The sequence below is a fragment of the Loxodonta africana genome, chromosome 11 (assembly GCF_030014295.1).
Source record: "Loxodonta africana isolate mLoxAfr1 chromosome 11, mLoxAfr1.hap2, whole genome shotgun sequence".
Lineage (NCBI taxonomy): Eukaryota > Metazoa > Chordata > Mammalia > Proboscidea > Elephantidae > Loxodonta > Loxodonta africana.
This window is the reverse complement of record NC_087352.1, coordinates 40,662,234-40,734,322: the sequence shown is the minus strand read 5'-3', so window position 1 is coordinate 40,734,322 and position 72,089 is coordinate 40,662,234. Positions and strand designations below refer to the sequence as shown.

Here is a 72,089-nt window from a genome sequence, read left to right as displayed (position 1 = left end):
CCCTCAGATTGGAAGGCACTCAAAATACGACTTGGGGAGAGCCTCTTCCTCAAATAGAGTGGACCTTAATGACATGGATGGAGTAAAGCTTTCTAAAACTTCTTTTGCTGCTGTGGCACAACTCAAAATGAGAAGAAACAGCTGCAAATACCCATTAATAATAGGGATGTGGAATGTACGAAGTAAAAATCTAGAAAAGCTGAAAGTCATCAAAAATAAAATGGAACACACAAAGATCAATATCCTAGGCATTATGGAGCTGAAATAAGCTGGTATTAGCCATTTTGAATCAATCATATAATCTACTAAGCTGGAAATGACAAATTAAAGAGGAATGACATTGCATCCAACATCAAAAAAAAATTTTTTTTCAAGACCTATCCTGAAGTACAATGCCGTCATTGATAGGATCATATATGTACCCCAGTAGGAAGATCAGTTAATACGACTACTATTCAAATTTACACACCAATCACTGATGCCAAAGATGAAGAAATGGAAGGTTTTTACCAATTTCTACAGCATGAAAATGATCAAGCTTGCAATCAAGATGCATTGATAATTATTGCTAATTGGAATTTGAAAGTTAGAAACAAAGAAGAAGGATTGGTACTTGGAAAATATGGCCTTGGTGATGGAAACAATGCAGGGGATTGCATGATATAATTTTACAAGATCAAGGACTTATTCATTGAAAATACCTTTTTTTTTTTCCAACAAATAAATAGTCACTATACATGTGGACCTTTCTGGATGAAATGAATATATAGGAATCAAAATGACTACATCTATAGAAAGAGAGGATGGAGAAGCTCCGATCATCAGCCAGAACAAGGCTAAGGGCTGATGATAGAACAGACCATCAATTGCTCATATATAAGTTCAAGCCGAAGCTGAAGAAAATTAAAACAAGTCCACAAGAGCCAAAGCATGACATTGTGTATATCCCACCTGCATTTAGAGATCATCTCAAGAATAGATTTGACACACTGAACAGTAATAATAGAAGATCAGGGGAGTTGTGAGATGACATCAAGAATATCATACATGAAGAAAACAAAAGGTCATATAAAAGACGGGAAAAAAAAAGAAAAGATCAAAATGGATGTCAGAAGAGGTTCTTAAACTTGCTCTTGAACACAGAGCAGCCAAAGTAAAGGAAGAAATGATCATGTAAAAGAGCTGAATAGATTTCAAGGGCAGCTCTGTAAGACAAAAGTATCATAATGAAATGTGTGAACACCAGAGTTAGCTAGCCAAAAGAGAAGAACACACTCAGCATTCCTCAAGCTGAAAGAACTGAAGAAAAAATCCAAGTTTTGAGTTGCAATATTGAAGGATTCTATGGGAAAACTATTGAAAGACACAGGAAGCATCAAAAGAAGATGGAAGAAATACACAAAATCACTGTACCAAAAAAAAAAAAAAATTGGTTGATGTTCAACCATTTCAGGAGGTAACATAATATGATCAAGAATCGAAGGTACTGAAGGAAGGAGTTCAGGCTACACTGAAGGCATTGGCAATAAACAAGCCTCCAGGAATTGACAGAATACCAACTGAGATGTTTCAATAAATAGATGCAATGCTGGAAGTGCTTGCTTGTCTATGCCAAGAAATTTGGAAGACAGCTACCTGGCCCACCAACTGGAAGAGATTGATACTTGTGCCCATTCCAAAGAAAGATGATCCAACAGAATACAGAAATTACTGAATAATATCATTAATATTACATGAAAGTAAAATTTTGCTGAAGATGATTCGAAAATGGTTGCAGAGTACATTGACAAGGAACTGCCAGAAAATCAAGCCGGATTCAGAAGAGGCGTGGAATGAGATAATTATTTCTGATATCAGATGGATCTTGGCTGAAAGCAAGAACATCATAAAGATGTTTACCTGTGATTTATTGACTATGCAAATGCATTCAGCTGTGTGGATCATAACAAATTACAGATAACATTGTAAAGAAAGAGAATTCCAGAGCACTTAACTGTGCCCACGTGAAACCTGTACGTAAACCAAGAGGAAGTCATTTGAACAGAACAAGAGGATACTGCATGCTTTAAAATGAGCAAAGGGGCGTGACAGTGTGTATCCTTTCACCATACTTATTTAATCTGTATGCTGAGCAAATAATCTGAGAAGCTGGACTGCATGAAGAAGAATGCGGCATCAGGACCGGAGGAAGACTTACTAACAGCCTGTGAATACAGATAACACAACCTTACTTGCTGACAGTGAAGAGGACTTTAAGCACTCGCTGATGAAAATCAAAGACTTCAGTATGGATTACACCTCAATATAAAGAAAACAAAAATTCTAACTACTAGACTAATAAGCAACATCACGATAAACAGAAAATATTGAAGTTGTCAAGGATTTAATTTTACTGGATCCACAATCAACACCCATGAAAACAGCAGTCAGGAAATCAAAGGATGTATTGCATTGGGTGAAACTGTTGCAAAATATCTCTTTAAAGTATGAAAATTCAAAGCTGTCACTTTGAGGACTAAGGTGTGCCTGACCTAAGCCATGGTACCTTCAACCTCCTCATATGCATGTGAAAGCAAGACATTGAATAAGGAAGACCAAAGAAGATGCCCTTGAATTATGGGTTGGAGAAGAATATTGAATGTACCATGGTCTGCCAGAACAATAAACAAATCTGTCTTGGAAGAAGTACAGCCAGAATGCTCCTCAGAAGCGAGGATACTGATACTTCATCTAATGTACTTTGGACCAGACCCTGGAGAAGGACATCATGCTTAGTAAAGTAGAGGGTCAGCAAAAAAGTGGAAGACCCTCAAGGAGATGGATTGACACAGTGGCTGCAGCAATGGGCTCAAACATAGCAACGACTATGAGAATGGTGCAAGACCAGGCAGTGTTTTGTTCTGTTGTTTGTGGGGCCTCTATGAGTCAGAACTGACTTATGGCACCTAACAACAACAAATATTTAGAAGTGGAATCACTGTTTCAAAGGACAAGTGCACGTTCTACTTTAATAAGATTTCTATTTTTCTCTAAAACATGTATACTAATTACTTGTATCAAAGTTACTATCTACTACTTCGTATTAAGAAACAAAAATTTGTCAATCAAGTTATTTTTGTCAATGGATTCTTTGCTTCGAACCAAATACAGGATAAAATTGTGCCCCTTCCTTGGCCTACGCAGAAGATTTATTTGGAAAAGCTCCACTAAACCATGTTTCATGAGAGACTTGGAATTTGGTGGGGGGCAGGGGAGAAGGATATAAATTCCCTTAGATGAAACATCTTCTGAGAGGTCCTTTGTTTGTAAGGTCTCTATGCTGAATAACAACATGAAATAGAGTGTAACATAGAAGCTTTCTCTAAATTTATTGTAGACCTTCATGGTGTTTTCCAGTCTAAGCTAGTCAAAATGCTATGCAAGGAATGTGTTTATATTTGCAAAAAAATATGTGTATATTTGCAAATGGTACTATGAACTCTAGCGATGGAAAAGATAAAATTTCAGATTAGTCTTTCTCAGTTTTTTTTAAAGTTTATCTATCCTTGGGAAACCTACTGTCCTGAAAATATTAGTCACCATGCCCTGACATGCCCAAACCCAAAATTAATTAATTGTTTGATCTAACACATGTCTGTCTTTTCTGCATTTTATTCATCACTAAAACTGGCATATAGACAACACATTACAGTCTACAGAATATTGATTCTAGAACCATACTCTTCTGTCTGTGACAAATGGCTTCTTTACCCATAAATTTCCCATAAGCAAAATGAAGATAGGAGTCCCTGAGTAGGGACAAATTACTAAGCCCTTAACTACTAGCTGAAAGTTTAGTGGTTTGAACCTACCCAGAGGAACCATGGAAGAAAGCCTGGCAGTGTGCTTCCGAAAGGTCACATCCTTGAAAATCCTGTGGAGAAGTTCTAATTCGCACATGTGTAGCCGCCATGAGTCAGAATCAACTAGACAACAACTAACAACAAACAAAATGAAGACACTAGAAGTATCTACTTTTTAGGTTAAATAGGTTAATGTATGTATAAGCCCTTAGAAAAGTGTGTGACACATATTGTTTGATGACATTAGCTTTTTATGCTGTGTTATGGAATTGTTAAATTTAAATATAATTGTTTAATATTTATGAATGTATATGTGGTACCATACTATATTATTGTACGATTTGCTTAAAAAATCAATATAAGGGAATTAAAATATAGCATGGTCCACTTAAAAATTCATTTTTTTTTTGTTTTATTCCCCCCAATTTTATAAATGCTTTAATTTACTGTAAGTATGTTGTGTTGTTGTTGTGCTATTGAGTTGGTCCCAAGTCATAGTGACACAATGTACAACAGAATGAAACATTGCCAGGCCCTGCAGCATTTTCACAGTTGCTGCTATGTTTGTGCCCATTGTTGTAGCCACTGTTTCAATCCATCTCCTTGGGGGTTTTTCTTTTTCATGGCTCTCTACCAAGCATGGTGGTGTCCTGCAGGGACTGGTCCCTCCTAATAACACGGCCAAAGTACATTAGAGGAAGTCTTGCCATCCTTGCTTCCCAAGGAGTATTCTGGTTGTCCTTCTTCCAAGACAGATTTATTTGTTCTTCTGGCAGTCCATGGTATATTCAATATTCTTCAATAATACCGTAATTCAAAGGCATCAGTTCTTCTTTGGTCTTCCTTTTCCATTGTCCAGATTTCAGATGCATATGAGGCGATTGAAAATACCATGGCATGGATCAGGCACACCTTAATCCTCAAGGTGCCATCTTTGCTTCTGAACACTTTAAAGAGGTATTTTGCAGCAGATTTCCCCAGTACAATAAGTCCATTGATTTCTTGACTGCTTCTTTCATGGGCCTTGATTGTGGATACAAATAAAACAAAATCCTTGACAACTTCAATATTTTCTGTTTATCATGATGTTTCTTATTAGTCCAGTAGTGAGAATTTTTCTTTTCTTTTCTTTATATTCAGGTATAATCCGTACTGAAGTCTTTGATTTTCATCAGTAAGTGCTTAAAGTCCTCTTCATTTTCAGCATTCAGTTGTGTCATCTACATATGTCAGGTTGTTAATGAGTCTTCCTCTAATCCTGATACTGTGTTTTTCTTCAGAGACTCCATCTTCTCAGATCATTTGTTCAGCATACAGACTAAATAAATATGCTGAAAGGATATGACCCTGATGCAGAGCTTTTCTTGATTATAAACCATGCAGTATCCTCTTCTGTTGGAACAGCTGCCTCTTGATCTATATACAGGTTCCACACGAACACATTTAAGTGTTCTGGAATTCCCATTCTTAGCAATGTTATTCATAATTTGTTATGACCCACAGAGTTGAGTGCATTTGCATATTCAATAAAACACAGGTAAACATCTCTCTGGTATTCTCTTCTTTCAGTCAAGATCCATCTGACATCAGCAATGATATCTCTCATTCCACATCCTCTTCTGAATCCAGCTTGAATTTCTGGCAGTTCCCTGTCGATGTACTCTGCAATCATTTTTTAATTATCTCTGACATAATTTTACTTGCCTGTGATATTAATGGTATTGTTTGATAATTTCCACATTCTGTTGGATCACCTTTCTTTGGAATGGGAATGTATACGGATATCTTCTAGTTCGTTGGCTAGGTAGCTGTCATCCAAATTTGTTACCGTAAACGAGTGAGTGCTTCCAATGTTGCATCTGTTTGTTGAAATATCTCAATTTGTATTCCATCAATTCCTGAAGCCTTATTTATTGCCAATGCTTTCAGTGCAACTTGGACTTTTTCCTACAGTACCATTGGATTTGATCATATGCTACCTCCTGAAATGGTTGAATGTCATCCAGTTCTTTTTGGTACAGCTACTCTGTACTCCTTCAATTTTCTTTTGATGCTTCCTGGATCACTCAATTTTTTGCCCATAGAATCCTTCCATATTGCAACTCAAGGCCTGAAATTTTTCTCCAGTTCTTTAAGCTTGAGAAATCCCAGACATGTTCTTCCCTTTTGGTTTTCTAATTCTAGGTCTTTTGCACATTTAATATAATACTTTACCTTGTCTTCTTGAGCCACCCTTGGAAATCTTCTGGTCAGCTCTTTTAGTTCATTGTTTCTCCCATTCACCTTAGTTATTTTATGTTCAAGAGCAAGTTTCAGAGTCTTTTCTGCCATACATTTTGGTATTTTTTTTTTTTTCTGTCTTTTTAATGACCTTTAGCTTTTTTTATGTATGATGTCCTTGATGTCATCCTACAACTGATCTTGTCTTTGGTCATTTGTGTTCAATGCATCAAATCTATTCTTGAAATGGTCTCTAAATTCAGGTGGGATATATTCAGGTGATATTTTGGCTCTTGTGGACTTGTTTTAATTTTCTTCAGCTAAAATTTTGAATTTGTGTATGAGCAATTGATAGTCTGTTCTGCAGTTGGCTGCTGGCCTTGTTCTGACTGATGATATTGAGCTTCTCCATTGTTTATTTCCAGAGATGTAGTCAATTTGATTCCTGTGTATTCCATCCAGTGAGGATGCATAGTTACCATTTACGTTGTTGAAAAGTTGATGGTGTTGCAAAATTCAATCATGTGATCTGTTGCATCATTTCTATCACCAAGGACATATTTTCCAACTACTGATCCTTCCTTTTTGTTTCCAACTTTTGAATTCTAATCACCAGTAATAATCAATGCATCTTGATTGTATTTTTGATCAACTTTGGACTTTAGAAGTTGGTAAAACTCTTCAATTTCTTTGTCTTTGGCATTACCAAACCTTTTTTCATTGAGTTGATTCTTTGACATTAGGGTTTGAATAATAGTCATAATAACTTGTATTCCTTGTAGGATATGGATGTTATCCTATCTCTTACAGTGTTGTATTTTAGGATAGTTCTTGAAAAATTCTTTTAGACAATGAATGTGTCACCATCCTCTTCAATTTGTGAATCCTGGCATAGTAAACCATATGATTGTCTGATTAAAATGGCCAATACCACTCCATTTTAGTTGTCTAATGCTTAGGATATTTATATTCAAGTGTTCCATTTTATTTTTGACAACATCAGATTTTCCGTGGTTCATACTTTGTACATTCCATGTTTCAATTATTAATGATATCTATATAGCTGAATTTGAATTGTGCTGGCAAAGAATATTGAAAATACTATGGACTGCCAGAAGCATGAACAAATTAGTCTTAAAAGAAACATAACCAAAATGCTTCTTAGAATTGAGGAAGTTGAGACTTCATCTTGCTTATGTTGGAGAAGTCACCAGGAAAGACCAATTGCTAAAAACGGATATCATGTTTAGTAAAGTAGAGGGTCAGTGAAAATGAGATAAGCCCTCTATGAGATGAATTGACAGTAGCTGTAATAATAGGCTCAAATATATCAAAGTTCATGAAGATGGTGCAGGACCAGGCAATATTTATTTCTGTTACACCTGAGGTCACTGTAAGTCAGAGCCAAGTGAAGGGCAATTAACAACTTATCTATTTATCAAAATGATAATTATAATTGTGGAGTTCAAAATATATGTAATATATGTTATATGTACATGTAAATGATATTTAAAATTAAATGCATGACAAAATAAACATAAAGAAGGTAAAACAGAAGTGTCCAAGTTGCTATTATTATTAGGAGAATAATAATTACCTTGTGTTAGATTGCAAGAAGTCAGAATATTATCATCTCTATAGTAATCAGAAAAAAATAATATATTTATGTATATAACAATCAAGGGAAATAGAATAATTTTTATACTATTTGATCAATCAAAAATAAGGCAAGAAGAAAGCAACACAAAATATAAAAGAATCATGGAATCGATAAGAAAATAATCTATAAAACTCAATTATATCACTAATTATGTTAGATTTTAAAGCTGGACCAAATTGATTTAGATTTTGTGATAGATAAAAATATAACCTATTATTTGCTACTGGAAAGAGATATACCTTTAATATAAGTATAAAAAATGGCTGAAAATAAAGGATGACATAACATATATCATACAGCATTAACTTAAAACAGGCTGATGGAGCTATATTAACAGCAGAGAGTAGAGATTTTAAAGCAAGAAGTATTGAGACGAGGATGCATATGTCACAATGATAAAGGGGTAATTTACCAGGAAACTTTGACAAGAATAAATTGGGCCTCCAGAAAATACAAAGCAAAAAGAAAAGGAGAAAATGATAATATACACTCGTATTGAGAGATTTAATATATACCTCTTAAGATTTGTTGGGGAAAGAAAAAACAGACAAAACATCATTCATCTGAAAACACATTTCACAAATTTGAATTGAATATCATCTTTAATGAAACCCTGGTGTCATAGCGGTTAAGAGCTACAGCTGCTAACCAAAAGGTTGGCAGTTTGAATCCATCATGCACTCCTTGGAAACTCTATGGGGCAGTTCTACCCTGTCCTACAGGGTCATTATGAGTGAGAATCAACTTGACGGCAATGTTTTATTTCCTTCTTTTAATCCTATGTTCGCACATGAAACATTTCCTTCAATGCGAGAGCAAGTACAAATAATTTAGATTGAAATTACATATATATATGTATATTAAAGGAAACCCTGGTAGTGTAGTGGTTAAGTGCTACGGCTGCTAACCAAAGGGTTGGCAGTTAGAATCCACCAGGCGCTCCTTGGAAACTCTATGGGGCAGTTCTACTCTGTCCTATAGGGTCACTGTGAGTCGGAATCGACTCAACGGCACTGGGTTTCACTGAGGATGTATATTAATGTATTTAATGTTATTTAAAAATACTAAATAACAGGTAAATTGTTAAATTTACCTCTTCTCTTTTCAGGACTATTTTTTTTCTTAGTGAGAGATTAATAAAACATTACAGTTCCATATTTAAAATAATTTTACACAACAAAATCCCAGGCTAAAGTTTTCTATGGCAAAGAGCTCAAGTAAGTTGAAATAATGTATTGAATGTTTATTAAGCCTGACAATCCATTTTATTTCCAATGGTTACAGATTTTTCACACTAACATGGGCTGCTAATTCCTTGTTATGGCTTTCAACTCAAAAGTAGCTTATTTCTTCGTATTTCTTGTAGTAAATTCTATCATGTGTACTGCAGCATGACCTAAGCCAGGAAGGTTTCCAGTTTGTTTTACTAATAAGGCATATTGCTGGCATGTTCTCAGATTTTGTCTGACAAATGAGCTTAGTAAGAACAGGAGCACAACAAAGAGTCAATACAATTTTTCTTGCTTATTAGCTCCCAAACATCTTAGGACACAAACAGAAAGTGAACTGCAAACTGTTCAGTGTATCTCTAATTGCTTTTGTGATGTTATTCAAGTAATGTCAGTAGGAACCACAGCAACTGGCCTTCTTTTGGCCACTCTGATGGCAATTGTGTAACACTGGAAACCATGTAATCAATAACTGCTGTACTCAGTTCTGTAAAATTAAGGACAAGCGAGAGTTAGAGTGCCTCTTTTCAAAAAAAGTGCCATTTTTGTAGTTCCTAATGTCACTATTTTTCAACAAAAAGGACAAGACCTGCCCAGTGTCATCAAACTTAGGAACTTTTCACTCAGCCTTCTAAAGTAAAAAGAAAAGCAGTGCCTTATATCTACTTTAATGGTACCCTAAAAAAAAAAAAAAAAAAGAAAGCATGTCCTTCTCAGAGAACATGTTCGAAATATGTGTCTGACTGATATTTGCTTTTATTATTTAGAATTGTCTGATGTAGCAACTGAATGTAGGTATACAAAGTGAGTTTATATCAATTAGGGATAAAGAGTTTTCATATTTTTAAATATCTAAACTCATTCTAACTTACCATTTTGTAAAAGGAATATATTTTCATTTCCTTGAAAAGTAAGTGTTTCTATTTGGAGCATTTTTGTTTTTTTTTTAATAGTTCCATTAAGCTGTTAGCTGTATTGCATGGAAAGAACTGCTGGAATTGCTTTAATATTTTATGACTATTTCACCTTGAATCCATTTGTCTATTTATTTGATGGAAAATTATGAGTCTAGAATTTTATGTAGTTAAATGGCATCTTAAGACAGCAATATATTTAAATTAAAGGAGGAATTCACAGGAAAATTAAACTGGTATTGATCAGTCTTATTACGCCTCTTTACCAAATATTTTGTTTAAAATTTTAGCTGAAACCTTTAGTTTAAATTTGTGTTTAATATTCAAAGTCATTGCATATGTTTTGTAAAAGTTTGACAGTATCACTTTGTACATTTAATATCATTTAAATAAACTCATTCTATTATTTTAAAAGAAGATTCAGGATTAGTGTGTCCTTAGCTTTTCTGCATTTTATAGACCTACATTTTAAGTTATTATATTGTATTTTCACATTGCATTGTTTATATATACAAAGTTTTGTTTTATTTGGTTTTGTTTTGAATTGATCAATGTTCAGCCATTTCATATGATCAAGAACCAATGGTATTTAGGGAAGAAGCCCAAGATGCAACAAAGGCATTGGCAAAAAACAAGGAATTAATGGAATGCCAATTGAGATGTTTCAACAAATACATGCAATACTTGAAGAGCTCACTTGTCTATGTCAAGAAATTTGGAAGACAGCTACCAACAGATTGGAAGAGATCCATATTTGTTCCCATTCCAAAGAAAGGTGACCCAACAGAATGAGGAAATTATTGACCAATATCCTTAATCACATGCAAGTAAAATTTTGCTGAAGATATTTCAAAAATGATTGCTGAGTACATTGACAGTGACTTGCCAGAAACTCAAGTCAGATTCAGAAGAGGATGGGGAATGAGGGATATCATTGTTGATGTCAGATGGATCTTGGCTGAAAGCAGAGAATACCAGAAAGATGTTTATCTGTGTTTTATTGACTGTGCTAAGGCATTTGACTGTGTGAATCTTGACAAATTATGGATAACATTGCAAAGAATGGTAATTCCAGAACACTAAATTGTGCTCATGAAGAACATGTACATAGATCAAGAGGCAGCTGTTGAAACAGAACAAGGGTACACTTTGTGGTTTATTCAGGAAAGTTGAGCATCAGGGTTGTATCCTTTCACCATACTTATACATTCTGTATGCTGAGCAAGTAATCAGAGAATCTGGACTATAGGAAGAAGAATGGGACATGATGATTGGAGGAAAACTCATTAACAACTTGTGATACGCAGTTGACACAATCTTTCTAGCTGAAAGTGAAGACGACTTGAAACACTGATGAAGATCAAAGATCACAGCCTTCGGTATGGAATATACCTCAACATAAAACAAAAATCCTCATAACTAGATCAATAAGGAACATCGTGATAAACAAAGAAAAGACTGAATTGTCATGGATTTCATTTTACTTGGATCAATAATCAACGTCCATGGAAGCACCAGTCAAGAAATCAAGTGATATATTGCATTGGCCAAATCTGCTACAAAAGACCTCTTTAAAGTGTTCAAAACCAAAGATGTCACTTTGAAGACTAAGGTCTGCCTGACCCAAGCCACAGTATTTTCAATTGCTTCATATACATGTGAAAGATGGACAATGAATAAGGAAGAAGGAAGAAGAATTGATGTCTCTAAATTATGGTGTTGGCTAAGAATATTGATTATATCACAGACTTCCATAAGAACAAACAAATCTGTCTCGAAAGAAGGACAGACAGAATGCTCATTAGAAGCAAGGATGGCGAGACTTCTTCTCATATACTTTGGACATGTTGTCAGGACGGACCAATCTCTGGAGAAAGACATCATGCTTGGTAGAAAATCAGCAAAAAAGAGGAAGACCCTCATCGAGGTGATTGATGTGAAGTGGCTGCAACAAGGGCTCGAACATAGCAATGATTGTAAAGGATGACACAGGACTCAGCAGTGTTTCCTTCTGTTGTAAATTAGGTCACTATGAGTTGGAACTGACAGGATGGCACCTAACAACAACATATTGTACTCTCAAAATATATCTTATATATATACAGATTGTTATTTTATTTTCTTTTGTTTTAACTTCTGACTACATAGTGCTACAACTGATTAGCTGAATACCATTCAGAGACGCTTAGGAAATGTTAGTCAACTTTTTGCCCCTATATAGAGCATAGGTAACAAGCGTAACTGATGAATCACAAATCTTTTCTTTCCAAGCAACTCTTTACAACCTGAATCATTTTTCTTTTAATTTTTTGAAGTATTGTGTAAGCAATTATTTAAGGAATTATGATATTCTTACCAGGGTTGTAAGCATTCAAAGCTTAGCTACAGCACTCTATTTTAAACACAAACTTATTTTTTTTGGAAATGATAGAAAACACATTTATCAATTTGCCATTTAGATTGGCTCCTTTTATATGTGTAACAAATTCAGCATTTGCTTTAGCGGAATAGTCAGTTTGACTCTTCCCCTCGATCAAACAAGAAACCTCACTTTTCAATGCTACTCCATATACATGGTAAGGAACTAATATCCCTAATTAAAAATAATTATGTGTTTGAAAACCCAAGCAACCAATACAAATTATAGGTGTTATGGATTGAATTCTTTGCCCCCAAAAGATATGTTGATGTTCTAACACCTGTTTGAGTGAGACCTTTCTTGGAAATAGTATCTTTGCAGATGTAATTAAATTCACAAGAGGTCATACTAGGGTACCCTAGGCCTGAATACAATCACTCATTCTAATCCAATCTGACTGGAGACCTTATAAAACTAAGAGAAGAGACCCAGAGACAGGGAACATACAGGAAAGACAGCTGTGTGAAGATGGAGGCAGAGAGTAAAGAATGGCCTGGTGCTACCAGAGGCTGGAAGAAATAAAGATGGATGTTCCGTAGAGTCTTCAGAGACAGCACAAACTTGCATAACCCTCAGTTCTGGACTATTAGCCTCCAGAAATGTGAGAGAATAAATCTCTGTTGTTTTAAGCAACCCAGTCTGTGGCAATTTTCTAGGAAACTGTCACAATAGGGTAAATTATTTCAAATTGTTATGAATCAGTCCCAGTCAGATATTTCTTATTTAGCATCTTCAATGCTTTCTTTAAGGAAAGCTCGTGGCATTTATTTCTTGTTTAGGATGAAGAAAATTTTCTTAAGTTAGTGACTACTGTACTTGGGATATGACCTTCAGCAAGTTTTAGGTAGCTAGGCTATAGAGGAAAACATACTTTCACTTCACTTTTCCTTTGTGACACTTTGCCCGAATGATACACACAGTGTCTTCCTTTTGGAAGGAGAATTAAGTATGACTGCAGGTGCCCCTACACAGGAGGAGGTTCTCTTGCTGTTTTCTTCGCTTTTACCTTTTTTTTTTTTTCTGTCATTTCTCTTTATCCTAAATGGAGATTGAATTTGGAAACCTTGACCCTGCTTGAGAAAACATCTGGATTGGTGACCTAGGGCAGCTCCACTCTGTGCAGCTGGGCAAACACCTCTCCTTTTCTGTCTTGTTTCTTTCTTTTGACATTGATGAGTGTGACTCTTGTCTCTTTTGAGTAACATGATTCCACACATCATTTTGACATTAAATTGGAGATAAAAATCATGGAATGCAATCAATGTCACTGAATCGCACATATAGATGGTTGTAAGTGTAGAAATTTGGTGTATGTATATTTTGCTGCGTATATTTTCAACAACAAGCACAAAAACTAAATCAAATTATTAAAAAAAAAATAATTGAGCTTTGACTTGTCTTAATTTCCTGTTCTTGAACTTACATGGTAGACAGTAAAGAAAGACCACCGTGTGGCTTGGTACAGCTAGTTCAATGTAGTTCTGCATGCTGATTTGTTTTCCCTTTGAGTTCTGAACCAATTAAGAAAGAAATGAAGGAGTCATATAGAGTTTAAAACACCAGCTTGGTTGCTGTTTAAGATGGATTGGAGAGCTCTATTTATATCCAGAGTTGAAATAAGCTTTTAATTCTTTGCCATCTGAATAGATCTTATTCAGTGGAAGACCCAGATAATTCTAAAGTGTTCCTTAGCTTTTTCTTTTGTGCTTAAATTTTCCTTTTGGAATCAATGGAGAAGAGTGCTTTGTCAAGAACAATTCTGAAGTACTTTTTTAATAGCACCACTGCCAAAATATCATCTTCCACTACTATCATTACCCTATTAACAAAAGCCATTAGTGCTAGTTTTCTTTATTTTTAACATCTTTATAGAAATTATTCCAAGTAATTGATTTCATGGAATTTGTGGGTAGACATATTTGCCTGCACATTTTCCTAGATCCTTGAAATATCCTTAATAAAAAAGCAAGCATTCTTGCTAAAGAGAAATTCAAACATTTAATTAACAAAGCAAATAGTATATACCACATACATTCAAAACTATGTGAGAAGATTGTACACAGGCACAAAATTTTCTAGATAATCTCAGTCTTTAAAAAACTTTCATTTTACTAACATATTTGAGTCTTAGAGAAGAGTAGATGGTGACAACGGCATTTTTTAAAGTCAATAAATAAAGCAAAATTCCTTTTTAGACAAAATTACATTCGGAAGCCTTTAAATTATCCAAAATGCACGTCAGAAAACATGTCATCTAGCAATAATTCCATGTACTGTACAGCTAAGTTTTTCTCCAGAGTGGATTGTTATTCCTGTAATTAGGCCTTGAATGGTACAGTTAAGTAGAGTTTAAAGAATATAGTGTACAATAATTATAGACAGGGAGCAATGCTCACATTATAAGACACAGAAAGGGAATAAAACCTCTTGAGGTATAGTGTATTCATTTATGTTTCATTCTCACTTTTGGGCAAGATGAACTTAAATAACTCTCTCTGTCTCTCTCTCTCACACACATACTTACACACACACACACACACACACAGAGATAATTTACTCCCAGTAAGTAGAATGTCACCTTGACCACTAAGGTGTGACTGATCCAAGCCGTGGTATTTTTAATTGCCTCACATGCATGCAAAAGCTGGGCAGTGAATAAAGAAGACCAAAGAAGAATGGATGCCTTTGAATTATGGTGTTGGCAAAGAATATTGAATATACCATAGACTGCCAAAACCAAACCAAACCCAGTGCTGTCAGTCGATTCCTACTTATAGCGACCCTACAGGACAGAGTAGAACTGCCCCATAGAGTTTCCAAGGAAAGCCTGGCAGATTTGAACTGCCAACCCTTTGGTTAGCAGCCATAGCACTTAACCACAGGGCTTCTCATAGACTGCCAGAACAAACAAATCTGTCTTCGAAGAAGTACAGTCAGAATGCTCCTTAGAAGTGAGAATGGCGACACTTAATCTTATGTACGTTAGACATGTTATCAGGTGGATCAGTTCCTGGAAAAGGACATCATGCTTAGTGAAGTAGAGGGTTAGCAAAAAAGAGGAAGACCCTCGACGAGATGAAATGACAGTGACTGCAACAATAGGTTCAGACAGCGATGATTGTGAGGATGGCACAGGACCGGGCAGTTTTTCCTTCTGTTGTGCTTGGGATCGCTATGCATTGGAACCCACTTGACGGCACCGAACAACAAGTAAACTGTATATACCATATTATGGGTCTGCACTGTCTTCCTCAGAGTTGTACACAAGGCTTCAAGATACATACACATATACTTTTTATGCTTTTGTACGTGCTTCAAGTACACAGTCCCTCACCTTTCCCAGAACTCAGCCACATGCATTTGCTTTGATCAGGTTCATGTTGGGTGCATTTTTATCAAATTTTCCAGATGACTCCAACGCTATTTCTAGCTAAAATGCAGCTTACATAGAAACTTGTAAATGTGTAGGAAATCTCTTGACAATATATTCTTTACCTTTTCTCAGGACTAGCGGTAGCATTCTTATCACAAATGTTCTGGAGAGCCACAGATTATAGAATTTTTACTATACATACTTCCAGTCTTCCTTTCCTCTGCTGTGTGCTTGTTACTGAAAGTTTTGATGAATTTCTACTGGGGAAGATAACTGGATTTCTGAAGACAACTGTCTCTTTTTCTCTAGTCACAAAAGTCACTTCCTGTGACATTTATGATTTTTTTCCCCTCTTCTCACATCGTTCATCCAACAAACTATCATAAATAGATTCTTCTCTATGCTTGCGTTATACATGGCACATTATTGAAGCACAGCCATGTTTTATGACTTGTCTTTAGCAAAAGTTGCCCATGCTGCATGACAGTCAGTGTGTGTGTGCCTGCGTACATATCTTTGTGCTTGAAGAAAGTTTCCAGTTTTTGACTACTGGAATTAAACTCATCAGAAAAAAGCATTTGTTGTTGTTGTTTTTTAATACATTTGGCCCAAGTCCTTGACTTTGTGCCCTTATTTGTCAAAAAAACAGCTTTCTTATAATTTATCACTTGTGATGTGCTTGTATAGGGATTTATATATAAATATATACTTACTGCAAGTACTTGGTTTTTTACCATTAATGCAAATATCACTAGAATTCTAAATCATTTCATGAATCTTCTTTCCTTCTTCTTTCAAGTAAGTTAAAGCATAAAATACAGACTATTTCCATAACTCCCTTGCCTCTTGGGTCTCTACAACTGTATCCACTTCTATCGTCAGCTAATTTAAATGACTATTAAAGAATAACAGTGATTTCCCATACGCCAACTCATTCATAGTAAAACTCCATGTCTCTGCTTTACTGATTCATCTTTCAAACTTCATAAAACGTTTTTGGTGCAATCTTAACACAGAAATATTGTAAGCTCATTCCAGTCATCTACTAAAGTTACTATTGTTAGAAAAACTGCATAATAGCATTATTACTTTCAGTAATAAGGTAAATTATATTCTCAGATGTTAAGGTTAGCCTAATAATGATTAAAAAAAAAAACCTTTATGTTGAAAAACACATAAATTATATTGGTTTTCTAATTTAGTGTTCTTATCAGCCTTTTTAAATGTATTATTTGCTCTATCTTCAAGACAAAGAAACCAAGGTACAGAGGTTACATTACTAGTTACACTCATTATATCATTTAGTAATGTAAATGTTGCATCTATATTATTTCAATATATAACATAAGTATATACAAGTGAACTTGAAATTCCAAAGATTAAACACCATTAAAAATATCATATTCTGGAGGCAGAGCCAAGATGGCGGACTAGGCAGACGCTACCTCGGATCCCTCTTACAACAAAGACACGGAAAAACAAGTGAATCGATCACATACATAACAATCTACGAACCCTGAACAACAAACACAGATTTAGAGACGGAGAACGAACTAATACGGGGAAGCAGCGATTGTTTCCAGAGCCTGGAGCCAGCATACCAGTCAGGTACGGCACGAGCACAGAGAGCTGCTCCACCTCCCTGAACTAACCCCGGGAGGGGGACCAGCCGGTTCCGTGGGCGGCATGGGACGCAGCCGGTAGGAGAAGTCCCCGGGAGGCAGCGACTGGTATTGGAGCGGGGAGAACAGCGTCCCAGCTGGGACACTCGGTCATGGCACAAGCACGGGGAGCTGCTCCACCCACCTGAACTAACCCCGGGAGGAGGCCCAATGGGTTCGCAGAGGCGGCACGGCCACGCGGCTGGAGGGACGAGAAGTCCCCGGGAGGCAGTGACTGATTTTGGAGTCGAGAGTGCACCGTCCCAGTAGGGGAGCCTTGACGCTGGGCGTGGGGCTGGAAGCGGAGGATCTGACCATGACTCCAGCAGGCCAGACCCCCCGGGGGCAATCTCCACACAGCCAGCACACATAGGCGACGCGTCCCGCGGGAATCTCAGAATAATAGTCATTCCAAGAAAGACAAGCAACTCTGGCTATATTCTGAGGTGCTACTCTCCTATCTCTCTGTTCCCTCCCCCACCCTCCCCAGGCGGCTTCATTAACATCCGAATAGCCTGAGCCAGAGGGAGAACTCTGATAGGGATCTGACTGCATTTTTTTTTTTAGCAGATTTTCTGGAAAAACTAGTTTCCCAGTGATGGCTCGGAGACAAAAATCCATATCAAACCACTTAAAGAAGCAGACCATGACAGCTTCTACAACCCCCCAAACAAAAGAATCAAAATCTTTCCCAAATGAAGATACAATCCTGGAATTATCAGATACAGAATATAAAAAACTAATATATAGAATGCTTAAAGATATCACAAATGAAATTAGGATAACTACAGAAAAAGCCAAGGAACACACCGATAAAACTGTTGAAGAACTCAAAAAGATTATTCAAGAACATAGTGGAAAAATTAATAAGTTGCAAGAATCCATAGAGAGACAACATGTAGAAATCCAAAAGATTAACAATAAAATTATAGAATTAGACAATGCAATAGGAAGTCAGAGGAGCAGACTCGAGCAATTAGAATGCAGACTGGGACATCTGGAGGATCAGGGAATCAACACCAACATAGCTGAAAAAAATCAGATAAAAGAATTAAAACAAATGAAGAAAGCCTAAGAATCATGTGGGACTCTATCAAGAAGGATAACCTGCGGGTGATTGGAGCCCCAGAACAGGGAGGGGGGACAGAAAACACAGAGAAAATAGTTGAAGAACTCCTGACAGAAAACTTCCCTGACATCATGAAAGACGAAAGGATATCTATCCAAGATGCTCATCGAACCCCATTTAAGATTGATCCAAAAGAAAAACACCAAGACATATTGTCATCAAACTCACCAAAACCAAAGATAAACAGAAAATTTTAAAAGCAGCCAGGGAGAAAAGAAAGGTTTCCTTCAAGGGAGAATCAATAAGAACAAGTTCAGACTACTCAGCAGAAACCATGCAGGCAAGAAGGGAATGGGACGACATATACAGAACCCTGAAGGAGAAAAACTGCCAGCCAAGGATCATATATCCAGCAAAACTCTCTCTGAAATATGAAGGCGAAATTAAAATATTTACAGACAAACACAAGTTCAGAGAATTTGCAAAAACCAAACCAAAGCTACAAGAAATACTAAAGGATATTGTTTGGTCAGAGAACCAATAATATCAGATATCAGCACAACACAAGGTCACAAAACAGAACGTCCTGATATCAACTCAAATAGGGAAATCACAAAAACAAACAAATTAAGATTAATTAAAAAAAAAATACACATAACAGGGAATCATGGAAGTCAATAGGTAAAAGATCACAATAATCAAAAACAGGGACTAAATACAGGAGGCATTGAACTGCCATATGGAGAGTGATACAAGGCGATATAGAACAATACAAGTTAGGTTTTTACTTAGAAAAATAGGGGTAAATAATAAGATAACCACAAAAAGGTGTAACAACTCTATAACTCAAGATAAAAACCAAGAAAAACGTAACGACTCAACTAACATAAAGTCAAACACTATGAAAATGAGGATCTCACAATTTACTAAGAAAAACGCCTCAGCTCAAAAAAGTATGTGGAAAAATGAAATTGTCAACAAACATAAAAAGGCATCAAAATGACAGCACTAAAAATTTATTTATCTATAATTACCCTGAATGTAAATGGACTAAATGCACCAATAAAGAGACAGAGAGTCACAGACTGGATAAAGAAACACGATCCATCTATATGCTGCCTACAAGATACACACCTTAGACTTAGAGACACAAACAAACTAAAACTCAAAGGATGGAAAAAAGTATATCAAGCAAACAATAAGCAAAAAGGAAGAGGAGTAGCAATATTAATTTCTGACAAAATAGACTTTAGACTTAAATCCACCACAAAGGATAAAGAAGGACACTATATAATGATAAAAGGGACAATTGATCAGGAAGACATAACCATATTAAATATTTACGCACCCAATGACAGGGCTGCAAGATACATAAATCAAATTTTAACAGAATTGAAAAGCAAGATAGATACCTCCACAATTATAGTAGGAGACTTCAACACACCACTTTTGGAGAAGGACAGGACATCCAGTAAGAAGCTCAACAGAGACATGGAAGATCTAATTACAACAATCAACCAACTTGACCTCATTGACTTATACAGAACTCTCCACCCAACTGCTGCAAAATATACTTTTTTTTCTAGCGCACATGGAATGTTCTCTAGAATAGACCACATATTAGGTCATAAAACAAACCTTTGCAGAGTCCAAAACATCGAAATATTACAAAGCATCTTCTCAGACCACAAGGCAATAAAACTAGAGATCAATAACAGAAAAACTAGGGAAAAGAAATCAAATACTTGGAAAATGAACAATACCCTCCTGAGAAAAGACTGGGTTATAGAAGACATCAAGGAGGGAATAAGGAAATTCATAGAAAGCAACAAGAATGAAAATACTTCCTATCAAAACCTCTGGGACACAGCAAAAGCAGTGCTCAGAGGCCAATTTATATTGATAAATGCACACATACAAAAAGAAGAAAGAGCCAAAATCAGAGAACTGTCCATACAACTTGAACAAATAGAAAGTGAGCAACAAAAGAATCCATCAGGCTCCAGAAGAAAACAAATAATAAAAATTAGAGCTGAAGTAAATGAATTAGAGAACAGAAAAACAATTGAAAGAATTAACAAAGCCAAAAGCTGGTTCTTTGAAAAAATTAACAAAATTGATAAACCATTGGCTAGACTGACTAAAGAAATACAGGAAAGGAAACAAATAACCTGAATAAGAAACGAGAAGGACCACATCACAACAGAACCAAATGAAATTAAAAGAATCATTTCAGATTATTATGAAAAATTGTACTCTAACAAATTTGAAAACCTAGAAGAAATGGATGAATTCCTGGAAAAACACTACCTACCTAAACTAACACATTCAGAAGTAGAACAACTAAATAGACCCATAACAAAAAAAGAGATTGAAACGGTAATCAAAAAACTCCCAACAAAAAAAAGCCCTGGCCCGGACGGCTTCACTGCAGAGTTCTACCAAACTTTCAGAGAAGAGTTAACACCACTACTTCTGAAGGTATTCCAAAGCATAGAAAATGATGGAATACTACCCAACTCACTCTATGAATCCACCATCTCCCTGATACCAAAACCAGGTAAAGACATTACAAAAAAAGAAAATTATAAACCTATATCCCTCATGAACATTGATGCAAAAATTCTCAACAAAATTCTAGCCAATAGAATCCAACAACACATCAAAAAAATAATTCACCCTGATCAAGTGGGATTTATAGCAGGTATGCAAGGCTGGTTTAATATCAGAAAAACCATTAATGTAATCCATCACATAAATAAAACAAAAGACAAAAACCACATGATCTTATCAATTGATGCAGAAAAGGCATTTGACAAAGTCCAACACCCATTTATGATAAAAACTCTTACCAAAATAGGAATTGAAGGAAAATTCCTCAACATAATAAAGGGCATCTATGCAAAGCCAACAGCCAATATCACTCTAAATGGAGAGAACCTGAAAGCATTTCCCTTGAGAACGGGAACCAGACAAGGATGCCCTTTATCACCGCTCTTATTCAACATCGTGCTAGAAGTCCTAGCCAGGGCAATTAGGCTAGACAAAGAAATAAAAGGTATCCGGATTGGCAAGGAAGAAGTAAAGTTATCACTATTTGCAGATGACATGATTATATACACAGAAAACCCCAAGGAATCCTCCAGAAAACTACTGAAACTAATAGAAGAGTTTGGCAGAGTCTCAGGTTATAAAATAAACATACAAAAATCACTTGGATTCCTCTACATCCACAAAAAGAACACCGAAGAGGAAATAACCAAATCAATACCATTCACAGTAGCCCCCAAGAAGATAAGATACTTAGGAATAAATCTTACCAAGGATGTAAAAGACCTATACAAAGAAAACTACAAAGCTCTACTACAAGAAATTCAAAAGGACATACTTAAGTGAAAAAACATACCTTGGTCATGGATAGGAAGACTTAACATAGTAAAAATGTCTATTCTACCAAAAGCCATCTATACATTTAACGCACTTCCAATCCAAATTCCAATGTCACATTTTAAGGGGATAGAGAAACAAATCACCAATTTCATATGGAAGGGAAAGAAGCCCTGGATAAGCAAAGCACTACTGAAAAAGAAGAAGAAAGTGGGAGGCCTCACTTTACCTGACTTCAGAACCTATTATACAGCCACAGTAGTCAAAACAGCCTGGTATTGGTACAACAACAGACACATAGACCAATGGAACAGAATTGAGAACCCAGACATAAATCCATCCACATATGAGCAGCTGATATTTGACAAAGGACCAGTGTCAATTAATTGGGGAAAAGATAGCCTTTTTAACAAATGGTGCTGGCATAACTGGATATCCATTTGCAAAAAAATGAAACAGGACCCATACCTCACACCGTGCACAAAAACTAACTCCAAGTGGATCAAAGACCTAAACATAAAGACTAAAACGATAAAGATCATGGAAGAAAAAATTGGGACAACCCTAGGAGCCCTAATACAAGGTATAAACAGAATACAAAACATTACCAAAAATGATGAAGAGAAACCCAATAACTGGGAGCTCCTAAAAATCAAACACCTATGCTCATCTAAAGACTTCTCCAAAAGAGTAAAAAGACCACATACAGATTGGGAAAGAATTTTCAGCTATGACATCTCCGACCAGCGCCTGATCTCTAAAATCTACATGATTCTGTCAAAACTCAACCACAAAAAGACAAACAACCCAATCAAGAAGTGGGCAAAGGATATGAACACACATTTCACTAAAGAAGATATTCGGGCAGCCAACAGATACATGAGAAAATGCTCTCGATCATTAGCCATTAGAGAAATGCAAATTAAAACTACGATGAGATTTCATCTCACACCAGCAAGGCTGGCATTAATCCAAAAAACACAAAATAATAAATGTTGGAGAGGTTGCGGAGAGATTGGAACTCTCATACACTGCTGGTGGGAATGTAAAATGGTACAACCACTTTGGAAATCTATCTGGCGTTATCTTAAACAGTTAGAAATAGAACTACCATACAACCCAGAAAACCCACTCCTGGGAATATACCCTAGAGATACAAGAGGCTTCATACAAACAGATATATGCACACCCATGTTTATTGCAGCTCTGTTTACAATAGCAAAAAGTTGGAAGCAACCAAGGTGTCCATCAACGGATGAATGGGTAAATAAATTGTGGTATATTCACACAATGGAATACTACGCATCGATAAAGAACAGTGACGAATCTCTGAAACATTTCATAACATGGAGGAACCTGGAAGGCATTATGCTGAGCGAAATTAGTCAGAGGCAAAAGGACAAATATTGTATAAGACCACTATTATAAAATCTTGAGAAATAGTAAACCTGAGAAGAACACATACTTTTGTGGTTACGAGGAGGGGAGGGAGGGAGGGTGGGAGAGGGTTTTTTATTGATTAATCAGTAGATAAGAACTGCTTTAGGTGAAGGGAAAGACAACACTCAATACATGGAAGGTCAGCTCAATTGGACTGGACCAAAAGCAAAGAAGTTTCCAGGATAAAATGAATGCTTCAAAGGTCAGCGGAGCAAGCGTGGGGGTCTGGGGAATATGGTTTGCGGGGACTTCTAAGTCAATTGGCAAAATAATTCTATTATGAAATCATTCTGCATCCCACTTTGAAATGTGGCGTCTGGGGTCTTAAATGCTAACAAGCGGCCATCTAAGATGCATCAATTGGTCTCAACCCACCTGGAGCAAAGGAAAATGAAGAACACCAAGGCCACAGGACAACTAAGAACCCTAGAGACAGAAAGGGCCACATGAACCAGAGACCTACATCATCCTGAGACCAGAAGAACTAGTTGGTGCCCGGCCACAATCGATGACTGCCCTGACAGGGAGCACAACAGAGGACCCCTGAGGGAGCAGGAGATCAGTGGGATACAGACCCCAAATTCTCATAAAAAGACCAAACTTAATGGTCTGACTGAGACTAAAGGAATCCCGGCGGCCATGCTCCCCAGACCTTCTGTTGGCACAGGACAGGAACCATCCCCGAAGACAACTCATCAGACACGAAAGGGACTGGTCAGCGGGTGGGAGAGAGACGCTGATGAAGAGTGAGCTAATTATATCAGGTGGACACTTGAGATTGTGTTGGCAACTCTTGTCTGGAGGGGGGATGGGAGGATAGAGAGAGAGGGAAGCCGGCAAAATTGTCAAGAAAGGAGAGACTGAAAGGGCTGACTCAAGAGGAGGAGAGCAAGTGGGAGTAGGGAGTGAGATGTATGTAAACTTATATGTGACAGACTGATTGGATTTGTAAACGTTCACTTGAAGCTTAATAAAAGTTATGAAAAAAAAATCATTTTCTATTACAACTACTACTACTGTTATTACTACTACTATGAACTCTTCAAACACTGTGAGTCTGAAGGTATTTGGCATTTAACATTAACAATCACTGCATGGTTTGTTGGATGCCAGCTTAAGGATTGCAAGTCCTAAGCAGAACTGTTGTTGTTGGTGGCCGTTGAGTTGATTCTGACTCATAGCAACCCCATGTAACAAAGGGAATTTCCTAGGCTATATTCTTTATAGGAGCAGATCATCAGGTCATTCTGCTATGGAGCTGCTGGGTGGGTTCCAACCACCAGCCTTTCGGTTAACAGTTGAGCACTTAACCAGTGCACTATCAGGGCTCTTAAGCATAACTAGCCTAGGAGTATTTCAATAAGCATTTACTCAACAACACACTTGTGGATCCTATTTGACAATGGATTCTGTTTAAGTTTACTGTTCGTGGGTATTGTTGGTATATTTAAGAGGAGACTCACAAACCCTTTTGATGCTCTAATGAAGGTTCAACTTTCTTTCTAGAAAAATACACTGAAAAAATATTTACATATTATTTTCAGAGGCCTTTTTAGCCCCTGAAGACTCTTCAGTGAGCACCTAAAGAATTATAAATGCCAAGGTTTGAATGCCTTTACCAGATGATACATTGCAAAATTTAAGATCTCTTTACTGAAATGATAAATTTTCAAAGAGGTAGGACGAGGTTGGTATTTGGTTCTGGACCGTCCAATATCAACCACCTACCAATCCACAAGAATTTCAAGTAGAGTACCTGCACTCTAAGCATACCAGGCAAAGAAACCTCTCTTTACTAGATGGCTTTTTGACCCTAAATTGTGATATGGAACCTTATTTCTGGTGATAAGCACTAGGCTTTGTGACAAAACCAAAAACCAAAACCAAACCCATTGCCATCGAGTCGATTCAGAATCATAGCAACCCTACAAGACAGAGTAGAACTGCCCCACAGAGTTTCCAAGGAGTGCCTGGTGGATTTGAACTGCCTATCTTTTGGGTTTTGTTGTTGTTGTTGTTGTTTTTATCTTTTGGTTAGCAGCTGTAGCACTTAACCACTATGCCACCAGCATTTCCTGTGTGGTAAAAGGAGAGCCTTTTTCATCTTCATTAGATAGATTTGGTTGGTTAAACCTTTAGCCCAGCCTCAATTCTTGGATTCTAATGAATTTGTGAGGTAAATCTTCCAAACACCATCTATACCATTTTCATGGAAGAGAGAATCAGAAGATGATTTCCCTAAACACACTCTAATATGTACAGCTTGTGCAAAGTTTCCACTATTCACATGAAAAATAATCACCCCACTCATTTTGTTTTTCTTCCCAGGTTAAATCCAGCTGAATTATTTTAACACGTTTATTCAATTTTTCAATGTGTAACTCATGATAACATACCCTAAATCACACAATTTTTGTAAAATCTTCATATTCTGTTATTACACTATAAACTTTAGCCAACAAATATCCATACATCTTCGATTAAAACTCCACCTAGAGAGAAATTAGTTTCTCAAGTTATTTCTCCCTTCCTGTTACATGTACAGAAATTAAAGTTCCAGTAAATGTAACTTTCTTAAGAACACATTAATACCATATAAGAATTTATCTCCAAACTCAAATCAGTCCACGATGAAGGACGCATAATGATGGTGAAGTCTAAGCTAATAGTGACCTAGGACTTAGGCACAAAGGAGTGAATCAGTTCCTTTAATTCATTCTCTAGAAGTACAATACTAAGTCCCAAAGCTTACCACTTTATTGACAGAGGAAAGAGGATAATGTCCCCTATGGGCCTTTATGACAGCTGTCATTAAGTCTGCACTCTTAGAAAACAATGATTACTGTTTAGTAATTCATTTTCTTTTAGAAGGTTGGGTAAGTTGATAAGGAATTGTGACCTCCTGTCCATGGGAAACCCAATGTACAAGATGAAGCTAGCATTGCAGTAAGTACTTATAAGAACTATATCTATATGACAGAGGCAGGATAAAGGACAAGACAATGGTAGAAACCGAGATGCACTGAGTGTCAATAATCACATATCTTGCCATACAGTTGCAGTTCTTTAATTATTTGCAAGTCAAAGTTTCTCAATTGTTTCATCATCTGTAAGGTAAATTGGTTGAATTTGAGAGAATTGTGAATTCTCCTTCTAGGTTTAAACAGTAATTGATGATACTCTTCAGGAAAAGATACTCAACATAATGTCACAACTAAAACTTGTGTCTATAAGATATAGCAAACCTGTTACCCTTCAGATAAAAATAGTCAGCAAAATATTAAAACTAAAACTTGTACCTACAAGATAAAATAAATGATTTATTGTTGTTATTGTTATTGTTGTTGTTGCCCTTGAGTCAGTTCTGACTCATGGTGTACCCATGTACAACAGAATAAAATACTCCCTAGTCCTGTGTTATCCTCACAATTATTGTTATGTTTGAGCCCATTGTTGAAGCAACGGTGTCGGTCCATCTCGTTGATGGACTTCTTTTTCGCTGACCCTCTACTTCACAAAGCATGATATTCTTCTCCAGGTACTGGCCTCTCCTGATAACGCATCGAAAGTATGTGAGACAAAGTCTCACCATTCTCGATTCTAAGGAGCTTTGTGGCTGTGCTTCTTGTGAAACATTTTTTCATTCTTCTCACAGTTTGTGGTAGATTCAATATTCTTCACCAACACTATCATTCAAAGGCATCAATTCTTTGGTTTTTCTTATTCATTGTCCAGGTTTCACAAGCATATGAGGTGATTGAAAATATCATGTCTTGGGTCAGGCACACCTTAGACATCTTTGCTTGTGGACACTTGAAAGAGGTCTTTTACAGCAGATTTACCCAAAGCAATATGTCATTTGATTTTTTGACTGCCGCTTGCATGGGCGTTGATTGTGAATCCAAGTGAAATGAAATCTTTCACAATTTCAATCTTTTCTCCATTTATCGGGATTTTGCTTACTGGTCTAGTTGTGAGGATTTTTGTATTCTTTGTGAAGAAGTATAATCCATACTGATGACTGTAGTCTTTGATCTTCATTAGTAAATGCTTCAAGTCCTCTTCACTTTCAGCAAGCAAGGTTGTGTCATCTGCTTATCACAGGTTGTTAATGAGTTTCCTACAATCTCGATGCTGTATACTTTGTGTTCTTCTTCATACAGTCCTGCTTCTCAGATTATTTGCTCAAGATACAGATTGAATAAGTATGGCTGGTGAAAGAATACAATCCTGACACACACTTTTCCTTATTTTTAAACACACAGTATCCCTTTGTTCTGTTCAGTGACTGCCTCTTGATCTGTGTACAGGATCTGAATGAGCACAATTAAGTGTTCTGGAATTCCCACTCTTCACAGTGTTATAGATAATTTGTTATGATCTACACAGTCAAATGCCTTTGTATAGTCAGTAGAGCACAGGTATTCTCTGCTATTCTCTGCTTTCACCCAAGATCCACCTGACATCAGCAATGATATCCCTCATTCTACATCCTCTTCTGAATCCAATTTGAATTTCTCCCAGTTCCCTGTTGATGTACTGCTGCAACTGCTTTTAAGTGATCTTCGGTAAAACTTTGTGTGTGACATTAAAGATATCGTTCAGTAATTTATACATTCAGTTGGGTCATCTTTCTTTGGAATGGGAACAAATACAGGTCTCTTCCAGTCAGTTGGCCGGGTAGCTGTCTTCCAAATTTCTTGGCATAGATTAGTGAGTACTTCCAGCATGACATCTGCTTATTGAAACATCTCAATTGGTATTCTGTTGATTACTGGAGCCTTGTTTTTTGCCAATGCCTTCAGACCACGTTTAACTTTTTTCAGTACTAGTGGCCCTTGATCATATGCTACCTCCTGAATTGGTTGAATGTCCACCAATTATTTTTGGCACAGTGATTCCGTTTATCACTTCTACCTTCTTCCAATGCTCCATGCATTGTTCTATATTTTCCCCATGGAATCCTTCAATATTGCAACTGGAGTATTGAATTTTTTCCTTCAGCTCTTTCAGCTTGAAAAATGCCGAGTGTGTTCTTCCTTTTGGTTCCCTAACTCCAGGTCTTTGCACATTTCTTTATAATACTTTACTTTGCCTTCTTGAGCTGTCCTTTGACATATTCTGTTCAGTTCTTTCACTTTATTGTTTCTTCCATGTGATTTAGCTACTCTATGTTCAAGGGCAAGTTTCAGAGCCTCTTCTAACATCAATTTTGGTCTTTTCTTTCTTTCCTGCCTTTTAATGACCTTTGCCTTCTTCATGTATGTCTTTGATATCATCCCACAACTTGTTTGGACTTTGGTCATTGTGTTCATTGTTCATATCTATCCTTGAGATGGTCCCTAAATTCAGGTGGAATATACTCAAGGTCATACTTCGGTTCTCATGGACTTGTTCTCATTTTCTTCAGCTTCAACTTGAACTTGCATATGAGCAATTGATAGTCTGCTCCACAGTTGGCTCCTGGCTTTATTTTGACTGATATTGTTGAGCTTGTCCATCATCTCTTTCCACAGATATATTCAATCTGACTCCTGCATATCCCTTTCACTAAGGTCCACATGTATAGCTGCCATTCATGCTGTTGAAAAAGTGTATTTGCAATGAAGAAGTCACTGGTCTTGCAAAATTCTATCATATGATCTCCAGCATCATTTCTATCACCAAGGTCACATTTTGCAACTACCAATCCTTCTTCTTTGTTTCCAATTCTTGCATTCCAATCACGAGTAACTATGAATGCATTTGGTTGCATGTTTGATCAGCTTCAGACTTCAGAAGTTGGTAAAAATTTCCAATTTCTTTATGTTTAGCCTTAATGTTTGGTGAATTAATTTGAATAACAGTCATATTAGCTGTTTTTTTTTTTTTTTTTTTTTCTTGTAGGCATATGGATATTATCCTACCACTGACATTGTGGTTCTTCAGGATAGATTTTGAAATGTTCTTTTTGACTTTGAATGTGATGCATTCCTCTTCAATTTGTCTTTCTTGGCATAGTAGACCATGTGAACACCTGGCCAATATCAGCCTATTTCAGCTCCCTAATGCCTAGGATATTAGTCTTTATGTGTTCCATTTCATCTTTGATGACTTCCAATTTTTCTAGATTTGTACTTCCTACATTTCATGTTACGATTATTAATGGATGTTTGCAGCTGTTTCTTCTCATGTTGAGTCTTGCCACATCAGCAAATGAAGGTCTTGAAAGCTTTACTCCATCCATGTCTTTAAGTTTTGCTCTACTTTGAGGAGGCAGCTCTTGCCCAGTTATTCTGAGTGCCTTCCAACCTGAGGTGCTCATCTTCGGGCATTAAATTAGACAGTGTTTTACTCTTATTCATAAGGCTTTCACTGGCCAAGGTTTTTAGAAGTAGATTGTCAGGTGCTTCTTCCTAGCCTGTCTTAGTCTGGAAGCTTCACTGAAACCTGTCCACCATGGGTGACCCTGCTGATATTTGAAATACCAGTGGCATAGCTTCCAGCATCAAAGCAACACACAAGCTACCACAATATGACAAACTGATAAAAGAGTGGTAGAAATCATTTATAATAAAGGGCATTTGATTTTGAAAACCAACATTGTCTAAGTGTTTGAATCTAATCTTAGAATATTAGAAAACGTGTTCTGCCTTATTTTAATAATTTCCTTATATAATTTTCCTGCCAATGTTTGACAGCATTTTAGTTATTGTTATGCCAATTTCAGTCACTGTAATTCTATTGAATACAATATGTAATGAAAAGCAAGGGACTACACTCAAAGGTAACAATCCTTGCTAATTGGGTGAATCATAGTGATTTATGTCATTTGATCTGTTTATAGCATTTGCAAATTTAAATCTTCTCAGATTTATTCTAGAAACTTCTTTGAGAACTTTACTCTCAAAAACAGATTTCGAGGTTTTATTTTCTGTACAAGAGTGAAAATGAGGTTTTTATAAAAAATCATTTTAAAAATCATTTTTTACTATAAAAACCTTTTGGGTGATTGCCGTTTCTGTTTCTCAATTGATTCTGAACTTCAGAGGGAAGGATGGATGTTCTTTCCCACACTTACATCAACTATAATTTGAACCAGACCTTTTGGTTTAATGGATAGTCAACTTCTATTAACTTTCTTAAGACTTCTACGTGATTATCTATATCCCAAGAGATTTGGGAAAGTAGCAATTCTTAGGTATATACTACAGGGTAAGCACAGTTGCAACTGTTTAGCTTACCTGATTATCATTTCAAATATACAAGCTAGATTTTTTTTCAATTTTATACATGAGGGCACTAAAGGCCATAGGAATGGATTAAGATGTTTAGAAACTTTAAGCACTATAATTCCAATATGACCGCACAATTTTTGTAACACCAACATTTTCATTGAAAAACTATGTCTCATTGTTTTGGTTGTCCTGTTGCTTGAAGCCTGGTCCATGTGCTCAGACTCCCATTTAGACTGAAGCACAGGAAGGTCATAGAGGGTAAAGAGCTGGTAAGTGGCAAAGGCAAGATTCAAAATGAACGTGGACTGAGTCTAAAGACTGTGCTCTAGGCTCTAGGCTCTGAGACTTACCACATTTCTTATCCTGAAAATTCAACCCTGTTTTTTTCCTTGTGTTATAATTACTTCTGTGAGAGTTGAATTCCTTTTAAATCCATAAAATATGCTGCATTGTTTTTTTTTTTCTTTTTGCCATTTATCAAATGATTTTATTATAAATATACTCCATGGCATCACACTATCTTATGGTTGTAAAATCTTTTAATAAATAACCTTTTTTCCCTGCTCGGAAGCCTAGGAAGTTCATCAGGTTATTGCCCTTTGATTCCTAGTTGAAGAGGATTATATGATCATATCCATCCTACCCAATTTAAAAGCATTCCGAAACACATTCTGTTTTCATAGTGGTTGCTACCATTGCTTCAAGCTTTTGCAAAATCTTTATTTTTGAGATAGCTTCAAAATCATAGTCTCCCTTATATTTTATTTCAATGTCTCTATTTTCTAATGTCTATATTTATGAGTTAATATAGGTTCAGCATTCACTACCTACATTAATATACATCTTAATGGTGTTGAGAGTAACTTAAGATATGATTGTCAGTGTAGCATATAGACCATATGTAAGCTTCTCTTTTTAAATCCTTTGTTTTTTTGTTGTTGTTATGCTTATAATACTACTACAGTATATATTTATAGACGGGTGCATAGGATCTTTCTCTAAGAGCAAGCCTAAAGACGTTTCATGGTATTCAAACTCTCGATGGGCCTTTGAATAGCCCAGGTGAGCAATGGTATAGTGGAGTGAATGGCATCCAGAAAATAAAGAAGTATTACTTATCCTTGCAGTTGTCTATATTGTTACTATAAGTACTATTGCTGGATGCTACATATTAACTGGCTCCAAATATATAAGCAATAAAACATTATTTAGAAAATTCAGTATGTCATCGTCTTTCTCATTAAGAAAAGAGAGTGATTGAAACACTTATATGGACACAGCAATTAGTTAGGTACATATTTTTTATAAAAACAAATAAGATTCAAACTGCCAACCCTTTGGTTAGCAGCTGTAGCACTTAAACACTACACCACCAGGGTTTCCTAAGAAGATATTACAAGGAATAAATTCCAAAAAAGTCAAAATGTCCCAAATACATCGAAGATAAAAAGTGGCTCACCTGATTTTTATGTTTTCAATTTTTAAATACAGAGAGTATTAAATGTATTTTAGTGTTCTAAAAATACTCATTTAAAAATAATAAAAACTATAGTTTCTGTTATGAGTCGTGTTGTTTTATTAATAATTTTATTGTTTTTATGATGTTTACAGAGCCCCTGGGTGATGCAAACAGTTACGATGCTTGGCTGTTAACTGAAAGGTTAAAGGTTCAAATCCACCCATAGGCTCCTTGAAAGAAAGGCCTAACAATCTACTTCCAAAAAAATCAGCCATTGAAAACCCTATGGAGCACAGATCTACGCTGACATACTGGGTCACCAGGAGCTGGAGGTGACTCAGTGGCAACTTTTTTTTTTTATTTGTGTTTACAGTCATGAACTATTATCTACATTTTATATCACTTGGTTTCTTAGGAAATGGATTTGTATTTCAGAAATATTATGATTCCAAATATATTTTCTCATGTTTCTCACTTTTATAGAGTTTTGTAATTGTTGACAGATGGTAAAATACATGGAGCATTCTTAAATTATGTAGTCAGTGATTTAGCAAATACATGTGCACATATAGAATTAGCAAGCAAAATAAGCAATGTATTGGCAGTTGTTGAATCTAGGTGGTGGGTAAACAAATGCTCATTGTACTATTCTTTCAACTTTTCTTTATGCATTAAATTTTTGATAAATAGTTAGGATATAATTTCATTTAATTTTCATTTAACTGTGAGAGCTTGAAGGTCAATAGCCATGTTTTCCCTCTCATTTGACTGCTTGCATCCAGTACAATGTCATATATACAGCATGCAATGAACAGGCACAAAGAATATGAATACCAATAAAAATAAGAAGAAAAATAAAAAGATGGAATGTTCTGTACAGAGTAGTGACTCCATACTGGACATGATATTACATGACATTACCTGAATGACTTAATTACCGCATAAATCTTTTGGCAAAGAGATTGAGAATATATCCATTTTATACATTCAGAAACTGAGAATTAGAGAGTTGAACAATTTCCTCAAGCCGACCAAGTGGTGCATTGAAAAAAATGGGGTTATGGATTGTAAATAATTCACAATTCTATGTTACATTCCCTACTAAAGAGAAGAAATGAAAAACCTAGTGAAGACAAAAACCGATCATCAGAGTAATGAAGTTTTAACGACTAAAACACTTCATGAAAGAATTATACCAAGTCATTCTACCAAAGCTACCACATAAATACTATTCCAAAGTAATTCAAGTACAAGTGTGGGTTTCAGCAGTTTAGTGCATTAACCCATATTTTACTGAGGAGAACACTACAACAGATAAATAGTTTAAATTACTGATCCTATTGGATGCTGGTTGGCACCTAAATTTGGACTCTTTCAAGTCAACTTCACTACCTTTTTCTCTATCACTTTTATCCTGTTTAGAATGGTTAAACTTCTGAAAACATACATTTTTTACTTTTGACACCTTTTCTTTTTTGCTTTATTTACCCAGTGCCATCGAGTCGATTCTGACTCATAGCGACCCCATAGGACAGAGTAGAACTGCCCCACAGAGTTTCCAAGGAGCGCCTGGTGGATTTGAACTGCCAACCCGTAGCAGCTTTATTTATAGGTACTTAATTCTACTACAGTCTATTAACAGACTTTTTTATATCAAATGAAGAAGCGTCAGTACTTAGCACTAATTGGCTAATTTCTTAGGCTGGGTTCTCTAGAGGAGCAAAATCAATGAAGCATATAGATAGATATACATAGAGATATTTATTTCTAGGAAACGACTCATGAGATTGTGGAGGCTGGCAAGTCCCAAATCCATGGATTAGGCAATAGACTGGAGGCATCTCCTGACTCAGGGGTTACAGGGGAAGACAAACCCAAAATCTGCAGGTCATGCAACAAGCTGCTGGCTCATAGGGTTGAAGGAGCTGGTGAATCCAAAATTTTCAGGCAGCAGGCTGCAGGTTCAGGTACCAAGAACTGGAAATCAGAGGATGATGAGATGAATGCAAGATCGAGAGAGAGAGCAACTTTTCCAGAACCTCCATATGTACTGGATGCAGGCCACACCTCCAGGGAAAAATCCCCTTCCAACTAATTGGCCACTCATGTTAGGTCACAAAATGGAGGATAATTACAAACATCTGCCAAACCCTGAGAATCATGGCCTAGCCAAGTCGACATATAAAATTACTCATCACAACAATCAATCAAGGAATTCTTACTTATTTCCCAGTCTGAAAATATTTAAAAGTCATTTTTGTATTTAACAAATATCTTTAAGTAAACCCTGGAGTCAGGTAAATACAGAGGAGATGCATACCAATGCATACCAAAAAATATGCATACCAATTTTTTTTAGTACCATATAGCTCTTGTATTTCTCCACGAACAGAGCTAAATTTGGGGGGCTTATATAAGGCAGTGGATAAATATTATATCTATTGGCACGTTGTTACTATACATGAGCATATAAAATTAGGGTTTGAAACTGCATTTAAACTCTTATTACAGTATCAGTATGCACCTTGTGAATTAACATGATTATTATTTAAACTTGATACAAATATAACTGTCACTGTGCTTAAACATTGTATATATAGAAGTTTTGACTGTTATATTCAAATCAGCATTTATAAATAGCATCTGAGAATGAGGAATTTACTCAAAGTCCTCCCTATATTAAGCTGCTGATTTCATAACTATTTATTATTTACGCAACATTTATTAAGCTCCCACTGGTGCCAGGCACCACATTGTGAATTGACAGGACTAGGAGCAGCCAGTGTAGCATATTACTGAATACATATCCATGAAGATGCAACACATTTTAAGTCAGCAGTCACCAGCTGTCCTAGTTTCCTAGCACTGCCGTGATAAAATACCACAAAGTAGGTGACTGTAAAGAACAGAAATCTATCGTCTCACAACTCTGGAGGCTAGAAGTCCAATCAGGGTATTATCCATGTTGACTCCTTCTGAGGTCTCTGTTCCGTGCCTCTCTCCTAGATTTCTTGGCATTCCTTGGCTTGTAGATGCACCTTCACTTGTTTATCTGTTTTTTAAGTAGTGCTTGAACCAAAAACTTAAACTCATTGCCATCGAGTCAATTCTGACTCAGCTACCCTGTACAGCAGAGTAGAACTGCTCCATAGGGTTTCCAAAAAGCAGCTGATGGATTCGAACAGCCAACCTTTTAATTAGCAGCCGTAACTCTTAGTCAGCACACCAGGGCTGAAATCATATTGAATTGTGTTCTATTACTGGGATGGTAGGACGGCATTCAGTGTCATGTTAGTAGGTCCTGGAAGAAGAGCAAATCAATCCTAGAAAGAATGTCAGAGACACTCAAAGCATACATTTCTTTACAACTCATGTTCTACCCACATGACATATAAACTTTAAATATTTATTATCTTTACAGAGGCTCAAAATATCTTCTTTCATGTTATCTTTGATGACTGATCTTGCATTGTAGCTGGTTGCTGACACTCAGACATTTATTCTTCTTACTCTGCAGTTTTGTTCACGTTTGCTGTCTGACCTGCTGCCTCCTGCCCACTGCTTCTCCAGGGTTATGGCTTCATATCTCTCTTATTCCACAGCTTCAGCATTAATCTTTTGCTGATGCTGCTAGTACTCTGCCACAGATATCTTCCACTTGATGTACCTCCCACCCGCAAGTTTCTCAAAAAATGTTTACAGTGTCATCCGATAGGAAGTGAAATTCAGTTTCCAGAGGCAGGTGGAAATTTAGCAACTTTTCTTACAAAGGAAAATTATGTTAAATTCCAATAAAAAGGTAGCCATTTGTAATTATTCTTTATACTAAAATATATCTTGAAAAGTATAATCATAATTTAAGAAACACATCAGTGATTGTACTAAAGTCGATGAAAGAAAAATGTATCCATGTTCTGGTTTAATACATGGAGGCTTTTAGACATTATCACTGATGTATCACCTTATTCATTAATTCACATGTGCCTCAATTTTTCATGCTATGCAATTTTTAAGAAATATTTTCCTCTTCCCCACACCCCAGTTCTTGCTTTGTGGCCCTGTTATATAGCCAACATCACTACTAATTACAGCAAATACTCCTAAAGTCTGTTAATACAGATAGATGCATAGATAGATAACAGATGAATATACACGTAGATACAGATAGATCCCCACTTAATAGACAAATGTGTTGTTTTTAGAAAAATAATACATAACTAAAACTCAATCAATAAAGAACAAAAAGCTGACAGAAAAAAAATCAAAATATGTTGTTGTTAGGTGCCATCGAATGGGTTGACTCTGTGACAGTATGTACAACCGAATGAAATACTGTCCAGACCTGAGCCATTCTCACAATCGTTGTTATGTTTCAGCCCATTGTCGCAGCCACTGTGTCAATCCATCTCATTGAGGGTCTTCCTTTTTTCACTGATCCTCCACCTTACCAACCATGATGTCCTTCTCCAGGGACTGATCCCTCCAAAGTACAAGAGAACTCTCGACATCCTCATTTCCAAGGAGAACTCTGGCTGTATTTCTTCCAAGACAGGTTTGTTCATTCTTCTGTCAGTCCATGGTATATTCAATATTCTTTACCAAGCCATAATTCAAAGGCATCAATCCTTCTTCTGTCTTCCTTATTCATTTTCCAGTTTTTCCAAGCACATGAGGTAATTGAAAATATCATGGCTTGGGTTAGGTGCACCTTAGTCCTCAAAGTGACACCTTTGCTTTTTAACACTTTAAAGAGGTCTTTTGCAGCAAATTGGATTAAAAAAATGCAATACATCATTTAATTTCTTGACTGCTGCTTCCATTTGTGTTCACGGTGCACACAAGTAAAGTGAAATCTATGAAAACATTAATATTTTCTCCATTTATCGTGATGTCGTTTACTGGTCCAGTTGTAAGGATTTTTGTTTTCTTCATGTTGAGGTGTAATCCATACTAAGACTGTAGTCTTTGATCCTTATCAGTAAGTGCTTCAAGTCCTCTTCACTTTAAGCAAGCAAGGTTGTATCATCCGTATATCCCAATTTGTTAATGAGTCTTCCACCAATCCTGACGCCACATTTTTCTTCCAGCTTTTCAAATTATTTGCTCACTAGTATGGTGAAAAAATGCAACCATGACGTACACCTTTCTTGATTTTAAAACATGTAGTATCCCTTTGCTCTGTTCAATTGACTGCCTCTTGATCTATGTACAGGTTTCACACAAACAAAATTAAGTGTTCTGAAATTCCCATTCTTTGCAATGTTACCCATAATTTGTTATGACCCACAGAGTTGAATGCATTTGCATAGTCAATAAAACAAGGTAAACATCTTTCTGTATTCTCTGCTTTCATCCAAGATGTACCTGACATCAACAGTGATATCCCTCATTCCACATCCTATTCTGAATCTGGCTTGAATTTCTAGCAGTTCAATGTCAATATGCTGCTGCAACCATTTTTTAATGAACTTCAGCAAAATTTTACATACCTCTGATATTAATGATATTGTTCAGTAATTTTAGCACTCTGTTGGATCGCCTTTCTTTGGAATGGGCACAAATATGGATTTCTTCCACTTGGTTGGCCACGTAGCTGTCTTTCAAGTGTCATGGCACAGATAAGTGAGCACCTTCAGCATTGCATGCATTTGTTGAAACACCTCAGTCAGTCTTCCATGAGTTTCTGGAGCCTTGTTTTTCACCAATGCCTTCAGTGCAGCTTGGACTTCTTCCTTCAATACCATTGTTTTTTCATCATATGCTACCTCCTGAAAAAGTTGAACATCCATCAATTCCTTTTGGTACAGTGATTCTGTGTGTTCCTTCCACCTTCTTTTGATGCTTCCTGAGTCCTTCAATAACTTGCCCACAGGATCTGTCAATATTGTGATTCGAGTCTTGAATTTTTTTCTTCAGTTCTTTCAGCCTGAGTAATGCTGAGCTTGTCCTTTGCTTTTGGTTTTTAAACTCCATGTCTTTGCACATTTCATTTTAATATTTTACTTTGTCTTCTTGAGTTGCCCTTTGAAATCTTCTGTTCAGTTCTTTTTCTTCATCATTTCTTCCATTTGCTGTAACTACTCTATGCTCAAGAGTAAGTTTCAGTCTCTTCTGACATCCATTTTGGTCTTTTATTTCTTTCCTGTCTTTTTAATGACTTTTTGCTTTCTTCATGTATGATGTCCTTGATGTCATCCCAAAACTAGTCTTTTGGTCGTTAATGTTCAATGCATCAAATCTATTCTGAGATGGTCTCCAAATTCAGGTGGGTTATACACAAGGTCATATTTTGGGTCTTGTGGACTTGTTTTAAATTTTTTCAGCCTTGACTTGAACTTGCATATGAGCAATTAATGGTCTGTTCCACAGCCGGCCCCTGGCCTTGTTCTGACTGATGATATTGAGCTTCTCCATCATCCCTTTCCATAGGTGTACATGATATGATTCCCATGTTTTCCATCTGTTGAGGTCCACTTGTATAGTCACTGTTTATGTTGTAGATTAAAAGGTATTTGCAATGAAGAAGTTGCTGGTCTTACAAAATTCTATCATGAAATCTTCAGTATCATTTCTATCAATAAGTCCATATTTTCCAACTACCTATCTTTCTTCTCAGTTTCCAACTTTTGCATCCCAATCATCAGTAATTACCAATGCATCTTGATTGCATGTTTGATCAATTTCAGACTGCAGAAGTCGGTAAAAATCTTCTATTTCCTCATCTTTGGCATTAGTGGTTGATGCATAACTAAAAATATAACCAAACAAATTATAAACAATTGTAAATTATGTTAAGTGAATCCAATTTCAAATATTCCTTAATCTTATATAAAAGAAAGATTAAATAGATCCAATAATTGTATCAAAAAAAGGTTATCAATGTGTACATTAGTAGAGTTTAAAGCATGATAATAAGATTAAAATTAAAACAGATAAATTGATGTCTATCTTTTCAGAACTTTTATCTTGGCAAAGATTTAAAATATTACACAAAAGCATGGACCATAATGAGGAAGAATATATTAATCTTTGTAACCTCTGCTCATCCAAAGGCACAATTAACAGCTTAAAAAGGCAAGCTACAAAAAAAAGAATGAGATTATATACATCTTACTAAAAAAACCGGGAGCCCTGGTGGTATCGTGGGTAAGAGCTTGGCTGCTAACCAAAAGGTCAGCAGTTCAAATCTACCAGCCACTCCTAGGAAACCCTACAGGGTAGTTCTACTCTCTTATAGAGCTGCTATGAGTTGGGATAGACTTGATGGCACGGAACAACTAAAGAAACCAGAAACCACCTCAATAGAAGTAACCAGAGATAAGTGGACTGGGTTAATGTATTATCATGATCCTGAAATAGGTAACCTTAACAAAGCTCTCAGTATTTGTGGATGGACAGAGGAAGTGGAGAATTTACCCAGAACATGGAGTTTTAGGTGTCGTCTTTCCTGATGAAGAAGGAGGTGAAGGCTGGGAAGGAGCAACCTTGTCCCACTTTATGGTATCACTGTTACAATGTGCATTCTTATCTAACAGTGAAGATCATAACTTTCTTCATGAAAAAACTTAGAAGAGTATCAGACACATGGTTGACAGTGAAAAAAAATGTATATTAGACGAACAAATTCCTGCACAAGAGGAAGAGAGATGGGGCAGGGGGATGAGGAGGAGGAAGACTGAGACTCGGGGATTCAGAAATGATGAAACATGTCTGACAGAAAGGAGTTAGTGAACAAGAGTATAGCCTTCAGAGAGTAAGTTCCCAGTAGTCAGTCCTGGCATGAGTAGTAGAGGCATTTTTGGCTGTGGCAAGAGAATGAATGAAGGATTGGAGAGATGGCAGCAAAAGAAGATAAGCAGCAAAGACAAACAACTTAAGGCTTTGACTGCACAAAGATACGTGTTTAACATAAAAAAGCATCAGTATAAGAAGCATAATCCTTACTTTTTCTTTTTTCTTTGCACTGTCCAGTAAACAACATTATTTAGGATAAATGGACCATGGGTTGAACTTTCACTTTTCTTTGAAAAGTTTTATGACAATGTAATAAATCTTACTACCAGAAAGATTTCCATGATATGGTGCTCCATGTTCTTTTTGGTTTATTTTGTACTATTATCTGCTCCTGTTTTCATTACTATGTCCTTCTTGTGTTTTTTTTTTTTTAAATTTTTTTTCTTGTGTTATTTGCTCAGCATACAGACTGAACAAGTATGATGAAAGGATACAACTCTGACCCACACTTTTCCTGATACTAACCCATGCAGTATCCCCTTGTTCTGTTCAAACAACTGCCTTTGATTATGTACAGGTTCTTCATGAGCACAATTAAGTGTTCTGGAATTCTCATTCTTTGCAATGTTATCCATAATTTGTTATGATTCACACAGTTGAATGCCTTTTCATATTTAATAAAACACAGGTAAAAATCTTTCTAGTATTCTCTGCTTTCAGCCTGGATTCATCTGACATCAGCAAGGAATATCCACATCATCTTCTGAATTCAGCTTGAATTTCTGGCAGTTCCCTGTCGATGTACTGCTGCATCCGATTTTGAACGATCTTCAGCAAAAACTTACTTGAGTGTGATATTAATGATATTGTTCAATAATTTCCCCATTTGACAGGAGTCACGTTTCTTTGGAATAGGCATAAATATGAATCTCTTCCAGTAGGTTGGCCAGGTAGTTACCTTCCAAATTTCTTGTCACAGACAACTGAGTACTTCCAGCGCTGCACCCCTTTTTAAAAACATCTCGACTGGTATTTCATCAAATCCTGGAGTCTTGTTTTTTTTTTTTTTTTTGTCAGTAGAAACTCCGAAAGTTGCTCTTGAATACTGAGTAGCCAAAGTGAGCAGAAGAAATTATGAAGTAAAAGAGCTGGACAGAAGATTTCAAAAGGAAACTGGAGAAGACAAAGTATTACAATGGCATGTGCAGACTTGGAATTTGAAAATCAAAATGGAAGAACACACACAGCATTTCTCAAGCTGAAAGAACTGAAGAAAAAATCAAGCCTCAAGCTGTAATAGTGAAGGGTTCTATGGGCAAAATACTGAAAAATGCAGGAAGCTTCAAAAGAAGATGGAAGGAATACACAGAGTCACTGGACTAAAAAGAATTGGTCAATGTTCAGTCATTTCAGGAGGTAGCATGTGATCAAGAACCAATGGTACTGAAGGAAGAAGTCCAAACTACACTGAAGACCATTTACAACACAAGAAGCCCTGATGGTACAGTGGATAAAGCAATTGATTGTTAACCAAAAGTTCCATGGTTTGATACCACCTACAGCTGCATGGGAGAAAGATGTGGAATTCTGCTTCCGTGGAATTTACAGCCTTGAAAACTCTGTGCGGTCACTAGGAGTTGTAACTGACTCATTTACAATAAAAAAAAAAAACTCCCCCAAAATAAAATACTTAGGGTTAAATCTAACTAGGGACATAAAAGACTTATACAAAGAAAACTACAAAACATTACTGCAAGAAACCAAGAGACCTTCATAAGTGGAAAAAAAAAAAAAACCATGCTCATGGATAAGAAGACTTAAAAAAAATGTCGATACTACCGAAAGCTATCTATAGCTATCAAGCAATCCCAATCCAAATTCCAACAACATTCTTTAACAAGATGGAAAAACTAATCTCCAAATTTATATGGAAAGGAAAGAGGCCCCAGATAGCTAAAGAATTATTGAAAAGAAGAACAGAGTAGGAGGCCTCACACTTCCCAGTCTTAGAACTTACTATACAGCCATGGTAGTCAAAAAGCCTGGTACTGGTACAGTGACAGACACATAGGCCAATGGAACAGAATTGAGAACCCAGGAGTAAATCCATCCCCTTATGAACAGCTGATCTTTGAAAAAGGTTTGAAGTCCATTAAATGAGGAAGAGACAGCCTCTTTAACAAATGGTACTGGCAAGACTGGATATCCATTGCAGAAAAATAAAACAAGATCCATACCTCACATCATACTAAAAAACTAACTCCAAATGGATCAAAGACCTGAATGTAAAATCTAAAAAAATAGATTCTGGGATCTCAGCTCAGAATCCACCCCTTAAGGGAACACTCACTCAGGCCTCACTTTGCCAGCTAGGCTCTGTTCTGGGAGGTGGGAGCTTTCCAGGGCCCTCATTAGAGATTGGGTACAACTCTTCCCGGAGTGCTGGCCTCACCTCTCTGAGGCTGCATTGCACCTCTGGGTGGAAGCTGGAGAAGTTTCATTGTTAGTTGCTGTTGAGTTGGTGCCATCTCATGGCAACCCCAAGTACAACAGAACAAAACGTACCCTGTTCCTATGCCATCGTCTTGATCGTTGGTATGCTCCATTGTTGCAGCCACTCTGTATTTTGAGTGCTTTCCCAGCTAGGGGGCTCATCTTCCAGCACTGTATTGGACAATAACCTGTTGTGATCCACAGGGTTTTCGCTAGCTGATTTTTGGAAGTAGATCACCAGGCCTTTCTTCCTACTCTGTCTTAGTCTGGAAGCTCTGCTGAAAACTATCCACCATGAGTGACTTTGCTAGTGTTTGAAATACCAGTAGCATAGTTTCCAGCATCACAGCAACATGCTGACAGGGGAGAAGTCTTTCAGTCTCACCCTGTATCTCTCCCATCAATCTCTGGGCCTCAAAAAGAGCAAGCTTTCCCTTCTATTACGTTCTCCTCCTCCTGAATCCAAACTCTCCAGCTAAGCTTTAGTGGCAAGAGGATTCTTCTGCTCCATAGGGTCAATCTCTGAGCAGGTGCTTTGGCTTTGTGGAGTATGAAATAAGTGGAGAGGGTTTTAAAGGAATTTAATTCTTATCCTGCTTCATAACTCTACTTTGCATGCCACCTTGATTTTCTTCTGTAGTAATCTCCCCTGCTCCAGGCAGTTAGACACTGGAGACAGTCTGAGGGTGAAGAGCTTGCCATCACAAGACTAAAACAATAAAGTTCACAGAAGAAAACAGGAACAAAGCTAGGGGCCCTAACTAATGGCATAGACTATCAAGGGTAACTAAAAATTCACAGAGAGCAGAAGATAAACTAGATAATTGGGACCTCCTAAAAACTGAATACTTAAGCTCATTAAAAGACTTCTCCAAAAGACTTCTCCAAAAGATTTGTTGTTGCCAATTTTTCTCCCTACAGACTGGGGAGAAAAATTGGCAACAACAAATCTGACAAGAGTCTAATCTCTAGACTTTACAGAAAACTTCAAAACCTCAACATCAGAAAGTCAAACAATCCAATGAAAAAATGGGCAAAGGGCATGAACAGGCACTTCACCAAAGAAGACATTCAGGTGGCTAACAAACACATGAAGACATGCTTGCGATAACCATTAAAGAGATGCAAGTCTACACTACATTGAGATACCATCTCGCCCTGGCAATAATGGCACTGATCAAAAAAACAGAAAACAACAAATGCTGGCAAGGTCGTTGAGAGATTAGAATTCTTATACACTGCTGGTGGGAATGTAAAATGATACAATCACTACAGAAAACAATATGGTCCTTCCTTAAAAAGCTTGAAATAGAAATATCATATGATCCACCAGTCCCACTCCTAGGTATATATCCTAGAGAAACAAGAGCTGTGGCACAAACAGACATATGCATACCACTGCATATGTCATTGCAATATTATTCACAATAACGAAAAAATGGGAACAACCCAAATGCCCATCAACAGATGAATGGATGAACAAATTGTGGTAAATACATACAATGGAATACTATGCAACAATAAATGATGATGAATCCATGAAACTTCTCACAACATGAATGAATCTGGAGGACATTGTTCCTAGTAAAATAAGTTAATCACGAAAGGACAAATATTGTATGAGACCGCTATTATCAAAAGTCAAAAAAATGTTTATACACTGAAAGAAGCATTCTTTGATGGTTATCAGGGACAAGAGGGGGAAGGAGGGAGAATCGCTAACTAGTTAGTAGGTATGTGTTAACTTTGGTGAAGAGAAAGACAATACACAATATGGAGGAAGTCTTCACAATGTGACCAAGGCAAAGGAAGACACTGAGACATATGCAAGAATAAAGTGCAACTACAGCAAATACTGTAACATGTACAATCCTGCAACAACAGTAAGAGCAAACAATAATTTACAAGAGGATACACAGGTAAATAAAAGCAAAGCCAAACCAATTGCCATAAAGTAGATTCCAACCCACAGTGACCTTACAGAACCGAGTAGAAACGCCCCATAGAGTTTCTAAGGAGTGGCTGGTGGATTCAAACTGTCAACATTTTGGTTAGCAGCCAAAGCTCTTAACCAACTTGTCACCAAGGCTGCTAAATAGTTGTGGGAAGTTGTACTGGAATACACCTGGATGCTTATACAGGCACAGTTGTGGATATTTATACATACGTATTTATACATGCTGCATATATATTTATATACATAATAGAGCACATTGGGGCTCAGTTACTGAAGCTTCTTAGACATAACCAAACATCTCATTGGTCTGAGTTACTGGGCTTGAAAGCTGAGGGCCATAGTCTCAGGGGACATCTAGGTCAATTGGCATAACATAGTTCATAAACATAATATTCTACATCCTAAATTGGTGAGCAGCCTCTGGGGTCTTGAAAGCTTGCAAGTGGCCATCTAGAATACAGCTATTGGTCTCCTCCCATCTGGAGCAAAGGAGAGTGAAGAAAAACAAAGACTCAAGGAAGCAATTAGTCCAAAGGACTAATGGCCCACATGAACTACAGCCCCCTCTAGCCTAAGACCAGAAAAGCTAGATTCCCTGGCTAACACTACTGACGGCCCTGACCAGGAACACCATAGAAGGTCCTGGTTAGAGTGGGAGAAAATGTAGAACAAAATTCAAATTCATAAAAAAGACCAGACTTACTGGTCTGATAGAGACTGGAGGAACTAACTTGAAACTGAAGTCATCCCCATAGATCATCTTTCAGCCAAATAATAGAAAGCCTATAAAATAAGCAATAACACCAGTGAAGAAAGCTCACCTTAGAACAATCAACTGCAAGAGACCAAAAGGCAACATTTGCCCAAAAGCAAAGATGAGAAGACAGGAAGGGGTAGAGGAACCAGATGAATGGAAAGTGGGAATCCAGGGTGGAATTTGGGAGAACGCAGATACTCTGCAGGGATTGTGACCAATGTCACAGAATGATTAGTTTATGAATTATTGAATTGGAAACTAATTTGCTGTGTAAACTTTCACCTAAAGCACAATAAAATGTTCAAAAAAAAAAAAAAAAGAAAGTGAGGAGATAATAAGTAGAGGAAAGAGAAGAAAGTTGATGACTTTAGGGTTAAGAGGAGTTAGAAAGAAATGGAATACAGTATGTAAGTGGAAGTTTTAGTCATGAAAAAGAGGAAGAAATTTTTTGGTTTGGTGATTCAAAGAAAAGAAAATTCATAGTGGAATTTTCTGGTATGTTGCTAAGAGACTGAAAGAGCTTTTACCCATTTTCTGTTTCTGTGAAATAGGCGGTAGGATCATCAGTCCTCTTTCAACTAGATCTCGTTTCTGTAGCTGATGGCCAGCATCATTTTCTTTTTCCTTTTACCTATTTTTCCTATTTTCTACTGATTTTTTCCTCACGATAAAATGTGGCATCTGCTTACTATAGATACAAACGCAAAATAAAGGAGCACCTCGGAGCACACCACCATAGGTTAAGAAAAAAAAATTAGCCACCATGAAAATTGTATTTAATGTCTTTGAGATATACTACATTTGTATATTTTTTAAAAGACATATAAGTTATTTTGGATCTGGGGTGGTATTATGCAAGCTTGCATTCCAGAATAGGGAGCACTTTTCTTTCAAAAGGTTAAAAGCAGACAAGGGAAACTATTCTGGGCACTGCTGATATGATTTGCTCATGTGGTTTGATTGTCTTTTACAAGTTGGGACACGTTTCCCTTTCAATTTTCATCTTTCGTAAGATGAAAGTTCTGTCCTTTTTATTCTTTTGCCTCCATTACTTGGTACCATTGTTGAATGGGAACAATTTCTCCTTTATGTGTAGGCATGTTCCACTGAATTATTTGAGTATTGGAGTGCTCTTCTTATTTATGATACATCCCTCCACATTATGTCCTATCTAGGAGCTGAAAACATCTCACCTAACGGTGACAAAGATCTCCAAATAATCACTTCCCGAAGTTGTAACTGGCATTTGCTTTAAATTGGTGTGATTATGTCTAAGCCATGTGACTTGAAGGAATGATTCTGACATACACAGACCCTTTCTATTGATTTAATGCCTTTTTTTTCCTATCGTAGATTCAAACATCATTTTTGTCTCTTGGATGAATACGACAGCTGGTGATTTCTTTTCTCTGTGAATCCAATTAATCTATGCTCCTGGGCTTTTTAATTTTTTTGCATTCGCTTTTATTTTTTTTTTATGCAAGTTGTTTACATTCTCAGAATATCTATCTTTATATCTTTATGCTTATCTGCTTTCCAAATTACTTAGCCTTTTATCCCTGCTTCCTGTTATGGGTTTACTAATGATTGCTCTCATCTCCCTACACTCAGCTTTGCTTTACAAGTAACTTCTCTCCACACACGCACTGGGATCATTTGAGGTATATTCAATAGCAAACTTAAAAGAAGCAGACAAAATAATCCTGACAAAGTCTCCACATTGATTCTGTGCTCTACAAAGGTTTACAAGGGCTTAATACGAATGTTTTGAAACCTAAAGATATCCAAAGACTGTTTCAACCAATACCTTTTTTAGAAAGAGATAACAAACACAAAAAAGAGCATCAAAAATTACTTGTAAGGATATGTGAATTCTACTGATGAAGCAGATTTAAAAAAGCAACCTGGCTGAAATGCACCATTCTGTACCCCCGTTTATGAAACTCCTTTACAAAAATGTTAAGATAGTGTATGCAAACTGACATGTAGTGAACTTCCAGTAAAGGCAAATGTTCTCATACTACCTTTGCTGTACAAATTTGGAAATCAAGCACATGTGACAATAAACATTCATTTAGTAAAGATTTTTTGAGAGTGTTTTCTTTGATACATGATGGATTTAGGTTAATTGGCAAGGTTGCCCATAGTCTCATTAAAAAAAAAAAAAAAATAGGCACAGTAACAATACAGTTTCTTTGGATTGAAAAAGTAAGATATTTTTAAAGAAAACATTTTGAGATTAAGGGGTTATAGTAGATGCGAGGGTAAAACGTTGCTATTAAATTCTTATAATATATCCTATCCATAAAGTTACTTAACACTCGGCAAAGAAAAATGTTTGAGATGAAATTCAATTTCTGCAATCTTGTAAATAAGGACATAAATACTAGAGAATAATTTCCTATTTCATTCATGGTCACTTAACAAATTTCTGGTGATCTAGGACAATAAAGAACATGACTCTCACATACTGGCTTTAAATTGTTTATACTGCACCATGTTGCTAACTTTAAAGTTGAGTGGTTCTCATTTTTTCTGGCCCAGCTGATCAGAGGGAACTTCATTTCTTGCACTGCTAACTGAAGCAATCATTCTCAGCCGTGCTCTCTGTCCCCCATATCCAATCCAGTGGTCTTATCAGAAGTTCAGAAATAGAGTCATGAGTAGCCTCAAATGCCCTACAGTTTATGCTAAACTTCTCTTAGGAGTCATTGACTCCCATTCTTTCCTGTTAAAAATAACTAAGATAAAACTACACCTTATCGGTTAAGAATTTAACAGCATAGTGCTTAAGGGTAATTTGCCCTCCATAGGTACGGGATTTTATTGAGAAATAAAACATTAATCAGTGATGCTATTTTGTTGATTTCCAAGAAATCAAACATCTAAATCCTTATTTAATAAAGATATGACTCACATATGCAAAATAGTTTATTCACTACTTTTTGACAATTCAAAATTATAAATTTCTATTTTTTCAAATTTGGAAACATTAAAAAACTATAAATGCAATCCATTATCAAAAATGTTAAGGAGCTTCCTCTTCTGAGAATTCTTCCTGGTAAGTAAAACAAAAATCTGTGGACATCGTATCTACAAAAAACTTCTATAAGAAGTCACTGAAGGGTGGAGAGAAGAAAGCAGACTGGCTAGGGACCTCAAGATCTAAGGAATATCATGATGGATCCCATGACAGGCATGCAAATACTAGACAATGAAAAAGGAAAACTGAAGAATTGATGCATTTGAATTACTGTGTTGATGAAGAATATTGAATATACCATGGACTGCCAGAAGAACAAACAAATTTGTTTTGGAGGAAGTGCAGAGTGAATAATCCTTAGAAGGAAGCATGGCGAGACTTTGTCTCATGTACTTTGGACTTTTTATCAGGAGAGACCAATCCCTGGAGGAGGAAATCAAGTTTAGTAAAGTACGGGGTTAGTGGAAAAGAGGGAGACCCTAAATGATATGGATTGACCCAGTGGTTACAACATAACAACAATTGTGAGGATGGCATGGGACCAGACAATGTTTTGTTTAATTACGCATAGGGTCTCTATAAGTCAGAGACAACTTGATGGCATCTAGCCAAAACAAAGAGTTCATCATTCTACCTCATGTAACCCAGCCTTGCAGCTGGAGAATATGGCAACTCAGAAATACCAACAGGCACAGACAAAAAATGTCCTACTCTCTCTAGTCAAGGAAGTAGGAAAGGGGCAGCCTACTAAGACAGAACATTTTTAGACAAAAGCCTCTCTACTTTAGGCAAACACCACAGAAAAGCTGTGGCCTCACCCTACCCATGCCACTAGAGGACAAGTAAGGAGCCTAGACTTTAATAAGGTGCCCAAGATCCCTGCCAGGTTTCTTTCATAGAGGGGTAGGTACGAAGCCAAAGCATTCACCACCAGCAGCAGGTAATGAAGGTCCCTTGCCTTGTGGTGTCAGTGGAGACCACGCAGGAAACCCGGACTTCCACTCCCCCCTAGCTGTACAGAGGTATCTCTGCATCTCACTGTGGAGGTGGTGCCAGAGCAAGGCTGATGGGGAGTCAAGACATACACCATCACTCAGTGCTAACAAGGCCACTTCCAATATGTTGCCAGTGGAGGCCACATGGGGAGTCAGAACCCTACTCCCAATTGGCAGTAACAAAGAATCCCCCATTGTGTATCAACAGAGGAAGTGTGGCAAATCTAGACTTCTACCTCCCCATGACAGTAAAGAGGCAGTACACCAGCTTCCCCTACTACAGCAGTATTAGCTAGTTAAAACAGAAGGTTTACATAAGATCCAGGATCTCATAACATAATACAAAAATATCTAGATTTCCATTAAAAAAATCACTCATCATACCAAGATCCAGGAAGATATTAAACTGAATGAAAAAGACAATCAGTAGTTGCCAATACGGAGATAACAGACACATTAGAATTATTTAACAAAGATTTTAAAGCATCCATGAGAAAAATGATTCAATGAACAATTATAAACAAGCTTGAAAAAATAGGCCTCAATAAAGAAATAAAGAGTTTCACATGCAAATAAAACAGAAGACATAAATAAGAAACGAATAGATATTTTAGAACTGAAAAATAAGATAATGAAAATAAAAGCTTCAGTGGATGGACTCAAGAGTAGAATGGAGTGGACAGAGGAAATAATCTGGATAGAAAAGGAGAGATATGGTAGGAATTATTCAATATGAACACCAGAAAGAAAATAAACTGAAAAAACAAACAAACAAAAACAGCGGAATGTTCTGGTGGGACTATAGCAAAATATCTAGTGTTCTTGTTACTGACTTCTTAAAAAGAAAGAGGAAAGAGATCAGGAATGAAAAATTACTCAAAGAAATAATGGCTGAAAACTTCCCGAACTTTTCAAGAGAGAAAATCACACAGCTTCAAGGAGCTGAGTAATTCTCAAACAGGATAAAAACAAAGAAATCCACATAGGGATACATCATAATTAAGCTTCTAAAAATGAGAGAAAAAAAACTTCAACGTAGCCAGAGGAAAGTGACAACCTACCTACAAAGGAAAAACAATTTAAATGATGGTAGATTTATCATCAGAAACCACAGATATCAGAATGAAATAGCAAAAAAAATTTCAAGTTCTGAAAGGAAGATCTGTCAATTCAGACTCCCATTCCCAGCAAAAACATCCTTCAGGAAAAGAGAGTAAATCAGGACGTTCTCAGATGAAGGAAAATTAAGACAATTTGTCACCTAGACATCTACTTTAATACAGGCTAAAGTGTTCTTTCTCCCTTTCTCTGTCATCGTGACATGTGCACCCACTGGCCATCCTTGCCATGTCTTCTCACAAGATTTTCAGGATCAAGAGGCTCCTGGCCAAGAAACAAGAGCAGAATTGCCCAATTCCCCAATGGATTCAAATGAAAACTGGTAGTAAAATTAGGTACAACTCCAGGAGGAGACACTGGAGAAGAACTAAGCTGGGTCTATAAGGAGTCATGCACATGATGGAACACAGATTTGTCCCTTCTATCAGATTCCACTAGCATTTTACCATATCAAGTTGAAAATTTTGCCATGATCTGTACAATTGAACAAGTATTGGGAAAATTCTGGTTTCTTCCTTTGTTTTTATGTTTCTGCATTAAGAGATTGAATCCACTAATAAATATGTGAGATCTTTGCTTTGGAAAAAAAATGGCTAAAGTAAATTTTCTAAATAGGGAATAAAAGGGGAAAAATTATTCTTGGAACATCAGAAAGGAAGATAGAGCATGGAAAGCAAAAGCATGAGTAGTACAATAGGCTTTCCTTCTCATCTTGGGTTTTCTCTATTATGTTTGACGACTGAAAGCAAAATTAAAACACATTTTTTTTTAATGATATAGTTCTCAAACTATGCAGACAAAATATTTAAGAAAAATATAAACAGGGGGGTAGAGAGAGGCAGGTTTTCTCTACTTCACTTGGAATGGTAAAAGGATAATACTAATAGACTGTGACTATGCAAACCACAGTCCATAAAATGAGAAACTGAAAGTTCTGCAAAAGACTCTTTTAAGTGAATGAAAATATAACCTACCTAGCAGGATATTTACAACCCACATATCCGACAAAAAAAATAAACAAACAAGTGTCTCAAATATTTAAAGAAATTTCAAAAATTCAACTGTAAAACAACAAAAAAATCCAATTAAAAAATGGGAAAAAGACATTTCACCGATTAAAATAGACAGATGGCAAATAAGCACATGAAATGATGTTCAACATCACAGGGAAGTGAAAGTTAAAACCAAATTTAGATGTCACTACACAGTTATTAGAATGCAGCGCTGGAAGTGCTCACTGGTCTATGCCAAGAAATTTGGAAGACAGCTACCTGGTTAACCAACTGGAAGAGATCCATATTTGTATCCATGCCAAAGAAAGGTGATCCAACAGAATGCAGAAATTATAAAAAAAATCATTAATATCGCACACAAGCAAAATTTTGCTGAAGATCATTCAAAAATGGTTGCAGCAGTATATCAACAGGGAACTGCCAGAAATTCAAGCTGGATTCACAAGAGGATATGGAACAAAGGATATCATTGCTGATATTAGATGTATTATGGCTGAAAGCAGAGAATATCAGAAAGGTGTTTACCTGTGTTGTATTGACTATGCAAAAGCATTTAACTGTGTGGATCATAACAAATTGTGGATAATGTTGCAAAGAATGGAAATTCCAGAACACTTAATTGTGTTCATGAGGAACCTGTACATAGATCAAGAGGCAGTTGTTCAAACAGAACAAGGGAATACTGCATGGTTTAAAGTCAAGAAAGGTGTACATCAGGGTTGTATCCTTTTACCATACTTATTCAATCTGTATGCTGAGGAAATAATCTGAGAATCTGGACTCTGTGAATAAGAACAGGACATCAGGATTGGAGGAAGAGCCATTAACAACCTGCGTTATGCAGATGACACAACCTTGCTTGCTGAAAATGAAGAGGACTTGAAGCACTTACTGATGAAGATAAAAGGCTGCACATCCTTCAGCATGGATTACTGTATTTAAGAAAACATAAAAGTATGCACTACTCCAAAGATAGAAAATTTCCTTTTTTTTTTAAACTACTCATTTCAACAAAACCTTAAAAACTGTGCATTACTATTTTAATAAATGTTCAAGGCTCTGTGTGTGTGTATAAAGTGTATTTGTTGAAAGAAACATTGACAGGAATTTTTAGCATTAACCTCATGCCCATTGAGTTTTTTTCCCACCTGTTATGTTGACCTAAAGTGATAGGTATTCTGTGCTGTCTTCTTCCTATTAAATTACTGATTTTAGTATCCTGACTTTCTCTGAGTCCACTATCCTCTATGCTATTTACTCATCTTTTAAGCCAATGTCAAGTGTGGATCAGAAAAGACTGTTGCACAGTACTTTATCTAAGTGTTTCTCCAATTTAAAATCATCGTTTTGATCTAAACTCAAGTACATTTATTTCTGATCTCTAAGTTCATCTTTTTGCTAAGACTCAAGAGTATGGGTCAGATCAGAGACATTTCTATAATAGCTCCATGTTTTGTAGTTTTCATTTTTTTGGTAGCAACTTTTTTTCTAGAATACTCTTTTCTCCCTCCCCTCCCTCAGGGAATATTTACTCACTGTCTCATTCATTCATATATTATTCACATGGCTTTATTAAATACCAACTATCTTTCAGAACTGAATCTCAATTCTGAGGGCAAAGAAAATTGAGTAAGACACATTACCTTCTCTAAAACATGTAAACTTGCAAGTATAAAGACAAGTATTGGAACAAAGATAAATCTGTGCTCCTCACTCTTCACCTACCCATGTTTCCAGCCCAGAAACTTCATGATTTATGCTAAGTTTGTTCCTCGTGCTTGTTCCCTGCACACAATGAACCTTTATGTACTCTTGAGTTCACTTTCTCTCCAACGGCACTGCTAATGCCCTCATAGTGTTTTACCAGAACAATTTGTGTAGGATGCTTACTATCTATTTCATAGAAGATTTTTGCCCACTTCTGTTACGTTCTTCTACATTTTAGCCATAATTATAATTTTAGCATGGAATTTATATTTGCTATTCTCACCTCAAAATTCTCCCAGAAATACTATTATCATCAGCAAACTAAGGCTTTCAAGCCAAATGTGGCCCATGGCCTATTTTTGTACAGTCCACAAGCTAAGAATGCTTTGTTAATAATATTTTATTGTGCTTTTGGTGAAAGTTTACCCAGTAAATTAAATTAGGTTCCCATTTGACAATTTCTACATAATTTGTTCAGCAACTTAAGTTACATTTTTTACAATGAGTCAATATTTTCTTTCATTGTGTTCTGTTTAATCTGTTTCCTGTCCATTTATCTTCTCATCTTTGCTTTAGAGTAATTGTTGACCTTTTGGTCCCATATAGTTGCTTTCTTTTTGTTTTAATAAATCATTGTATTCACAGATAATATTCTTCGTTTTTTGTGCCTCTTTGCTATTTCCCTAAAAGGTGGTCTCAGGGGTTAGTTTTGGTTCAAGGTTTAAAGAGTATCTCAGTGCAAAAGTATCAGAGTCCTCTGGTCTCAATTGGTTCATAGATTGTGCTTTCAAATGTGAAAAGTAGAATAATACATTCGTGGCCTCGGAGAAGATAAAACTTTCTTAAATAAGATACTGCACCTCACAAAAAAAAAAAAAAAAATTACCATAAAGGAAAATTTTGGTAAATCTAAGTATTAGAAAATACATAAATTAATAATTTAGACAACATTAAGGGAGTAAAAAGGAAAACCAGAGCATGGGAGGAAATATTTGCAAGGCATATTCACACACTCCTCACTTATCAGCATGCTTAGTTTCCAAAGACCAGGTCATTATGTGAAAATCAGCATTATGTGAAAATTGAGGATAAACACAACAGATCACAAAATGGAAGATGACTACATCATCACATAACTCTCAAATTACATCATTACATAACTGCCAAACCACTGAGAATCATAATCCAGCCAAGCTGACACAAAACCTTGACCACTACATCAAGTATTACTCTTGTCTCACGCCTTGGCTTTTGTTACTGCCAGATGTACATGGTTAATGTGCAAAATAGTCAGTACATTTTTTACTATTGCCATAAATGTGAAATGTAGCATAATGAGATAGTGAGGAGTAGGCATAATCAACAAACGGCTTGTATTCAGAATAGATAAAGAACTACAAATCAATAAGAAAAAGAGATAATCCATACAAAGAAGGATGGGCAAAAAACTTGAACAAGCACCTCACAAAAGCTGTTAACTATATGGAAAAAAAAAAAACTAACGAAGGGGGTTTCAAATTATTAGCCACCAGGAAAATGCAAATAAAAAGCACAAAGTAGTATGACTACACTCTCAATAGAATGATTAAAATTAAAAGTACTAACAATACCAAGTGTTAGCAAAGATGTGGAACAACTAAAGCTTTCAAACACTGTTGATGGAAGTGTAAATTGGTACAACCAATTTAGAAAACAATTTGCCATTATCTACTAAAACTGAAGATAAAGCGATTCATTCCTTAGGTATATATATATGTGAACATGTGGGCACCAAAAGTTTGTAGAGGAATGTTCTTAGCAATCTTATTCATAATACAAAAATCTGGAAATAATACAGATATCCATCTGCTAAAAATGGTTTTTAAAGTTTTAAATAGTTAAAAAGGGGGAAGAATAAGAAGGAGGAGTAGGCGAATTTACAATGAAGGTGGCCTGTGGCTCTCGAAGTCTAAAATGTTTACTATTTCGCTCTTTACAGAAAAGGTTTGCTGACCTGTGACAAGATTTTTAAAAAAATGCTTATTTAATTGTCATGTAAGACCTTTCATGATCCAAGTGTGTGTTTAAGGACCAAGACTCTGACATCTGTGAGTCTGAATTCAAAATACAATCCCACAGTTAGAAGTAATATGAAATATTTCAGCTGTTTTCCTTACTGCAAAATGGAAGTAATGATAGTATCTATTTCACAGAATTATTTTAGAAATGTCATCAGGAAAGATAAATTGCCAGAAAAGAACATCATTCATGTTTAGTAAACTTGAGGGCCAACAAAAAATGAGGGGTGCCCTCAGGGAGAGAGATTGACACAATAGCTGCAACTATAGATTCAAACACACCAAAGATCACAGAGATGGTGCAGAAATGAGTAAGGTGTAGTTCTATTATACATAAGGTTGCTCTGAGGAGAAGCCAACTTAAGGGTTGCTAACAACAACAAGTGCGTGTGAAACATTTAGCAAAATTCCTGTGTATATAAATACAACTGGGTTGCTGCCTCATATTCCACCACCACTCACTCATTTCACCAAACACTCTGGAACACTGCTTGCTATTTCCAATCTCTGTTAATTTGCACATATGGCTTCCTCTGCACAGAAAACATTCCCATAACACTTTCTTTCCACGTTCTGCCCACACATCCTTCTAATATTTGCTCAAATACTGTTTCTTGTCCATAGCTCCAACGTTTGCCCTCATCTCAGCTGGCAGAGTGATCCTTTCCTTGAGGTCCTACCACAGATCTACCATTCCCTGTAGAAACGATCCTATTTTATTGTGGTTGCAGTCAGTCTAACCACGTGGCCTTAACTTCTTGTGGGTATGAAATAACGACTCTTTTCATCTTGTGCCCTACACATTTATCTGACCTACTAAAAGCCTCGTCAACTCCCGTAGGCATTTATTTAATTAATGCATTAGTAAGGGTCCTGGTGGCGCAGTGTCTAAGTGCTCAGATGCTATCGGAAAGGTCAGTGGTTTGAACCTCCCAGCCACTCCATGGGAGAGAAATATGGCAGTCTGCTTCCTAAAGATTTACAGAATCTGAAACCCTGTGGGGCAGTTCTACTCTATCCTGTAGAGTCACTATGAGTCAGAATCAACTTGACAGCAGTGGGTTTGGATTTTGTATTAGAAAGGAGACAGTGCCCAATTTTAAATTCTCATTTCTTAGAATTTTCCATTCTTCTTAGTAATTGTTGCATTCATTCTATCTCCAATGCTGGCTAAATATCACAGATTTGGACGTGGAGCCTAGAAATGCACTTATTCTTACTTTAAGAATATTTTTTCTCCTCATTTAGTCACTACCTTGCAGATGTCCCTTTTTTATTTTCCTGAAAATATAAAAATATTTTTCCTAAGCTTAGTAATATTCATTTTAAAGCAATTCACTACTTGAAACCTATAAAGCTGTCCAATTTTGTCATGCACTGTTTTTTTTTACTTCACTACATAGGTAATAAAATACAACAGTATAAACATTATAATCTAACAAGGACACGCCTTAGTGGTTGTTAAGGATATGAGTAAGTCCTAGTTGCCCTTAACAACTCAGATTTATCATTATCAGACCACAAAAAATCCCAAGGTGATTTACTGTCATTATGAAAAATAAATATAAATGACAAAAAGGACAGAAGAATATATTTTAAATAAAAAATGCTAGTAAATGAGAAATATCATGAATGAATAACAGTTTAAAGCTCATTAAATGTTTTTAGAAGAATATTTTATATGGAAAGTTGAAATGACAGTCACTGAGTTCAAGAGCAACAATAAAAAATACGTAAAAGGCAAGTACAGTATTGTATCTTAGGAACTTGTTCAGATATAGAAAATCAAGGTTTCTCTATCTATGTAGTGTCCAGAAAACCTTGAGTAGCAACTCTTAAGGTCCTTTAGGAAAATCCTAGAGGGTTAATGATGAGTAGTCCTTCCTTATTCTGCCTCCTTTTCTTCTCATTCGTGGCCGTACAGAACTTTCTGGAAAGGCCACAAACTCCCAAGATTCCCAAGTATCAATCCTCCAAGGTTAGCTTGAATGAACGTGTTGAAAGTAGAGGGAGAAAACACAGGCAACAAAAGATATAAGCAGACTTTATTGACAGTTGTTATGCAAAGTATTTTGTTAACATTTTAATTTGATATAGAGTAAGCAAGATCATTTTTCCCTAATGTCCCACAGAGGAAAATAGAGAAACTGAATTTCATTAAGGGATTTGCAGAGGTGATTTGCATAAGAATGAATCGGCATATATTTTAAAATTAAGTAGATTACAACCTGACAATTTTGTTTACTGCTCAAATAGCTGATCCTTGGTTTCCTATAGTCTTCCTTTGAGATTAGTAGTTAAAAGTTACTAGTATATGCAACCATTATGACCCATAATAATGACAATTTTGTATGGTTCAACCTACATTTTTTTTTGTAGGCCATAATGGATGCTATATTGAAATCAAATTATTAAATTATAAATTCAACATTGTATAAGTATAAAATTCTTTCTCTTTGGTCTCATTTCATAAGTTTTTCTAACTGGAGCCCTGGTGATACAATGGTCAAGAGCTCTGCTGCTAACCAAAATATTAGCAGTATAAACCCACTAGCTGCTCCTTGGGAGAAAAGACCTGAATGATCTGCTCCCATAAAGATTACATCCTAGGAAACCCTACAGTGCAGTTCTACTCTGCCCTACAGGGTCACCATGAGTCGAAATTGACTTGAGTGGCACACAACAACAAAAGTAATGTAGTAGTTATGTTTTCCTCATAAACACTGATGTTGTTGCTGTTAGGAGCCATCAAGCCAATTCTGACTCTTAATGACTCCATGTACAACAGAATGAAACACTGCCCAATCCTGCATCATCCTCAAAATCGTTGCTATATTTGAGCCCATTGTTGCAGCAAAAAAGAGTCAATAAAAGAGAAGGTCATTAACTAAAGGCACAAAATATGGAATTCCTTCTCTAAAAGCCCTGATTTATAAAGAATGTACTTACTGCTCACCAGTTAACTTTCAGTGTACCAATCTATCCCTACTATCCATACTCTGACTCTTATTAGTTACTTATTATATATGTGAAATTCCTGTTTTCTACCCAGAGAGAGGCAACAGATCATGTTTTCTTTTGATTCTTCAATCCTGGTAAAATAATAAGTATTATGATTGTAAAGTAACAGGTGGAACATGAATGACTTTTGTCTATTAGAAGAAACATAGTTTTGGTTTATATGTACAGGCAACTATCTGCTTCCAGGATGCATTTCATTTCTAATCATATATGATGGAGCATTCTCTTTGCTTTCATATTTGACACATAGATTTCTAAGCAATTAAATAAGAGTTTCTATTCTGTGTATATAGATATTAATGTCTTGATATTTCAAAGACTTCCCGGGTTAGAAGTTAAAAAAACAAACTCATTGCTGATTCTGACTCATAGTGACCCTACAGGACAGAATAGATGATTCTGACTCATAGTGATTTAGTTGACTCTGACTCATAGTGACCCTACAGGACAGAATAGAACTGCCCCATAGGGTTTCCAAGGCTGTAATCTTTACAGAAGCAGGCTGCCACATCTTTCTCCTGCACAGTGGCCGATAGGTCCAAACCACCTACCTTTTGGTTAGTAGCCGAGCATGTAACTACTGAGCCAACAGAGTTCCTTGGGTTAGAAGTTAGAAAACGTAAATAGCCTAGTTAATCCATTCTCCATGGGAAGATGACCTTGGGTTTTCCTTCCACCAGCACTGATTTCTTGGAAATATTGCCCTAGGATCAAGGTGTAGCATAGAAAGTACAACCAGGCAATATCAATTATCACCTATATCTAGTGCACTGAACAGATGATGAGCAGACATAAGAACCCCAAAGCTATATAGCCAGGACTGTACAAACCCTGCTGGAAAGACCTGTGTGGTGTCTCTCCTAATTAAACATGTCTTCTGTGGGAGCCTTAAATACCCCACTCCTTCCCACCCTAAGTCCCAGATCCCAGAGTATATCGATGTGCTTTGTGGGTGAGAGCTGCTGGAGCACACTCCATTTCCTCTTACCTCCTTTGCCCCTTCCTGAGGCCTGACTATAGGTTAATCTAGAAAGGATCCCCCCACTCTTTCCCTTACTCTGTACTATGCCTCCACATAGCTGGAAGAAGAGAGAGGGGCTGATTCCTTCAAGCTGCCCAAAACATAGCCCAGGAAGGAGAGTAGCATTGACCTGAAGACAGACATTCTTCCCTCTACTGAACAACGTGACCAAGATGGTTGCTTTCAAGGCCGAGGTGTCATCTGAATATTTGCCTAGCCATTTGCTCCTACATTCATTTCCTGATGCCTAAGCAGGAGGTTCATCACTTCTGCCTCAGCTCTAGCTTTAGCTCTTCAGCTTACTATTGTGACCTCCACATTTATTCCCGTGGCTCTCAAGTTTATCCTTGGAGACTTGATTCACACTTGGGCTCAAAACCACCCAAAGATGCATCAGCCTGAAGCTTCCACTTCTACTGGCACAGTTCTTCCCTTTCTCCAGTGCTGTTTCTTGGAGTTCTGAAAGAGGGGGAACACTTGGGTACAGAAGCAAGAGCCTTCCATACCAATATCCTGTGTTTCCTCTGATGGTGGAAGATGCATCAGCTGATCCCAGAGGAACATGGAGTATAAGCACACATAGCCACAATGAGTGCTGAGGACTGTGTCACCAGTAGCTGGAGCATGCCCAATCTGCAGTCCCTGCACTAGGGCTACTCTTCTACATTATCTGCTTCGTAGAGGATGATCTCTACCCTGAGAGTGTTCATGGCCCTCTTGAAGTGGAAGCTGATCCACATGATTGTCCCCTGTATCAATCTCCTGAAAGGCATACATCTCATTGTGGGCCAGGTGAGCCCACCTCACTGCCTACCAGCAACCACTGGAGTATGGTCCAGGGGATTAATTTGAACAAAGTCTGTCATGTCCTAGTGCCTGATCATAATGACAGTATTGTATTGGAGGAGCTGGTCAAGTATTGCACATGAAAATGTGAAGATCCTTCTTTGAACATGATGACGAGGAATGCACAAGAAGGTATAGATGCATAACTTGTTGTACAGGCAACATTGCTGGAACCCAGATCTGCATGGGAACTGCAACTCCATGACCTGGTCTTGCAATGAAACCACTTGCACTGAAACCATTTTTCTCCCAAAATGTAATCCACAGTACAGTAGCATAGGCATCACCTAGGATTTTGTTAGAAATACAGAAACACAGCCTCAACCCCTGAACTAAAGAGTCAGCAGTAGTTCAAGCATGTAACAAATCTCTCTATTATTCTTAGTCGCATTAAAGTTTGAGAAGTCCTGCTCTATTCCAAACATCAGCCTAACTACCCAGGAACTCTGGACCATAGCCCATCTTGTCCTAATAACTCAGAATCTCAGACTCTTCTGTGTTACTTGTGTGTGAGAGAAGGTGGGCAGTAACTAGGCTTAGCACTACTTCTTGATCAAGGACCATGTCTATGGGTGGGCCCTGACCCTCTTTCTACTCTGCCCTGAGAAGGAAGCCATGCCCTTACCCAATCTGGGAGAATTGGCTGCCCTCTTTGCTCTAACACACCCCATCCTTCTTTATGCTGAAGGCAGAGCTGCAGTAACTACAAAATTATAAAATTTCCATTAGTCGTTTTGTTCCAGAAGTTTTCCCAAGAGAACAGACAACAAGATAATCCAAAGAACATAATATAAAAGATATTTCTATGAAATACAATATGTGAAATTGTCCAATCAGGCTATCAGGCATATTTTATTCTGCTTCTGTCAGACTTCTAACTGGCTAAACCTCTTACATTATCTAATCAAATTTTTCTGCTTATAAAATGTCAAGATTGAATTTATTTTTATTTTCTAAATTTCTTGGGTATACCTCGCCCAGATTTAGAGACCATCTCAAGGATAGATTTGACACATTGAACACTAATGATTGAAGACCAGAGGAATTGTGGAACAACATCAACACCATAAATGAAGAAAGCAAGAGGCCATTAAAAACACAGGAAAGAAAGAAAAGACCAAAATGCAAGTCAGAAGAGACTCTGAAACTTGCTATTGAACATTGAGTAGCTAAAGTGAATGCAAGAAATGATGAAGTAAAAGAGCTAAACAGAAGATTCAAAGGGCAGCTCAAGAAGACAAAATAAAGTTGTATAATAACAAGTGCAAAGACCTGGAGTTAGAAAACCAAAAGGAAAGGACATGCTTGGCATTTCTCAAGCTGAAAGAACTAAAAAAAACATTCAGGTCATGAGTTGCAATAATGAAGGATTCTATGGACAAAACACTAAATGACACAAAAAGCATCAAAAGAAGATGGAAGGAATACAGAGTTGCTGTACCAAAAAGATGTTCAATCATTTCAGGAGGTAGCATATCATCAAGAAATAATAGTACTGAAGAAGTCCAAACTGCACTGAAGATGTTGGCAAAAAACAAGGCTCCAGGAATTGATGGAATACCAACCGAGATGTTTCAACAAATGGATGCAGCACTGGAAGCACTCATTTATGCCACGAAATCTGGAAAACAGCTACCTGGCCAACTAACCAGAAGAGATCCTTATTTAAACCTATTGCAAAGAGAGGTGATCCAACTGAATGTGGAAATTATCAAACAATATCATTAATACCACATGCAAATAAATTTTGTTAAAGATCATTCAAAAGCAGCTGCAGCAGTACATTGACAGGGAACTGCCAGAAATTCAAGCCAGATTCTGAAGAAGACATGGAATGAGGAATATCACTGCTAATGTCAGATGGATCCTGGAGGAAAGCAGAGAATACCAGAAAGATGTTTACCTGTGTTTTATTGACTGTGCAAAGGCATGTGACTGTGTGGATCATAACAAATTATGGATAACATTGAGAAGAATGGGAATTCCAGAACACTTAATTGTGCTCATGAGAAACTTGTACATAGATCAAGAGGCAGTATTTCGAACAGAACAAGGGGGATACTGCGTGGTTTAAAGTCAGGAATAGTGTGTGTCAGAGTTGTATCCTTTCACCGTACTTACTCAATTTGTATGCTGAGCGAATGTCCAAGAAACTGTACTATATGAAGAACAGGGCATCAGGATTGGAGGAAGACTAACTAACAACCTGCTTGCTGAAATGGGACTTGAAGCACTTACTGTGTAGATCAAAGACCACATCTTCAGTACGGAATACACCTCAACATAAAGAAAACAAAAATCCTTACAATTGGGCCAATAAACAACATCATGGTAAATGGAGAAAAGGTTGTCAAGGATTTCATTTTACTTGGATTCACAAACAATGTCCATGGAAGCAGCAGTCAAGAATCAGAAGACACATTGCATTGGGAAAATCTATTGCAAAAGACATTTTCAAAGTGTTAAAAAGCAAAGATGTCACTTTAAAGACTAAGGTGTGCCTGACCCAAGCCATCGTGTTTTCAATTGCCTCATATGCATGGGAATAGTGGGCAATAAGTAAGGAAGACCAGAGAAGAATTAACAATTTTGAATTACGGTGTTGGCGAAGAATATTGAATATACCATGGACTGCCAAAAGAACAATCAAATCTGTCTTGGAAAAAGTACAGCCAGAATGCTCCTTAGAATCGAGGATGGCAAGACTTCATCTCACATACTTTGGACCTGTTATCAGGAGGGATCAGCCCCTGGAGAAGGACACCACACTTGGTAAAGCAGAATGTCAGCCATAAAGAGGAAGACCCTCAACAAGACGGATTGACACAGTGTCTGCAACAATGGGCTCAAGCATAACAATGATCATGAGGATAGCGAAGGACCCGGCAGTGTTTCATTCTGTTGTACATAGGGTCACTATGAGTTGGAATCGACTCAACAGCATCAAACAACAACATACTCCTTTTATTTTATTTTTTGTGTGCATGTGTGAACACAGGTTGTGTTGTATGCATTACGTGTGTGATATTTGTCTTTTCAAATCACTCTGGATCCTACTTTAAAAGTGAAGAAGTTCAGATAAGATCATCTCTCAATTATGGCTACATATTACAAATATCATTAAATCATTAAAAAAAAAAGAAGAAGAAGAAAGAAAGAAAAAGCTGCTATATTTGGGCCACATCCAAGACCAGCCAAATTTGAACCTCTGGAGTGGAGAGCTAGGCATATTTAAAAATTTTCTTGGGTGAACCCAACCTACAGCCAGGTAAGAGCTACTGGCCTAGCTCTATGCAGGTTTTCAGACTTGTTTGTGTGTTGCTATTTTTCCAGGTAAATGCCTTATGTATAAAGGACCACTTCTCTGGTTAAAACTAGACAGAGGTCTGTATTTTTCTTTTCCACCCTCTATTCCACACTCATACTCTCCATGCAGAGTGCTCAGGTCTAATCCCCAGGGCTGTACAGAGTTTGTGCAAAACCTCAAGCTAGATTAGCATGGAAGTTTTCTAAATTTAAACTTCTATGGTCTTAACATTCATTAAAAAAAAACAAACCTGGAATGTAAAAGACAAATACAATCTTATTTTAATTTTAAAATGAATTCAGAGGAACTATATTTCTGATGGAGTCCTGGTGGCACATTTATTTTTATTTTATTTAGTTCAAAGGCTTCCCTGAATGACTTAACTATCAAGCAGTGGCTCTCAGTTTCCAGTGTATGTGTGTTGTAAGTTAGGTAGATTGCGATTGTAGTTATTCAATGGCACTTTAAGGAATACGTGTTAATATTCTAATGATGACAAAAGGCTTGGCAATGCCATCAATCTTCTGTTTTCTAATTTTGAGCATGGCAGCAGACACATGGTCAATCTCTGATGAAGGCAGGCTATTTGTCACATATATTCCAAACTACTAAGACACACATTTTTCAGTAACGCAGACTTTTCTTACAGGAGGATAAGTTGAAAAGCATTTTTAGAAGTCTTTAGGCATGGGCCTCCCAATCTGATTCATTTTCAGTTTTCAAACTGGGAGTTGACCGAATACATGAAAGGACTTCTCTAACTAATGAGCTGTGTGATTTATGCACCTGGAAGGAAAAAATAAAACCCACTTCAAACAGAAGTGCCGTGACTAATTTGCCAGGAAATACTAGGCATGGTGAATCTTTCAAATATGGGAAGAATAATCATGAAATCAAACATTGGAGGAGGATATAGGAGCTGATTCAAATGTTTCTTCAATCGTACTTTTACCTAGTTAATTAATTTAGATTTCTATCTTCAAAGAACATTTTAAGAGGAACACAAGTCAAAGTTCTGTGATAGTTACATAAATTAAATCCCTCAAGGTTTCAAATGCTATTTCTAGGAGATTTGTTTTTTCGAGATCATGGGAGGTTATCTCAAATACAAATGTATTTCTCCTTCAGAAAGCCTTACCCTGTATTTAATAAATTGTCTGAATTAAGGTAATTTCAACCTTCTAAATTCTAACAACCCGAGATCCCTTATGTAAATAATCTCTTGTTCAATTTCGTACAGTGCCATCAGGAGCAAACAAACAGATTATTCTATGTTTTGTCAATAATCTTGTATTTTCTCGGGAAAGAAATGTGAGCTAAGCACATGTGGTCTAAACTGTATGATTTGATCCACTTTTCAGCCCTGTTTCACCCTTTATTTACGCAGCTCTGTTTTCTCTGTATTGTAGATGTGCCCGTAGATGTCAGATGTAAAGTCATTTTAGGTCTCACTATGTGGTTTGCAGAAACCCTGGTTGTGTAGTGGTTAAGTGCTATGCCTACTAACTAAAGGGTCGGCAGTTCAAATTCACTAGGCGCACCTTGGAAACTCTACCGGGCAGTTCTACTCTGTCCTATAGGGCTGTACAAGTCGGAATCGATTCGACGGCACTGGGTTTGGGTTATCTGGTTTGTGCTTACTTTTTAAAACTATTTAAAGAAAAAATGGTTTTCTTTTTCAGTCGTGATTTATTTTACCAGAACAATAAACGGGTGCTAACATCTTTCTGAACTTGGTTGCCTATTAAAAACTTGGCTTAAGTAGTATACGAAATAATATCATAGTCCCTTTATCAAAATGTTAAGATGGAATATTTTCAGCACTGCTCTTCACATAGTTAACTGTGAAAGATTTGAAAAGTTGAATATGTAAATGTATTTGAATATATTCAAAAAAATGAAAAATACGTGCACTTAGTGAATTTATAGAATAGCATGTACCCATCTCCTAGTTCCTAGAATTTCTTTTTTTTTCCTTTTATTTATAAGAATCCAAAATGTTAAGCACCTTATAAAAAAAAAAAATCCACCTTATCAATGACAAGAATTAGAGATGCATTTATAAGTGTAGGTAATGACAAGGCTGTGGTAAGATTTCAAATAAGAAGGCTTTTGTTCTACTAGTGTCTTCATTCTACTAAAATTTATTTGTTCTAATACGACCTCTTAAAGATCTCTGTATAACTAAATACACATAGCTACCCTTTAGGAGAGTAGAACTGTCTCATACAGCTTCCAAGGCTGTAATCTTTAAGGAAGTAGACTGCCGCATCTTTCTCCCATAGAGGGGCTGGTGGATACTTTTCAGTTAGCAACCAAGCACTTAACAACTAAACCACCAAGGTCACTATGAGTAAAAATCAACTTGATGGCAGTGGCTTTGGTTTGGTTTGGTATAACTTCACAACTGTAAAATAGATCATTAAAGTTTTCACGACTTACATACATCTTTGCAACTCACTTATATGTACTTTGACTTTCTTCTTCTAATTAGTTCTATACACCTTCTCATTGTCCACTTAGAAAATTCTCAAATATTAAAAAAAAAAGTGACATTTTATGTCACCAGTTTTTACCTACTTATTTTTATGCCACTCAAAACTATTGCAACTATAGAACATGTTTTTAATAATTGTTATAATTTGCAACTTTATTTCATGCAATTTCTTATTTATTTAAAAATGAACACAATTTTGCAATGATAAAAATTATACATGGCTGCAAGAATCTCATGTGTATTTATCAAAGTAAATGCAAGACCATTTTGCTAGATTCAATGCTAATTTTAGGGTACCTTTTTGAATCTTCCTTCTCTCCCCTTCTCCTCCCAGTTGCATAATGTATATATTCTCATATAGTCTAGAGATACTCTGTCTAATCGCTGTATAGTGATTGCTGGTTTAATTCTGTTTTATTCTGCACCATTCTAAGGTCTCCTTGAAGTTAAAGACCATGTCTTTTCATTGTTTTATTCACAGCCCATAATGCTATGCCTACAACATAAGAAAAGTACAGTGAATATTTGTTTCATGGGTTAAAAAATAAAATATTCTGATTTTTTGTAAAAAATATATCTTTAGTTATAATATCTGATTACAAATTAACAAGTTGTTATTAAATGCTGATACATAAACTACACTGTACATATTTTTTTTTTTAATTAAAACTGAAGTAAAATTTAGAAATTATGTAATTAACAAGGTTGGCAATATCCAGAAAATCTAGAGTGTGTGGAAAGTCTGTTCTTACTCTTTCGGTAGCTACATTACATTACCTTAAGATTTAATGTAATCATTGTGCAGGGCTTTTGTTGTCATAAACCAAATTTTAAAATATACATATGCTTTGAGTAATAATTACAATTCTGAGCATTTTTCTTACAAACTGCAAGCATTTGTGTGTTTATGTGTGTGTGTATACAGCATTGTTTATAGGGGACACTTACATGAATATTGATACATGCATACATATGGAAAACTCAACCTCAATGATAGAAATGACTACTCTTAGTAGTTTGTGATATATTCTTCCATTCTGTTCTGGTGGATTCAAGCTGCTCACCTTTTGGTTAGCAGCCATAGCTCTTAACCACTATGCAACCAGGGTTACCATTGTGTGTGTGTGTGTATATACATATTTGGAAACCCTGGTGGCGTAGGGGTTAAGTGCTACGGCTGTGAACCAAAGAGCCGGCAGTTCGAATCCGCCAGGCAGTCCTTGGAAACTCTGAGGTAGTTCTACTCTGTCCTATAGGGCCGCTATGAGTCGGAATCGACTCAAGGGCACTGGGTTTGATTTTTTTTTTTTTTTTGGTTATATATATATTTACATGTACACACACATATATACTATATATATAATGTATATAAAAAAATATGTTATATATATCTTGGAGACCTGGTGGCACAGTGGTTAAGAGATCAGCTGCTAACCAAAGGGTCAGCAGTTCAAATCCACCAGCCATTCCTTGGAAACCCTATGGGGCAGTTCTGCTCTGTCCTATAGGGTCACTATGGGTTGGAATCAACTCAATGGCAATGGGTTTATTTTATTGATTATTGTTCTATATACAACTCATATATATATATATATATATAATCTTTGGATTATCTCTTTGTCATTGTTTGAAGTAGTAAAATAAACTGGTGTCAATATCCCCATTTTTAGGGAATAAGAAACCCTGGTAGCTAGTGGTTAAGAGCTACAGCTGCTAACCAAAAGGTTGGCAGTTCAAATCCACCAGCTGCTCCTTGAAAACTCTATGAGGGCAGTTCTACCCTATCGTCTAGGGTCTCTATGAGTCAGAATCGACTTGACAGCAATGGGTTTATTTGTCTTTTGGTTTTACATAAATAATGGCATGTGCTTTTATATAGAAAATTAGATGTTTATATGAAGTATTATTAATAAGATGGAAATATCTTTAAGATACATTTTTACTTGAAAATTTCAAGTCACAGCACACTACGTATACTGTAAAAAGAAATGCCCACCCTCTCAAAATACCTTTGTGGGTGAATATGTGCATGTGTGCATGTACAACAGATTGCATGTACTGGAAGAATACATTACAAACTGTGAGTTATTTCTACCAAGGAGGCTGAGTTAGGGGTGGGGATGAGATAGCATCCAAACTGTTTAAAATGAGAGTACATTAAAATGTGAAAAAGTAAATGAAAAATGACAAAAATTTCCAAATTACTACTGAGGAAGAAATCATGTCTTTTAACTTCCAAGAGAGAATATTTCAAAAATTGACCCATAAGTAGTCCAAATACATTGGCATTTTAAAAAGCTGTCTTGGATTCATAATTCCACACATGATGGCACTAAAATGAGATGGGAAAGTGCAACCAAAGCAGCCATAAATATCTCTGCTATATTTCAATCCCTGTCTGTACTCTGCATCCTGACATATGTATGGGCATGCATCAGCGGTCACGGTCATTTCTGAGCAGGGTGGTTACTGCTGACACACAGTTTGGTTCAGTATGCATTATTCTCCCCATGACAATTTACTCTGGCATCATGAAGTCAAAAGCATTTTATTTCATTCTAACAACAGTAAGGAATGTCCCATATAACCTTTACATGCTTGAACTTTATTTCTTACAACATCCTTAGTGATAGAGTGTTTTCCTTTATTTTTTTAATTAAATGAAAGATTTTCCAATGCAAAACTTCAGGGTCATAGAAAAATAAGATAGTAATCAGGAAAATAGACACTTCATAGCAATACTATTTAAATATAAGACCTAAGAGAAATAATGACAACATTGTGCTGCTATGTAACTATTCTTTATGTGATATGTTGAGGTGAAATATCTCACTCTGTATGTAAAATATGTGGAAATATCTAGATCATTACTGGGTCATGAAACTTTACCTTGATATAGAATAATTCGATTTGAATTTCTGCATAACTTAAGCAATGCCTAAGCAGTGATTATATTTGAAGTCTTCTGTAGTGCCTGTGTCAATAACAGATAACTGGAACTCTCATACATTGCCTAAAGTTATATTTGAAGTACATACACTTCAAAGTCAGTACACTGACTTTGCTTAATTCTAATAACCACTAGGACCCTCTTTGATCGTATATTGGTCGTAATTGGTATTCTTTTAAAATCTACCTTCCTCAACCTTCCTTGCAGTTTGGGATGTTCATTTGCAATGTTCACAATTATGATAATGAAAAATAAATGGAAGTCAGTTGTGAATTACTGGCTCTTTTTTTCTTTTGTGATGTGTGTCATAGAATTTTCTTGTTTTTCTCCATTTTTTTTTTTTTTTTTTGCTGAAACATGAACACACAGCATATTGCAAATCTTGAGGAAAAGGCCGAGAACAACTCCATATACTCAGCCTTGCCTGCTTACAGACTTCTAGTTTCATGAAGAAAAGCAGACTAATGAACACACAAAAAACACTCCTAAACAGCTGGTGGAATTGTCAGGGTTTTTATTATTAACACAGTTAGATGGAATCCTAACTATTCAGAGAATCAGTACAAGACGCTAAAAAAAAGTGGTGACAATTGTCTCTAATGGATAAGGAATACTTGGGATATTAAAATAATTGTTTTTTTGTTTGTTTTTTTAGCCTTCTGGAGGATTTGTTTTCCTTCTTTTAACATGGAAATCCATTATTTGTCTTCACTGGAGAATGGATTGTGTAGTTAGGGGGAGGCCTTTAAAATTTGTGCCCCCCTCCATTTTATTTTTTGGAATGTCTCAACACCAAATCAGTTGTTCTTACTACACTAGGGTGAAAGGCCTTATGGAGATGAAAAGATGAATGAGACATGGCATCTGCCAAGGAATTTGCAATCTGGAAGGAAGGACAACACATACACAAAGGAATAAACATATGCAAATGAAGAGATGAAGAAGACTGTTCCATTTTGAAAGAATAACAAAGCAAGGATGCAGAGTTGGGAAAGATCAAGAATACAGATCGTATAGTTTGAGTAAAGGATATCTTTACATAGTTGATTTAAAGTCAGAGGTATGTGAATACAATCTCAAGGCATTTAGACTTTATTTGAAAGGAGATGCAGAAATATTAGTGTGTTTAGTTTAAGGAAATCTAATTAGAGTGCAGGCAGTGGAACGCAAAGTACGGGGGACAAATGAGAGGTGCTTTTTAGAATGAGAATTGTCAGTTACTGAGAACTATGTTCGCACTCATTGAATTGTCTCAGCCTAGCGTTTGGTCTTCATTGTGAAAAAATCAACTCTGAGGAAAATGGAATTAAAATATTTGGTATTTATTTTTCTTTTTGAATATTTTTGGTTCTTTGCCAATTAGGGAATTCTGAAACAAAGAAATCTATTAAAATAGGAGATTTTCTTCCCTTACCATGTGACTCAGGTAAAGATACATAGAATGTGAAATAGTACACTTGGTTACCTTTACTTTGATTCAGGTTACAAAAGAGCTGATAAATAAGTAGCGAAAAATTTGTGGAAATGAGAGGAAGTTATATCTTGAAGGAAGGTTCTAGAAACAGGTTACTTTTTTCTGGGATGGCAGCTGCCTTGATATCAACATTGCTGAACAGATGTAAAGAATTTGTTAGTAGAGATGCTGGGGAAAGTTCTTTGATTGATTGTTTCGTTTAGAAAGTTTCAAAGAACTATGGGTATTTGTCACAATGTTGTGAGGTGTACTTGACAAAGAATGAAATATTTTATTCTGATTTAGAATGATTTACTATAAATTGATTCTGTGCAGACTACAAGAAGTTGATGAAACAGTAAAAATAAGTAGAGGCAAGTTCAAGGAGAGTACAGTTGCTCAATATCCTCATCTAGTTATTATTCTCATTTTGATTAAATTGGTTGATAGCACTTCTTATTCACTAAAAAAAAGGAAATCAGGCATTTTTTGCACATTTCTGGAGAGGCAAATCCACTCACTTATGTTACCCACTCCCTGGATATCTACAAGTGCTTTGACTCTCTTTAACATTTGGGTCACACATTTTATTTCCCTTTTTGAGTATCAGAGATTCATGAAAAGAAATATTCACCTGCCCAACGTGTGTTCTACCCTCTTGTGATGGAAATATGCTTCAGTGGAATATAGAAAACTGTTTCTGCATAATACCTGGCTAGGTAATAAAGGAAAGTGGAGTAAAAAATGTGGAATAAAACACACGTATAGCTTGAATCTTAAAACCACTCAATAAATATCATATATATTAAATGTTTAAGGCATTGTTATTATTCTTACTGTGAGCTTTGTTATGGCTAGTAAGTTACTTAAGATCTCTGTAACCTCAGGGTTCTCATGAAGTGAACGAGAATTTCAATACCAAGAGCACGAGATTGAATGAGGATAAAATGAAGTGGCATAAATTCACATTTTTTTCTTGTAAATGAAGTCACTATTGCAATGAAGTCTACTACATTTTTAATTAATGTGATATCTGGCCAACATTTGCTGTATCCCTTCTATGGGTTTATTATACTATTGATATGGCTATTTAACAAAAAAAAATTCTCGTGTTTGGTCGATTTTTTTTCTACTCATTTTTATCAGGGTAAGGAATCAGAACACAATTGAAGGAAAGAAGGCAATTTGAAAAGAAAGCACCAACTCAATAATATAAACTAGAAAAACAATAGGGAACAAAGTTACAATCATAAAAGACCAGAGCAGCCTACAAGAAACAACAACCCTCAAACTAGAGTTGCATTATATAATTAAACCAGACAAAACCAGCAGAACCTCCACCAGTTTAGGAATCAAATTGGAGGAGCTACATATCTGCCATGGTCCAGTCTTGGAAACTGTTTTGGACTTAGTGTCTTCATCTGAAAATTAGCTGCTTGAAAGAACTGTTTTATTAATCCAGTGATATTTGATAACATATGTAGTTGTTGCTGTTGTGTGCCCTTGAGTTGATTAAGACTCATAACAGCTCTATATGACAGAGTAGAAATGCCCCACAGGGTTTCCTAGGATTTATTCTTTTTAGGAACAGATTACCAGGTCTTTTCTCCCATGAAGCCACTTGTGGGTTTGAACCTCCAGCCCTTTAGTTAGCAGCCAAATGCTTAACCACTGCTCTACCAGGCTCCTAACATAATATATAGGACTACAGTAATGTGGGGTTATCACTGCCCTATGTTCCCCATGACAGCAGGGGATAACATTCTCTTCTTAGTAAACTAGCTGATTTCCTGGTGCCTCACATAGTAGTAGCCTGTAGTGGAAATTCTAAAAGCATATGTTATATGAATGAAGGAGTCTGTGGGCGGTGCAAACAGTTAACACACTCAGCTAACCAAAACATTGGAGGTTTGAGTCCACCCAGAGCACATCTGGAAGGAAGGCTTAGTGATCTAAAAAATCAGCCACTGAAAATCCTGTGAGGCACAGTTCTACTCTGATTCATATGGGGTCACCATGAGTCAGAACTGGCTTGACAGCAACTGGTGGATTACATGAATGAAGTCATAAAGAGTGTTAACAGAAATCTCTTCTTTAAAAGATCTGGAAACATCCAAGTGGATTGGAGGAGATTAAAAAAAAAAAAAGAATTTCTAGTATATCCCAGTTGTCTCTACTAGAATCCATAATCTCAGAAGATAAATAATTCTATCACGTTTTCCATTTGTCATTTAGCAAGTTCTCCATTTCAGTTTATCATGATGAGGAGAGAAACAGAGATGCCTTCTG

General features: G+C 36.5%; 1 protein-coding gene across 1 annotated transcript; it reads left to right on the top strand.

The window, feature by feature from the left end:
- The first annotated feature begins 50,156 nt into the window (after positions 1-50,156).
- On the top strand, positions 50,157-50,312 carry LOC100671062 (large ribosomal subunit protein eL39-like). Its single transcript, XM_003406255.1, has one exon. The coding sequence runs from the start codon at positions 50,157-50,159 to the stop codon at positions 50,310-50,312; it is 156 nt and encodes a 51-aa protein (XP_003406303.1).
- Positions 50,313-72,089: the final 21,777 nt, after the last annotated feature.

What these genes read in the sequence shown, in the direction of transcription:
- LOC100671062 (XM_003406255.1), top strand. Translation starts at nt 50,157, where the DNA reads ATGTCTTCTCACAAGATTTTCAGGATCAAGAGGCTCCTGGCCAAGAAA.